The sequence below is a fragment of the Ptychodera flava genome, unplaced genomic scaffold, assembly GCF_041260155.1.
Source record: "Ptychodera flava strain L36383 unplaced genomic scaffold, AS_Pfla_20210202 Scaffold_60__1_contigs__length_796720_pilon, whole genome shotgun sequence".
Taxonomy (NCBI): domain Eukaryota; kingdom Metazoa; phylum Hemichordata; class Enteropneusta; family Ptychoderidae; genus Ptychodera; species Ptychodera flava.
In genome coordinates, this window is record NW_027248382.1 from 4,890 (window position 1) to 65,837 (window position 60,948).

The 60,948-nt window shown below is 37.7% G+C and overlaps 3 long non-coding RNA genes across 4 annotated transcripts; 1 reads left to right on the forward strand and 2 right to left on the reverse strand.

Annotated features, from left to right (window-relative positions):
- Window positions 1–32,015: 32,015 nt before the first annotated feature.
- Window positions 32,016–35,785, reverse strand: LOC139128601 (uncharacterized). Its single transcript, XR_011551348.1, has 4 exons — window positions 35,771–35,785; window positions 33,799–33,843; window positions 33,625–33,660; window positions 32,016–32,298 (listed from the first exon to the last, which is right to left on the reverse strand). It is a non-coding gene; the product is annotated as an uncharacterized lncRNA (long non-coding RNA).
- A 2,126-nt stretch (window positions 35,786–37,911) lies between these two features.
- LOC139128602 (uncharacterized) lies at window positions 37,912–43,628 on the reverse strand. Of its 2 annotated transcripts, XR_011551350.1 has the most exons (6): window positions 43,210–43,619; window positions 42,344–42,501; window positions 41,966–42,097; window positions 39,159–39,218; window positions 38,631–38,681; window positions 37,912–37,999 (listed from the first exon to the last, which is right to left on the reverse strand). It is a non-coding gene; the product is annotated as an uncharacterized lncRNA (long non-coding RNA). The 2 variants fall into 2 exon arrangements; XR_011551349.1 differs by lacking the exons at window positions 37,912–37,999; window positions 38,631–38,681; window positions 39,159–39,218 and having other exon boundaries at window positions 41,888–42,097; window positions 43,210–43,628.
- Window positions 43,629–44,248: 620 nt separating this feature from the next.
- On the forward strand, window positions 44,249–59,725 carry LOC139128567 (uncharacterized). The gene is made up of 3 exons (XR_011551340.1): window positions 44,249–44,377; window positions 46,551–46,619; window positions 58,805–59,725. It is a non-coding gene; the product is annotated as an uncharacterized lncRNA (long non-coding RNA).
- The last annotated feature ends 1,223 nt before the right edge of the window (window positions 59,726–60,948 follow it).

Genomic DNA, 60,948 nt, shown 5'->3' on the forward strand with positions numbered 1-60,948 from the left:
CACAAGTGCTACACCCTTCATATTTGGTATGATAGGACACCTTATGACACCATATATTGTACCTCATTAAGTATGCGAATATATAATTTTGAGCGAGCCAATGGAGCTAGAGGTCTGATTTTTGGTATATAGGGATAAGTTGACAATATAATTTGTTTGAACAAAACGTCACGTGACCTCAATGACCTTTGACCTCAAATATACATATTTGTCCACAACTCAGTAACCACAAGTGCTACACCCTTCATATTTGGTATGATAAGACACCTTATGACACCATATATTGTACCTCATTAAGTATGCGAATATATAATTTTGAGCGAGCCAATTGAGCTGGAGGTCTGATTTTTGTATATAGAAATAACTTAGCAATACAATTATTTTGACAAATGTCACGTGACCTCAATGACCTTTGACCTCATATATATATATTTGTCCACAACTCAGTAACCACAAGTGCTACATCCTTCATATTTGGTATGATAAGACACCTTATGACACCACATATTGTACCTCATTAATTATGCGCATATATAATTTTGAGCGAGCCAATAGAGCTCGAGGTCTGATTTTTGGTATATAGAAATAACTTAGCAATACAATTATTTTGACAAAATGTCACGTGACCTCAATGACCTTTGACCTCAAATATACATATTTTTCCACAACTCAGTAACCACAAGTGCTACATCCTTAATATTTGGTATGATGGGACAACTTATGACACCACATATTGTACCTCATTAATTATGCGCATATCTAATTCTGAGCAAGCCAATAGAGCTGGATGTCCTGATTTTTGGTATATAGGGATAACTTTAGGGTAGAAATCTAAATATGCCCATCTAAATAATCACAATCATACCATCCATAATCCAATGACAGTAGGTCGGAATTCGAAAGACAGTAGTTGTAAACATAGACACAAAACAGCACAGAACAGACAGTAAATAGACGGTACACAAACAAAGTCACATTCATGAAAAAAGACATATGGTCCTCTCTGAATCAGGTGATTCGAAAATAGTAAGCGCATCCTGCCCCACATGTGGCACCCGCCATATATCAATCTATAAGTCAGATAGGTAGTGGTCACTAACTAAGGCCCAATGTCACCGATGCCATCAGTGATCATTTGTCGTATTTATCTACCAGCTTGCGATACCTGCCAAAAAAGCGTTTGAATGTAGAGACAAGTCTTGCTCTGGTGTAACCTTGATTTAATAGTTTGTAAGAGAGATGGCCATGTCTCTCTACAAAATCACCATATGAACTGCATGCTCTAGCAAATCGAATAAGCTGGGAAATGTATACCCCATAAGCTGGTGAGAGTTGAATATTACTTATGAGGTGTGGAAATTGATGATACTAAAGTTGAAATCATCTCTCTTGTCATATAGCCCAGTAGAAAGGTGACCATTAGAGTCAAATTCAAGTAAAATGTCCAGATATGAAGCAGAAGAGGCCGTTTCTGTAGTTTCTTTAATCTCCAATTCTGGAGGAAAATCATAGCGAGATATTTACTGAATTCAGAGTTATTCATAGAAATAACATCGTCTATGTATCTATATGTTAGATTGAAAGTTCGAGCTACAGAGACTTTTTTCTGTTTAATTAAGTTCTGGATAAATTCTGCCTCATATGAGAACAGAAATAAGTCTGCAAGCAAGGGAGACATCTACCATCGAGAACAAAAGAAATTTGCTGTAATTTGAATATTTAAGGAGTTAAAGCAATTTCCACTATAAATAAAGAACCCCTGCCTCAAACTCCACAAAAGTTGCTAGACATATTTTGCAGTTGTGATGCCATTGCTTCGTTTAATAACCAGTTATTATTATTATTATTATTATTATTATTATTATTATTATTATTATTATTACAAGTTTAGGGGCTATAAGTATTATATAGAAATATAATAACAGTTAATTGAAGCCGTGGGAATTCTGAAAAGAGGTATTCGAATGCAGGCCTATCGTGGCAGTCGCGGGCGCGCACAAAAGAAGGCACAGCGACTGTGGAGAGTCTATGCCAGTGTATTTGCTGCAAATATACCTTCACACATGCGCACTCGTTTGCCTGTGTAGTCTGCCAATATGAACATGCGCAATTGAGTTTACCTGCGCGTGAATGTGTCGTCTGTACACTACGCCTTGTGTTATAAAAATGTCGTTGAGCTTTGCATTTTGACAGAAACTGGAATTACTGCAGAGAATACTTTTCAGGACATCACAAGTGAGTCCCTAAGGTAACAAGTAGGACGTTTAGGAAATCCTTTCAGGAAGTTCACGCCGTCTGTGGCCATTTTGTGGAGTATAAGCTGATACGTACCTGGAGTGACGGTATACAGTATTTCTACTATACATATTGCCAGATAATATGCGATGGAATTTTGCGTTTCACATCGTTCAATCATTCAGATGGAAATGTCGGCCTTCTCCAAACTTTGAAAAAATCAGGGTGACAGACTTTGGAATGCTAACTCTTGTATAACAATGGCGTAATTTAATGACAAGACATTTGTATTCGAGCTCGGCAACATTTTTTTGATTTGAGAACTCTCATCATGGCGGATTCACTGAAACAGTGAGTATTCAACAACTTTTTCCTATGTAGCATTTTGCAAAAATAAGCGAGTCCACAGGCCTTTGGCGAATCAATAAATGCGTTTTTCACCAAGCTTAAAGGTTGAAAGATGCGTCCGTCACTTTGGGACGAGCTAGATAAATGCAGTCAAACCCAGCTGGGCATAGAAATTTGCCATAGTATGACTTTGTTCTGGAGACGACCGGCCGTGCGGTGGAACTTTGCAACAAAGTTTCCATGTCTGAACTGACGTACTTGAATGACAGGCACAGGAAACGATGGCCAATAAAAACGCATTCTCGTTGCATTTTGATAATAATGTATCAATCATAATGACACGGAAATTATGCTTCCTCCCAACAGAAGGGCTGAGGTCTAATTGTAGCCCCGGTACAGTGTGTCTCAGTGCTGAAAAGGCCATATTGTTGTAATGTTGTTATGGCGACTTTTAAAATTTGCATACAACTGAGAGAGTGAAACGGGTTGTTTATAGGTCACAAAACGTTTGAATCCCACTGTCGTCCATTACACCTGTTTCCTTGGGCATTAAAGGTGTGCAAGTATACACATCAAAAGACTAGAAAATTCACTTCATTGGCAGAACCTTGTAAAATAGCTCTTTCTTGTCTGGTTAACGAAAAAAGATACCCCTGATCTAAAATATGCATGGGCTACCAGCCAGTGTCACCAGGCTACCAACTTCAGAATATGGTTGCCCAAGTGGACTACCAGGGGAAAAAGTTAATTTCGAGCTCTGGGCAATATTAAACATGAAACATTTAAATTGTAATATTTCCCCTTGTCTTGGCCTGCTGGGTTTTAAAAAAATGTTTAAAGGTATACAGGGACCATGTTCAAATTTAGCCATTGCTACCATGGAAAGGGGAAATCTAGCTAATCATCAGAATCATAGAGTTTATGGGGTCACGCCAGGTCACACAAAAAATAATGCACCACTACATGGCCATAATTTTACTTTAGTTAAACAATCAGAAATAATTTGTCTTCATTATTCTTCCTGGAATTAGGCAAAGAAATCAAAATAAATTATTTTAAAATGAACATTATTATACGTCGTTAATTATATATCCATAAACTAAATAAGTACCAGTGAATTATGTTTTAAATAAAAAAATGTGCGCTACTGTTACTGCTTGTGATAAATATAATCATGGTACATTGGGTGATAAGAAGGATTGGGTTCGCATACTAGTAGAATTAATTTCAGCACATAAAATTAATTTGAAGGCATAAACTTAATTCGATAAATGCATAATAAGTTATAATATACTATATAACTCTTATTTGGGATGACTGCATGAAACACAATTAAAATTGCTTGAAAAAGTATTTCTGGTCTATGTTAAATTAATTCTAAATACTAAAATTAACGGAAAACATAATTTTGACCAAAATGGCCCCAATATACATTATCTTTATTATTCTTTCTCGAATGAAGGCAAATAAATTACAATTATTATTATTATTATTATTATTATTATTATTATTATTATTATTATTATTATTATAGAACAAATGTTAAAGTTGTTACTTAGAAATCCATAAAATAAATAAAAAATAGTGAATTCTGTTTAACATAGACCCTCTCGAGGGTCTATGGTTTTAAATAAAACAACTGTGGTTACCGAAATGGCTACTTTAGTTACATAAAACAAAACTGAACATGGAGTTTACGCTGTTATAAATACACTAAGAAGGGCAAAAAAAAATGAAATTGAAATTTTAAAACGCAAATAGGTTACTAAGGAAACACAGGGCAGTAAAAATGGATGTCATATTTTGTCTTTCTAAACCGAAATAACCCTTTGGTATAATATTTCTGTTGATTACTGGATTTTTACACAGGATATTCGGTCTTTCTAACCGATAATCCCTTTGATATAACACATTATGTTGATTCCAGGATTTTAGATGGAATCTTTGATAAACTGGTAATTTTTACTCCTGAATGGTTGCCATAGAAACATCTCATATTAAAATGAGTGTAATTTCTTTGGTGTGCTAACCAGAAAAACCCTTATTATCAATTTTTACATCAATCAATAGTTCTGTAATAGGAATTAGGGAAAAGGTAACATTTTCAATCCAAGAATAGTTACCATGGCAACTCAAAACATCAAATAAGTCTGGTTTTTGTGTTCTCTGACCCGAACTCCCCCGCTAGATAATTTTCATATCAATCAAAGTAACTTTTCATTGGATATTAGAAAAACTGAAATTTTCAACCCCTAAAATGGTTACCATGGAAACATGGGGCAGTGAAATGGATATCATATTTGGTCTTTTCGACCCAAAATACCCTTATGGTGAAATTTTCACGGAAATTGAACCTATTATTATTCGCGTTATTATTTCTATATAATACTTATATTAACAAGTTTAGGGCTATAAGTATTATATAGAAATGTAATAACACTAGTTCATTGAAGCTCTGGGAATTCTGAAAAAGAGGTGTTGTTTATTTTAATTTTGTCAAAAGGGGTGACTTCTAATTGTTGTACGTGCAGCGCAGAATTATACATAATACTGTACGGAGAGAGGGACATCATTAGGCCAAGGAGTAATTAAATGCTTGTCGGAAAAGTGACACTAAGCAGTTTAAAGCGATACTTTATTTATTATTATTATTATTATTATTATTATTATTATTATTATTATTATTATTTTTAAGTTTATTCATAGGGTTACATGTTTATTGTATAACCATTTTGGGATAAATTCCAAATTCAAATTTCTTGCACCCGTATGTACCATATTCTTACCAAGTACATTTATAATGTATAAGTACATTTATATCAGTTATCGAACGTCTATAAATGCATATGTATTGATAGTGTTATTTGGGAAAATGTCCACAGAAATCTCATATCCAACTATGTATAGTAAATGAACGTTTTTGACGGAATCTAAAATTCAAATTTCTTGTAAACAGATGTGTGTTTTATCTTCCACTTCAAGCAAAGTACATCTATATAAATTATCAAATATATATAAGTGTAGATGTACACTTGTAGCTTGTCTTGTTGGAGAAATCTTTAATAGTTTGCCCGATAGAGTTCAATGTATTAAGATTTGACAGTTTTGCAAAAAGCACTGTATCCGTAACATCTTGTCTTCTTGTAGTTGCTAGTTGCGCGGAAAATGACGGCTCTCCCCTTACGGCATGTGTAAAATCTCATGATCCCCACCAAAAATGCTTGCGCGAAAAATGCGAACAACCCCTAAAACAGCGGCCCATCCACTGTAATTTATATCCAGTCGCAAATTCTGCACCGTTGAACCAGTCTTCCCTGTTATCAACTTGTAAATCCCGATCTTGGACGTCAACGTTTACTTCTTCGGAAATTGACGTTTGCAGTGATACATATTTCCCACTTAGATACCTTCAAACTCTTGTTACTGGACCGAAACTGTTTTGTTTCCGACTTTTGATAACACGTTTGCACTTTGTCTTTGCTAACGCATCTATGCCGTACGATTCCGATCAAACAAAAATGGAATGAAGGAAATTTATCATCATTTGTTGAATGGCCTGAAATTTTGTGTCATCTGCGTCTAAAGCTGACCGATATATTGTACTTATTCATGAGCTTATCTTACGTATGCTAACGTCTTGCGATTAGTTTTCAGGTTTATCACCTGGTGCAGTCAATAACGACTTCCGCAAGAATTGCGACTGGAACCGTGGTGTTACTTGGCTTATTGATGGACGACCAAATGTTGACAGATCATTGACACAGGGTCTGTCGAGCACTTTTGTTATTGGAAATGCATGAAGCTTTAGTTTTCTTTAAAGTCTTTAGTTTTAGTTATTTATGTCTTCCATGTCGAAATTCTTCACTTCACATTTTTGTAACTATTGTTAGAATACGATTTCGATCGCGATAAATCAATCTGTTTGCGCTCACTTAAATGGGAATAAAGATTTCGTAGGAATTGTTATTTTTCATTTCCCTAGTCTAAACGTGGAAATCCAGGTTACTTGATTTTATGGTAACAAATCGCTTCATACTTTTCATACTTATTCACAGAAAGGCAATTACATGGCAACAAAGAGCGGGAGGAAGACGAATGCGCGAAGTAATTAATCTACTTATTGTAAATGTTTGCTGTTCGCTTATTCGAAAGGAAGCTATATGAAGCTCGGTCTCGGTGTTTTTTGTACAATGGAATCTTACCGTTTCTTGTACTCCTGGAACGATATTAATAAAATATGATTTTTCCTCGTGGTCCTTGCTCAACAAACAGGTGGGAATAAGGTAACTGTAGGATAAATCTTCATACTGACCATTCTTGACTGAGGACGAAACTGAAAGAAGACATTTGTGACTCGCAGCATTCAGCAAATGTAAAAATCAAACAATTTTACAGGACAATGGTCACACGAAAGTGATTTTATTTCAACTGACATATTCTTAAATGTCTTTCGTTATTGTGAAGTAATATTTATTATTGCATATGTACGACAGATTACGAATCTGTTGACAGCCAAATAAAGATTGGTTTTTCACAGACAGAATTAAAACAGTCCCTTTATTTTTTGCATGTTTTAAAAAACTGTGAAACTTTTCTGATTGAGCTAATTACCACTGCTCTTAAATGTTTTTATAATTGTTCACTGTCAGCAAAATGATTACCGTGTTTTCCTAAATGCAATGCAAATCAGGTCATCTGGCATCAAATAATGTTTACATATAAAACCATGGTTAAGAAATGATTTCACAATATATTTTGCAAAAGTAATTTTATCCTGTATTATTTTCTATTGGTAAATATCGTTGTCTGCTCCTTAATATTGAACACTTGAAGCCGCAATTTTATTATCGAAGTGAAGCAAATATCTCAGCATGGACTACGATGGTAGCGGTACCTGTTAAATCACAGGGAACAGATGAAAGGACCCTGGGGTGGGAGGGGTTTTTTTTGTGCAACGGTTTACCCCTATTTGATTTTATTCATTTTGGCTGTGATATTTCAAATAAAGACTTCAATTTCACACCGTCTGACTGCTTTATATATTGCCAACAAGTTCTTATCTCCTCTCCAACTTGTGTATACACACTGTAATTCCTCCGAAAATATTGCCAACTTACTAATACGCTGTCCGTGTCAGCGGATTAAGTGAATTGAGTCAACACCACAGCCGTCCCACACGCATTAAAAAAGGGAAAGGGTTGAAGATCTCAGACATAGTGTTACGATGTCGTCCGTAAAACTAGTGGATGCTTAAAATATTCATGAATTCGTAAATAAACAGGAAGGTAAACGACTTATTATTCATAAATAAACAGTAAAGCAGCTGCCTAGTGACCGGCCATTGAGAGAAATTACTGAAAAAATCGAAACCTGAAAGCCACAACCTCACGATCGGTTGCGGAGAAAAATACCTTGAAAAAGTCAAAGCCTGAAAGTCATTACCTCATGACTGATCATTGAAAATGTCGGACTATATTCAACACTTTACAGCCACGACCTCATGACCGGTCGTTGAGAAAAATTGCCAGAAAAAGTCAGCCTAAAAGCTTGAAAGCCGATTGTTGAGAAAATTTCGGGAAAAATTCAACTCTCAACGGCCACGGACCTCAACCGGCCGTGGACAGAAAACTCGAATTCCTGAAAGCCACGGTCGTTGAGAAACATGTCGTGAAAATTCAACACTTTACAGCCATGACCTTGCGCGATCGGTTGTGGATAGAAAATATTGGGAAAAATATATTCTCGTGGAGAGAAGTTGAAGCCCCTTGTCTGTGATGAAATCAACAAGGCTACCGTCCGACCGATCAGGAGAGAAAATGTAGAAAAATCAACAAGTCAATAACAACAGCCATGTGGAGAGACAGTTCAGAAAAAAATTAAATGAATCTGGACAGCCTGAAGGAGAACAGCAACGTTACAAAATTTTTGATAACATAGATTAAGTTCCTGACTGCATTTTCCAACCCTATGATTTTAAAAAAGCTAATGGTTTTAGCTCATTCATATTATGTGCTGCCATCGTTGAGTTGCGTGGTTGAAGAATGATCATGGTGGAAAGAGCATAACAATACAGCGAAAATATATAAAAGTCAGCGTGGACCCTCTGTTGTGCCGCGCAACAACCTGAATGCAGCCGTTAAAGTTTTTACAGACAGAATACAGACCTTCTCATTGTGAATTAACAGGCCTTTTTATTCAAATGCTTGGGCCTCAGCTCATCGCAAACAAAAAACGTACTACATGATACAGAGATATGAAGAAAAATAATAAACCGAATTTACAATACCGACTATTTTAAGTATTTTACTGCAAAAGCAACTCGTCTAGAAGTTTAAATGCTTTTTGTACAAAAATAGACGGAATACATAGACGATGTATCAAATACCATGAAATCGTTTTTATTGAAAAGGCATGCTTGCAGTACCTTAACTACAAACAAAAAACTGAATAAAAAGTTGATGATTTTATCCATCTAATTCTCGGAAACTGAAGCAAGGGCTGTCCGTCCTTGAGGAAAATACTACAACTTACGCTTGACATGGACGCTGAAGGGGAAAAGACACTAACATTTTAAAACGAGAACAGGCAAGAAAATGTAAGCAAATTCGTAAGCTTGGTAATACCCGGGGTAATGCGAGAAAGTTTAAGTCGTGTTCCTTGCCATTCAAGATGTTTTGTTGATACGATGTTCACATGGTGGAGCCTATTCTTTTTGAATACCGGTAGGTGAGAAGTACGGATAGTCGCTAATGTATTAGGGGGAGGCCGGGCAAACGAATCGGTCACAGTCGAAGACGGTGTGCTACGTTTATGATAGACGCTTGATGTACGGTGACGATGCATCGATGGTGGCAACAAATAATACGGATAGTTTATAATACTGGCATACATGATGACATCAATCTATATTGAGCTGCCAGCAGCGGTGTTGGTTCGGTTGATGCTGTCCAAGCCTCGCTACAAGGAGAAACAATTTCTCCTTTTCTGTGGCTGAAGAAGCTACCACCCCGATCGACCAAGGAGTTTGTGTAGATGCATGTGCCAGATGCGAGAGGCAAGAAACGTGATACTTCAACGGCCCCTCAGCTCTTTCTATGCACAATTTTCAGAAGATTTGTTTATGTTCTCAAACTCATCGTTATCAATTTTTTGTGACAAAAAGGATACAAATTGAATCTTTGTTTTGATTTTTTAGGATTGACAAAAATCTGTCGTGTGGTGTAGCGTGCTCATGTAAAACGTGCTCATTTTGAGCATGATGTACGAACTTTTACATTTTACTTTTACATTTATGATTTCCGACCTTGTATTATTTGACTATGGATTGGTATGATTGCGATTATTATATAACATCAAACGCATCATAGGAAATATGTTTACTTCTGGACTTGAAATAAACAGGTTTGAGGTCAAAAGGTTCTACTTCCGACTTCCGCTCTTACGGACGACATCGGACCATGACCGACTCAAAAATGAACGTTGGTTTTCTGCTACAAGATGACCGTTTTAGACGGCATACTTCGGCATGTAGTAGTTCATCGGTATAGCGATGCTTTTGATAGTCGTTAAATTTCGATTGACTTCTATATCTGCTCAGATTTGGGGTTTTTTGCGACACTGTTTCTGAGATCTTCAACCCTTTCCTTATTTGAATGTGTGTGGGACGGCTGTGATGTTGACTCAATCACTAATCCGCTGATACGGACAGCGTATCAGTAAGTTGGCAATGTTTTTGGAGCAATTACAGTGGTGTATACACAAGTTGTAGAGGAGATAAGGACTTGTCGTTAATATATAAAGCAGTCAGACGGTGTGCAGTTGAACCCTTTATTTGAAATATCACAGTCAAAATTAATAAAATCAAATACGGTAAACCGTTCACAATAAAACCTCCTCCCAACCCCAGGGTCCTTTCATCTGTTCCCAGTGGTTATATCTACGGTAAAGCCGTCAACATCTGAAAGATTTGCTGCGGTCTCGATCGAAGATGTCAACGCTCGTGTCACTAAAAAAAACAACAACAAACAAACAAAAAACAAAACACCGTCATGAAAACGCATCGCGAAGATGCTGTTTCCGTGGACTGGCATCCGACAATAACGGCTGAAAGTCATAGTCACGAAAATATTTCGCCTGTCGAGCTTGACCCAATGCTTGCCAGGTTTTACACCAGCGTACTTAAACATAGTGATGAAGAGTATGAGCTTTATTTGGTGTCCGGTTACCAGAAATCCGTAGACTGTTACCTTCGTTGCCAACTACATGGTGACGAGCAATTCAAAAAAGTCGTAACGCATTGGCTGGCAATAGTAAACAGCTAAAAGCCGAGGGAAGGGTAATTTACCCCAAAAATTGTCTGCCATCCCGAAGATCATGAGGTGTGAATGATGACAGTTGGCCAGCTTGGTTGCAGCACCCCTAAAGCGATCTTGAACACAATCTGGCTTAATGAGATTAAGTTATTTGGCCTCACAGGAAGCAATGAGCACAGGCAAGTGAAGTTTTTGAGACGTGACAACAGCGGCAGACGAAATATTAAGTGTCTCGTCTACAATAAGCATCTGACAAAACAAGATGTGGAAAACCCGGCAACCCTCGCAAAGTTTCCCAGAAGGCCAACGCAACTCCGTCTAAACCATCGACTTGCCCGGTTCATGTTTAAAATACCTATGCCTAATGGAGATCAAAAGGCAGAAAAACAACGATGCTCCATTCTATTTCGGCATCAAGTATGTCTCGACCACCCTCAGTAAAGGCATATGGTTTTGCAATAGCTTAACACAATAATCACGTCAATTGCAAGAGTCGCTTGTATCGTCGACAACATGAGCAACCACGGTGCTCGGAAAGTGGCTGTACAATGCTTGTTGGATGCTCTGTCAGCCTAAATACAGCAGCTCATTTGAGTCGACATAAAACCCCACTAGCTTCAATAGATATGCAGTCACCAACAAGGATCAACAAGGGCATGTGAGTAAAATATTGAGTAGAATTCATAAGAAATTAAACCCGAGACGAGCACACTATCGACAAGTGTTAGTATGGTAGCCATGTCGGCCATTGCCAGCAACGCCACTATGTTTTGTTGCATTGTTATGTTGCCCTCTCGCGATGGGTAATTTGTTGGACTTGTTGTTCTGTGCATGCTCTTTTCTATCCCTGCCTGCATTGCCACGTTTGTTGTTGTGGTAACTTTACATCAGTCGTACTAAAGTTCGGCGTTTATCTCCGAAATTCTATGTTTGTTTGGTCTTGACCTGATGGGTAAACTGGGATCGTTTACCTATTGGCGTGGTGGCAGCGATGGACGGACCTACACGCAATTATATGAAAGAAGGATATTTGCCGACCTTCTACCAACCTTCCCCGTACCAGCAGCCATTCAGACTTCACGCCGAGGTGGACAACCAATCAGGAAACATAATATTACTGGGTACAACGGACATTCGGATACTTCCGAGCCTCACTCAACATGGCAAACCTTCACTACGTACGAAAGCAATGGTGCCTGAGTAAGTCAGAAACCATTACTTCCTTTGAGAGCTAGCGCCAAAATCTCAGCTACACTTTGTCACTATACGGTACTATACCCTAATTTTGAACTGTTCTTGAGTGAGGGCACCATATGGAAAGCAAAAATCAAGTCTTCCCCTCTTAGAGGATTTACTGACAATGGCGAAGACACCCCCCACTGCCAAACATCGTACAGCACAACAACGCTCTTGAACTCATGTCCAATAATTTCCCGTAACACGATAGTTAGAAAGTCAACATCAGTGGACAATATCTGGCAAACCATACATCTCCACTATGGATTTCAGTCAACTGGAGCACACCTTCTGGACTTTTGTGACATTCATCACGAATCTGATGAGAGGACAGAGGACCATTTCCAACGCTTGACAGCATTTGTTAAAGACAACCTGTTTCGTAATTAGGACTATTGCATTACTCATAATTGGGAGAAATTGTCGATGATGACGAGCTGTCTTCTTCCCTTGATAGTGATGCTACAGGTAATATGACACGCCTAGCTGCTGCCAGACGAATGGGTGTACCACCTAAATGAAGTTCCCAGTCTTCCACCAAGCTGACGGCTCATCGCCCCAAAATGTCACCGCAGAGACAAAGTTTCTTCTAACCTGTGATGGTGTCAAATTTACGTTTGAAGGTCTTGCTGTCGAAAACATTGATGTGAACATTTTAGCAGGCACATCGTTTATGGAAGCTAACGACATCAGCATTAGTCCTGCAAAGGGACAAGTTACTCTTGGCGACAGATCGACTTGGACATATGGCCCAAACCCTCAGAAAACACACAACGCCATTTGTTGTGCCTGTGTCTTACGAGCCCCGCTCAACTACTACTATCTGGCCACGGCACTTCATTGAAATGGACATTACTGGCGATTTTCACCGATCTTATGACACCTATGCCCTTGAGCCTCATAGAAGCCCTCAGACTCGAACTGCACAGGACGTATGGCCATTGACAGACGTATACCAAAGTCTGTCAGGGAAAATTTGCATACCGAATTTGTCCAGTCCTCCTCAGACACTTAAGCACAGTGATCACTTTTGCACTATCCGCCCGGTGTTCATCCCAGCCACAGATTACTGTAGTATGACCAGTCCACCTACTCAACCAATTACCACACGCAAAGATGTTACTCACTTGGCCTCCACCAGGTTAGACCCAGACAATCACTTTCTCACCACCAGCTAGCTGAATTTCGCAAGATACACCAGGACTTTGATAACATTTTCAACCCTTGTGTCAAAGGTTATAATGGCGCATCCGGTCCATTTCAGGCGGTCGTCAACGTGGGTCCAGTCCAGCCGCCATAACGCAAGGGCCGTCTTCTTCAATACTCTCGCAAAAAGGTTGTTGGGTTGCAACAAAAATTCAATGAACTAGAGGAAATGAGTTTTTTGCTCACCGTGAGGATATCCAGGTCAATGTTGAATATATCAGCCCGTCGTTCTTAGTCAAGAAACACAGTGGTGGTTCGAGACTTGTCCTCCCTTTGCCGATGTAGGGCACTATAGTAAGCCACAACCATCATTGCTACCAAGTGTGGACAGTATAGCCCAATGGGAGTACATCATTGCCACCGAGCTCACCAAGGCATTCGACTCGATCCCCCTTTCCCGCGAATCTCTTATGTATTGTGGTGTAGCCATCCCATTTTGCTGTGTTCACGTGTATACACAGTTGCCATGGGGTTGCCAGGCTCCTAAACAGCTCTGGAAGCGCTAATGTGCCACGTTTCAGGTGACATTCTCACTGATGGCATCGTAGCCAAGATAGCAGATGACCTCTACCATGGCGCTAATTCTGTTGAAGAGCTTTTAGTCAACTGGAAGCATGTATTACAAGCCTTACATCTGAATGAACAACCTAAGGCTTTCAGCTACCAAGACCACCACATTTCCCACTACAGTGACAAAACTCTGTTGGGTCTGGCACAAAGGCACTCTCTCAGCGAGCCAGCATAGCAACGCATTTCTATCATTTTGCCAACCTTCGAAGTCAGTCCTCGGTCTTCACTCATTTATTGGTGCCTATAAAGTGTTAGCAAGGGTTATACCACGATGTGCCTCACTCCTTGCTCCACTTGAAAACACAACTGCGGGCCTTTAGTCGACCTAAAACATTGTGAAAGATACCCTCTATAACGCCTTCTACGCAGCGCAATCAGCGTTGTCAACCAATCAGGCAATAACACTTCCAGACCTTCTGACCAACTGTGAATTTTTACTGACGTAGCAATCAAAAGCCATGGTACTGGTTGTACTCTGTATTTTACCAGTAACAACAAGCTTCACCTTGCAGGTTTCTTCAGCTTCAAATTGTGAGGGCAGCAGGCAACATGGCTTCAATGTGAAGTCGAAGCCCTTTGTATTGCTGTCTCTGTGAATCACTTCAACCCATATATTATCCAGTTCACCACAAGCCTTGCGTACTTACAGACAGCAAGCCCTGCATTCAAGCCTATGAGAAGTTGTGCCATGGAGAGTTTTCTGCCAGTCCACGAGTAACAATTCTTATCAGCTGTGAGGTGTTACCAAGTGTCGGTTTGCCATCACTCAGGCACGGAGAATATTCCTTCTGACTTTGCCAGTCGCAACGCACAGCCATGCCCCCTCCCTCCTATCAGGTTTATTCCTTTGTTTAACGCATTGAAAACAGCACCGACTGACCCCTGTCAATCCAGGATGTTGTCTCAGGTAATGCCTGGCTTCCTTTCACGAATAGGGGTGCATGGCATGACTTACAGTCTGAGTGCTCTGATCTACGCAGAACGCAAACTCAATTGACCCAGGGAACTCGCCCATCTGAAAAGATGACTGACATCAAGGTTATCAAGTGCTGTTTAAATGCTGTGACCATTATGAAAGATGTCGTTAAACGGTCTGACCCATTTGCACCTTCAGTGAATGCATTGTAATCACGCGCTAGGTACTGGATGGTTTCCTGACAGCTATACACACCAGATTAATCCACCCATCTTGTCATCAAATGAAAAGATCACACATCGCTACTTCCATGACCTTGACTTAGATAAGTCCATTCATGTCACCAGTGCGCTTTTCTGAGCAAGGTTCCACGATCACTTGCTGAGAAGTCTACCATGGACCTACCCGGGGTTGTTGGCACCTTCTTTGCTGCCGACACTATCAAAAGAGAATGCCAACTTCTCCTCCTTCTTCGTGAATGTGTTACCTCTTTAACCATGGCGTGCCTTGTGGAGGATAAATGTCATAGTACACTCTGTGATGCCCTTGTACAACTGTGTATTGAGATGCGATCACTAGACAGTCCTCCTGCCCTCATCCCTACTGACCCTGCCTCAGGATTCACTGCTCTCCGCAACAATGATCTACTTAAGCAACACAAACTTTCGGTTGAGATAGGATGCATCATGAATCATTGTAAAAACTTAGTTGTTGACTGAGCCATTCAAGAAGTTGAAAATGAACTACTCAGTCAAGATCCATTGTGCGCGACTATCACGCCACTATAACTGGCAATAGCTGTTGCTGATGTTATTTCGCGCATCCAGTCAAGGGCCATTCGCCCATGAAATGTGGTTGCAAAGAGACCAGTTCACCAGCGCCCAGCTACTGATAAACGATCACAATCTTATTATCGCACAGCATGCTCAGCTCCTGGCAAACCACTGTGCTAGTGAACAGTCCAAATCTTCAAGAGGTAAAACTGTTAATCCTCCCCTCTACGAGTTTGTGATCTTGTTTGCCTACGTGCAGACCGCAAAAGTCATCAGCCCGTGACTGTTACTTAATTACCAGTGTTGACGGCCAATGGTGTAATACCTGAAAGTTCTGTGATGTCCAGCTTTGTCGGACATCATACCGTGTTAAAGAACGTAAGTGCTATAAATACCACAGGCTACAGGTCCTCCACCTCATCTTAGACGTGAAGATTTCTCGTGTCCACCGCGTCCACCGTAGAGTCCTCCTGAGCCTCCCTGAATCCAACAAGTTCTCTCTTTGCAGGGTAGACCTCCAGATCTGCATGGGACTTCCTGTACTCAGAGTCGGCCTATCGGGGACCCTCCTCTTTCCTCACCAGAACCAGCCTGTGACGACAGTGTTCCATAGCCACATCCAGTCGACAGTTCCATTGTTGATTCTTCCAGTGATGCAAAGGACAGTAGACGATAACTCGCGAGCTCAACTTCCCAAACACTTAAGTGACTTTATTTTAAACTTTTAGAACGTTGGAGGCAAAAGTCTTTACGTTCCCCTCTTGCGTTTTAAGACACTTAACCGATGTTGTTAGTAGTTTCTTTATTTCTTTTTTTGCTGACTCGCAGACTTCTTATTTCAAGAAAAATAAGTTGTCACGCCACTACGTGTTGTTCATTGTTGTGTCGCCCTTTCACGATGGGTATTTCTTTGGACTTGTTGTTCTGCGCATGGTCTTCTCTCTCCCTGTCTGAATCGCCATGTTTGTTGTTGCGTTAGCTTTACATCAATCGTAATAAAGTTCGGCGTTTATCTCCGACATCCCTTGTGTTGTTGTGGTCTTGACTTGATGGTTAAATTGGAATCATTTTCCAATTGGCGCAATGTGAGCAATAGATCTGCTACTGACAACAACGCCGCAGTCAGTACTTCAAAATCCTTGCAATGGTGTAGCCAGCAAGTTCAGAACCAGTTACCCGAGCTATTCTGAAATACTCAAATCAACGGAAGAGTCCTCAACTTTAGTTCAACATCAAGGCCCGAAACAATACGTAACCCACGGTCATTTGTTTTCTAAACATCCTCTTTGTGCCAACGTGACCAATAGATGTGTGTATATGCCTAAGAAGAACCAAGTATGGAAACGTAATCGCTATGAATATCATGCCCTTTCATCTTCCTCGTTCAATTTTAATGTAAAAGTGATCAAGTTCATCTTGTATGTAACCATCGATGGTTCCCTATCATTCTTAAAAATCATACCTGATATTTAATCTGCCTCAAAAACGACTATTTTATTTGAATTTCGGCCGAATTCGACGGCCACCTCGCCAAAACATAACTTGTATATTATAATGTATTTGAAAGGTAATATGACAAACGTCATTGTAAATTATTGTATGTCTTGTATTTTCAACAACACATATAACAATGATGTATGACAACGTCAATTGACTTGTCTTGCCAAAAGTCTGCAGTATTAGTGCTACGTTCAGATTGTGCTTAGGTTGATATGTAAAGGTATTCTTAGTTTAAAGATATTGCAACGCCTTCAGTAGTCATTACCCTCTGAAATTATGTGGCCTGTTTTTAAATTCATGTAGGATGACATTCTCCAATGCAACGCATATTTGAACTACATTGTCGCAACCACTCAATACTGCGGTCAACATTAGCAAGGTAAAGTAAAAGAGTCAACAGTTCTCAGAATGTGCTCTCTGTATCTGTCTCTGTCTGTACTCTTTTGTCATTCAATTCCTTTTATAGAATGCATATAAATTACTGCCGCTTCTGACAGAAAAAATATTTAATCAAATTACATTGGCCATCAATTGATTTTATGTAATGAGAAGTGATCATAAAAATAATATGATAAGTCTATATAGGCCTATACGGAGAACAAACAGTGCAGGCAGACAGTGTGTAATATTTTGATGTTGAAACAAAGCGCGGGAAAGAAAAAGTAATGCTCATAATCCATTGGTATCACAAAGGCTTTAGTGTGACTTTCAATTATTCTCTGATTCAGAGTGATGTTAGAATTCCGCTAATATTTAGCTTAGTCCAGCCGTCGTGTACTGATAAAATAAGTAGAAATGAACTCTCAATTGGTACAGGTGGCATTACAATAGGAAGTCATCGTTTAGTTGATTTTATTAGCTTTCTTTCTGTTACATGTCTGCCATTTTAACTTGACAGTTGTGTCTAATGTTGTATTGTTCTATTAGTTCTATATAAGTTTGAAATAATTATAGAGTAAGCTAACCATACGTTTTTCCGGGAGACTATTTCCGTATCTTCAAAAACATTAACAAGACGTTTTCTGTCACAAAGATACGATATTCAGAAGGCAGAGGCATAACAACATAATACGATAGCGATATATATATATATATATATATATAATATATATATATATATATATATATATATATATCTTGTTATCTTGTTAACGTAAGTTAAAGTACATGTGCTATGAACTGTAAATAATTCAATTGCATATTTCCGACTTGGTGGATGCCTTGGCAAAGTTAACACCAGTAATCTAGCATTCATTGGAGTAAAACAGGAGACTGTATTTATCGTGCAATGCAATAATACAAAATCATTGAGTAATATAAACTAACCTGTAGTTCTTGCACATTGCTTTATGTTCTGTAAATATATATCAGGAATTGTGTGGTCGAAAGATCTGAGGCCATATCCAAGGAGAATTCCAATAGTGGAAGATAAAACGACCGCAAACACTATGGTAAATAACGCTATTTTTCTTTTCCATGCCGAGTCTGCAATACAGGATTTACATAATCATTTCTTAGAACGTAAATCTGAGTTCAATTTACACATTTAATATTGTAATAGACATCAAATCAGGTCCAAGGTAACTATGAAATTTACCAGGTCCAAGGAATAAATCGAAAATGACAAAGGCAATGGGGTCATCTTGAACCACGAAATATTGGTGGTACCAGGTGTCTGGAATGGGTAAGCGTATCCAGCCAGCTAGCTGCTGTAAGTGGTACACATTTGAGTAGTCGTTCGGGGGCACTTGTTTGCATTTCAAAATATGAGACAAAACAAACAAAACATGACGATGCTTCTATTGGGAGACGCACAACTCTTAGATATTGTATTTCAGACAACAGTACATGTGCTATTTTTTGTTTTAGTCCTCAGTAGTTGTAAATATTTCATCAGTATTAAACTGTAACCCAAGTATTATTACACACTATACCTTTCAGCAAAACTTTCTGTAACTCCTTATGACAATTAGAACAAAGTTTCACGGCGGCATCTCTTTCGCTGGTGATTCTCCATAACTCTGCAGGCTTTATTTCTATTTGCTGTTGTAAGTCTTCGTATTTATCCCTTGGTGATTCGATTTGGCGACACTTTATTCTAGGTCGAAGTGCTTATATTAAACAGTAAATGAAATGCAGATGATCACCAGTTAATGGTCTTTCATTTTACTGTAACGTTTACGATACCAAATATATAAGTTGAAAGTTGTCCGACAAGAGGACGCAAGTCAACAAGCCATGCACTATAAAATACAAACAGCCGGCATCACTATAACAATTAAGTTGTTCACTTAATGTAATTGTAACTGTGATTCCGAGTTCTGAATGCCCTTACATGAAATTAATATTTAAAATAGCGACTTTTTTGGACTATTTTAGTACAATTTTGCACAATTAAGAACAATTACCGTGAAAGTAATTAGCCTACATTTGATAAAATTATTAAGTTTTCGTTTCCATTGACGACGCAATTTTCCCAAATAGCTATTTCTTTGTTTAACCTCTGGGTGGACGAAAACCTGATGACGATACTTTCGCTTCAAAAAGCAATTTTAATGCTTAGGACTAATATGAAAATCCCAGGCAGTATTGCGAAAAAATGTGCTAGTAATACTACAAAACTTTCGTCCCTTTATGTCGGTCTGTCTATCTGTCTGTCTGTTTGCCTGTATCTGTTTATGTCTCTACCCGTCTATCTGCCTATCCGTCAGGCTAGCCCGCTGTCGTCTTGTCTCTGCCTGACTGTTACGCCCTCTCTCTAATTGCAATAACCTCATTGATACATGAAGTATCCTCGACACACAAACGCACGCGCACAAACATAAACACACAAAAGATTATATATATATATAGATATATATATATATATATATATATATATATATATATATATATATATATATATATATTACTTCAAATAAAAAGTCATGAAATTTATTACTTAAGTTTTATGCATCCTGCAATCCTCAGATAGAAGTGAAAGGATTACTAGCTTGACCCGCTTACATATATGATTCGGACGAACCATTCTAATTGTAGGCGGTGTTAAAAATTGATAAAAAATATTGTTTTTGTGGCGATATTTTGAAACCAACTCAGAGCGTTTGTTGAACAGTGTTGATTTTTTAGAATTCAAAATCATCATTGATAAATAATTGATAAATTGACAAATCCACATTGAAATTAGTTATTTTAAGTCTGGAAGGCATGGTTATATCCTAATAAACCATGTGAACCACAGATCGGATAATTAATCAATTGAATATCTTTTATTTTTATAATACTCTAGTATATTCAGTGCAGAAGTGAGCACTTTGATTCAGGTATAGTAAGTTTTTGTTAACGAGATTGTAAATCATCACTATTATCATTTACCTACATTCACGTGCCTGTGTAAAGCTATGGGAGAAAGCGCCCTCAGATCCGTGCATTTTTTTTACGTATCACGCCCCGGCCCGGTGCCCAAATATGGGCAATCGCGTGCATTTCTGAACTATCTCGATTCTAGTTACAACGCGTGTTGCTATCCGCAAACGTTCCATTCGTACACAAAACCAGCGAGAGATTTGGAAACGTCTGCTCGCTCAGATCGTAGTTGCGCGTGGCGACAGTGGAGCCGCGCCGGTGACATCGCTTATATTTCTAATTCTAGTGAAATCCTGTGTATACTAAGTGCGTGCCTGTTCAGTATAAATTACAAGAAACTGACATCGCGCTTTTATCCTTCTTACACCTCGATTTCAGCCATGATCTCTGTTGGTCGAGTAATAATACGCATATTGCTTTACGCGTTCTGGAATTCTGCAGGTAAACAAATGACGTCATTATATATGTCAATCCGCGACGGGAAGCGGTCATCGTATTTATGAAAAACTGACACAAATTGCGATGAATTTTTGATATCGCACGCATTTTTATCTCCTAAACAATGTTGAATTTTAAGTAAACTACATATTTATCATTCCATGAGGTATATGATAAAACCTTTACGGCCCTGATACGGCTTTTGCGGCCCTTGGTCGTACGGCGTAAGGGCCCTCGCACGCGCGGGCCCTTCCGCCGTACGACCTCGGGCCGCAAAAGCCAGCCGTATCAGGGCCGTAAAGATTATTATTCTGTACCGATAAATTTGAATTTTATGGAATTACTGTTCATTATATATATATATCGTTTTCATTTTACTTAAAGAGTCTGTGTCATTTGTCGAGTCCCAACATCCATCGTGGTATACCCTACCCGCAATGCAACCGCATTTTTCACGAATTCCCCGACCAAATTCACGAAGTTAAATGTTAAAAGCAAAGTTGATTTTACGGAACTAGTTCATACACAGAATAGTATGTGCATTGAAAAACGGCACTCTAAAGTAAATGCAACTGCAACGAGAAGTATCTGCTGCTGCATTATACCACTCCGTCATTATGCCATGTAGCTAACTTTTTGCATGCTACGACAACTGGATAGTATGTGAGATATAAATGGATGAAGTCGCTATTTATCTGGCTACATTTGAAAACAACATTGAGTTTTGCTGAAAATGAACCAAAAATGAATGAATTTTGAATAACGCACATTCAAACTGTCATCCATCAAATGCACATAATATTCATAATATCAGACTTTACTGTTGACATATAATACGACTTTTTCAGCTAATTATGTTTGGACAAAATATTATTAAGTGGGACAGTTGATAAAGCGTGTAACATAAATTCCATTGAAATATTATTGTAAGTTTAATAAGTGTTATACTTCCCTTCCAGCCAAAATTTGTTATACTTTTGAATTATTGTGGACATATTCTGGCAATTAAAGCCACAATGGTTGTATTTTAAAATTGATGTTTTTACCAAGATCTTATTTTGTTCTTTAAAATACATTTTTAACCCCTAAATCATTTGGAAAAGCTCTAAGTTCCCCGTCCAGACTGTTTACATGACGATAACATTCAATGCTATTATTAGACATTTTATTTTTGTCCAGGCTCTTAATTTACAAACTTTGAACATTAATATTGAGTGCAATATCTTATCCTGGTAAGACTAACACTTTGAATTTCAACAGAAGGGAGAACAGTACAATACAAGCACATTTTTTGAAGACATAATGAAATATAACCAAAGATGACAGTAATCGTTCCTCAAACCATTTGTTTTGCAGAAATAAAAATACCCAGGGATCTTAAAATGTATCATGAGTGGACTGACTTACCTTGTAAGCTTTGCGGCTTTGCTTCTTGTCCAGAGTTTTCATCCCTGTTACTTTCATGTCCTTTTTTTCGGCACTTTACCACAAGAATCGAAATGTAGAAAAGATCAAGAGAATTTAGAGTTAACTTTTAGATAGTTATAATGACTACTTGAAAATCGTTGTTGTGGTAATTAGGTCCCATGAAAAAGTAATTATATCATAATTGGTGAGACTGACGAAAACCGAGCAAATGCTAAGCTACAGTACACTTCAGCATTACCTAAATTGGTATGTTTGTTTTTTATACAGCAGTGACGTCACCCTCAGACAAGCTTTGATTGACAGCATGATGACAGAAGGCCTGTTGTTAATCAGATCTTGTCCATTATCCTTCGCATAAGGACTACATGTCTTTGATTAGTAAATGATAAACATTATCTGACTTGCCACATGTTACATTTGCATGGGATCAATGCTTCACAAACTTACTGTCTGTTGCACTATGTTCACGCTGGAATTGGCATACTCTTTCTTTCAATGGTTCTTTTCCCATCTCTCCAAACAGCTGTATAAGCAAATCTAAATTATTTTCCTCTATATCACCATGGTCCTTTAAGTGATGGAAGACATCCAATGCGCTTTTAAGCTTATCCATAACTTCCTTTGACACCTGTTTTTCTCTGAGTAGGTACTTCATTTCATTCACATCGTTACAATCCAGGCTTTTTGCTAGGTCTCGAAACAAGCTGTTGAGTGGTCTGATGGTTGATTTCTGTCGATAGTCTGCCATGGTGACAAATTTCACAGATTCACTTACAGTATTTACATTGTCTCCGAAGTGTCAATTTTATCACAGTAGAGCTCCAAAATATCAATGTTATCTCATTGACACTCACATTCCATGCAGTTGATAGGCGACAGGCACGATGCTTCTGAAAAGGTGCTAGCTCATCAAAGACTAGGAAAGTTGGACCTAAAAGAAAAGCCATACGTAAATATACCATATTGTGTTATATTAGTGCAATATCTTAAAGCAGAAATCATTTTATGTAATTCACGCATGCCGCTATAACTACAGATCATTGTCTAAGACTTGACACACTTATACACTCAGTATACATGCGGTCACACTGTTTTCCCCAAAGAACATTATGCCTTTGATGGTAGACTTATATTGAATAATTAGATATTATTCCCTAATATTTTTCTTCTTTCAGCGAAGGAAAATACGAGTGACGTAATGACCATGTCACCACGAGTCGAAGACGAGTGGTGACACGGTCATTACGTCACGAGTATTTTCCGAGCTGAACGAAGAAAAATATTAGGGAATAATATACTTATCACATGCACAAGCCAAGAATTCGTTATTTTTTGCAAAATAAAATAAGTTTTCCATGACGATTCCGCGTTTAAACTTTTGAACTACTTTAGGAATAAATATCAGTACGCCGTGCACAAGTTGTCAATCATTTCCAGTCGTCCGTCGTGTGCGTTAGCGCTCACGTTCGTTCGTGTGTGGAGCAAATGACAGCTCTCGGTCTACACATAGGCTACCTTCCGCAAAGTTATACTCTATTCAAAGAGAGCATAGTCCTATATATATATATATTTATATATAATCCCATGGTATTTTTCTCTGTTTGACGTCATCGTATACGAGTGTTTTTCGCGGAGCCGTACAACTTCGAGCCGAAGGCGAGAAGTTGTGCGGCTCCGCGAAAAACACGAGTATACGATGACGTCAAACAGAGAAAAATACCATGGGATTATATATTTATCACATGAACAGTCTTCTTATTTTTCTTTTGACGTAGATGGATCAAAATTATCGTAACAAATTGCATGAATTTCGTCGCGATTTGTGTTTTACTTACGCGGATTACTTTCATTTAAAGAGTAAAGCGGCCCGTCAACCAGGAGATACTTTCATTCATAAATCCCATCAAGCTGAAATTTGCTACACTAAAGGGTATCTCCACCAACCAGACGTACGGATTCGGTCACGTGAACGTGTCAATCATTGTCTCGCGCTGTACGGATGCCAAGGCAAGTTGGCCATCGGCGGACATAGCTTTCACCGTGCTAGCGACGGATAATCATAGTATTCAGAGTTATTTAGAATATTTACAATTATATTTATGAAGTAAATGAGACGACACGATCGAAACAGTAATTCTCATTCTCAGAGATGCCGTGGCTTTCAAAATATCACACAAGTTTACGACCTTTGCGAGCGCGAAAGATTCCGTTCGATGACACACTCATTGCATGTCTGTGCCCACAACGTTGCCGTCACCGGTCTCTGCCGGTGTCAACTCGTCCGGCAACTCGTCAATCCCGATCTCGGTCATCAATGTTTTCGTCTTACGAACTTTGATGTTTGCATTGACACATATCTCGTCCATGGATACATCCTAATTTTGTCGACGGAAACTCTGTTTTGAGTGTTGTCTGAGTCAACTTTCGAAGTACATGGGATTCCACAGCGCTGCACACAGCTCGATAGCTTATGTCTTCGCTACGGCATTATGCCGCGCTGCAAGTTTGATTCCGAGCGAGACTTTACGGAGTTTTTGTGTGATTAAGGAAATTGATCGTTGATTGTCGAATGACTTTAGGCTTGTGCCTCCTATGTCGCTTTCCCGAAGATTATACTATACTCATTTATTCAGTTTGAGGTGTAGGTTTCGGTTTTATCGCCAACCGGGATCGCCAGGTACGACGTCCACACGACTCGACTGGAGCCGACACGTTACTGAGCCATTAAAATAACGATCGTCGTATCTCCATTCGATTCTCGGGAAAAGCTATTGTTTTAGCGACTTGAATTTCGTTGGACAAATATGCCTTCTATGTTTCCATGTCTGGATTTATCGGGTCACCTTTTTGTAAAAATAACGTTCCAGCTAGCACGGCATCGATCACAACAAATCTGTTCGTGTCGCGACGCCTGCATGTATAACGGTACCATGAAAGAAAAAAGTTCCGGTTGATGACGTACAACAGGGGTAATTCGGATTTCTTATCCGTCCTGTTCTACGTCACACAGGTGGGAATTCGGGCCAGTTCATGTGATAAATATATATATATATATATATATATATATATATATATATATATATATATATATATATATATATATATATATATATATATATATATATATATACAAGTTCGGAAGGCAAGCGCAGGACAAGGGAGATGCTGTCGCATCGATAAGGGAGAACGGTCACTGCGTTGACGTACACGGATATAAGAGATTCCGGCTCCAAAATGTACTGGCCCCTCGACAGACTTGACTCAGGACCCACTGTTGATCACAATTGCTAACTTATCCTAGTATTACGTGGAACGAAATAGTCAAATAACAGGAAAAAATAGACAAAACTTTGGTACGAAAATCGCACGGCTATGCGCAGGGACGTGTAGAGAGATCCTATGATACAACGGTCATGAGTGTGATCGAACAGCCTAGTGTAGGCCTACCGCTGATACGCAAACTGGCAGCTATTAAGTTATTATATTTTTATCTTTTCATTCCTTTGGATCCGTGTAATTTGCATCGTGCAAAATTCACTGCATGAAATCGGTTGTTTGCACTTTCGGTTACTTTTGTTAGGAAGACTACATATTAATTTATGTTTGCAGCTAAGAAATGTGATATGGTGAAAACGAATTCAAATACAGCCAACTTTAGAAAGCAGCCTGTTTGGTTTGGCAAACAATGTAATGAGTTAAAAAACAAAACATATCTTTTATTAAGAAAATTAAAACTGTTTGTAGAGAGAAAACAGGGGTTTGCAATGATGATGTGAAAAAGAAATCGACAATTTTCTCTCTTTCTGGTTAAAAAATGTTTTGGGCGTCACAGACGATTAGCATCTATAAATTGTGTACGAATAATGTCATGCCTAATGAATTTTATGATTACTTTAGTAAATGTTTGGTACCCAATGAATCTGCTGAAGATGATTTTTTCCATGTCTGATGAGTTGGAAAATCTTTTGAGCTCTGTAGATGTTTTTGAAAATGAAACAGATGTTGGCTATGATATTTCGAATTCTCCTATCACAAATGATGAGATTGACAGAGCAATATGTAAAATAAAATTTGGATAGTCAGCTGGACCGGATGGTATCCTAGGGGATTTTTCAAATGCACGATTCATTTTTATTCCATATTTAAATGTTGTTTTGAATAGACTTTTTGAGTTTGGAACCTTCCCAAGTGATTGGGTTAGAACTATTATCATCCCACTTTAAAAGAGTGGTTCTGTTGAGTGTCTTGAAAATTATAGGGGCATATCTTTACTCAGTATTTTCAGTAAAATGTTCACTTCGATTCTAAATAATCATTTGACCTTCTGGTCTGACGCACTTTAGAAAATTGATGAAGCACAGGCCTGTTTCCGTAGAGGCTATTCGACCATCGACAACATTTTCATCCTAAATTCTGTCATTGAAAAGTATATTTCTCGCAAACGTGATCAATTTTACTAAGTTTTTGTCTGTTTCTCGAAGGCATTCGACACTGTGGAACGTCAACGACTATGGTACAGCCTTTAAGACGAGGGATCAGGGGAAAATGTTTAAAATGCTCCATGCCATGTATCAAGATGTCAAGTCATGTGTTCTTGTTAATAATCAGCACACTGATTATTTTGCTTGTCCAATTAGTGTTAGCCAAGTTGTATGCTTAGTCTTTTTTTTTTCATTTTTATCAATGTAATTCATGACAGGGGACATCAGGACATTCAACTCTTCCCCGATATTGTAGAAAATTTTTGTTTGTTATTTGCAGACGATGTTGTGCTTCTTTCAGATACTGTTTTCGGCCTACAACGCCTGTTGAATTCTTTGGAGTCATACTGTAAAACTTGTAAATTAACAGTGAACATGACAAAGACAAAAATCATTGTATTTAAAAGTGGTGGTATTCCTTCTAAATACGAGAAATGGCATTTTAGCGGAGAACGTGTCCAAGTTATATCGTATCATAAATATTTAGGGGTAATATATTCATGTAGACTAAAACGATATGTGGCTATAAAAACATTAGCACAACAAGAACGTAAATCCGCTTTGGGTATCTTTAGAGTCACGAGAAAAATTGCAATGTTTCATTATGATACTTTTTTCAGAAACATTGATACCATGATTCTCCCTATTTTAACATACGGTTCAAAAGTGTGGGGTTACAATATGTGTATGAGTATAGAGAGAGTCCATCATCATGCTTGTAGGATGTTTCTAGGAGTATCTAGTAATGCTCCAAATGTTGATGTTCTGGGAGAGTGTCGGCGTTACCCAGTATATTTGCACACACAAAAAAATGTATGAAATACTAGACAAAACTGGATAAAATGCCACAAAATAGATATCCTAGAAAACGTTACAATATGCTATACTATAAAAAAAAATCTGGCACTAGATCAAAACAAACTTTGGTAGACACATAAAAAATGTTGTATGCATGTAATTTACAAGATGTATGGGAATTAGACAGGAAATTGAAGATAGAGATAGGTTTATGAACACCTTTGTAAACGAGCTTAAAGAAAATATGTATGTTATGTGGTATAGTGATGCTATCATTTTATAGAGAAATCAAATTTTCTCTTGAGCCTGAAAACTATTTATTTTCTGTAAAAGTTACTGCTCATATTCGATCACTTGCTAGGCTACGTTAGTTCTTCACAATTATCTACGCATTGAGGTTGACCGTTAATAGAGAACGAGTTTGTTTACTATATGATAGTAATACAATTGAAAATGAGTACCATTTTTTTTATTTGTACACTTTTTGAAAGACTGACTCAAAAGTATATCCCAGCAATGTATTTAAATCGAACTTCGGAAAGATATTTTATTCGACTTTTGACCACAGATGATGCAAATACTCTACAGTGTTAAGCTGTGTATGTATTTCATGCTATGAGATTGAGAAATGAGTTGAGTGATATGCAAAGTTTTTAAAAGAGTATTATTATAGAAATAACGGGCGACGCGCTGACCATTAACGTTTATTTGTGGGCAAGGGCGAGAGGAAAGCCAAAAATTAACAGCCGAGCCCGTTAATTTGGCTTTCCTCGAGCCCGCGACCACAAATAAACGTTAATGGTCAGAGCGGAGTCTGTTATTTCCATTATATTATCAGCGAACCCAAGAAAACCGTCAAAATTTCCGAAATTTCAGGAGCGAACGACAACTGGGCCCCAGAACTGAGCAATACGCGACGCACTGTTACGCGCGCTGTAAAATGTTGGCAAATCTGGAAATATTTTCAGAAAAAGGTATCTCAACTAGGCCCACAAGTGCTCCATTTTATTTTGTGATTGATTATGATTTACGTTTGAGCTGTAAAGTTACGATACTTTGAGTTGTTAATCTTATTATTCATATTCACGGGCATATAAACAGACCATTACTGTGTATTTGTGGTCAGTCACGTGGTTCAGCTCGAACAATTAAAATGCGACAGACAGGTTATGGTAATATAATGTAGAAATAACGGGCGACGCGCTGACCATTCAACGTTTATTTGTGGGCAAGGGCGAGAGGAAAGCCAAAAACTAACGGGCGAGGTTTGCCGAGCCCGTTAATTTGGCTTTCCTCGAGCCCGGGCCCTCAAAGAAACGTTAATGGTCAGAGCGGAGTCTGTTATTTCCATTATATTATCGGCGAACTCAAGAAAACCGTCAAAATTTCCGAAAATTTCAGGAGCGAACAACAACTGGGCCCAAGAAACTGAGCAATACGCGATGCACTGTCACGCGCGCTGTAAAAAATTGGCAAAACCGGGGATGCTTTCAGAAAAAGATATCTCAACTTGACTTACAAGTGCTCTATTTTATTTTGTGATTGATTTTGATTTACGTTTTAGCTGTAAAGTTACGAGATTTTGAGTTGTTAATCTTATTATTCATATTCACGGGCATGTAAACAGACCATTACTGTGTATTTGTGGTCAGTCACGTGATTCAGCTCGACCAATCAAAATGCGACAGGCAGGGCATGGTAATATAATGTATATTAGCTTTTCCGTTTTAGTTTTTGTACCATTATTAATATATTATGTAAATTATTTTGGGCTGATGGCCTAATACTACTGAAATAAAACCATTAAGACAGGCCGCCGCTTTAACAAGTGGCAATATTGCAATCATTGTAGTCAACCATTAACTTTGTGTGGCGGCCTTGTGTATGTTTACAACAGGGGGCTCCTCACTGCCTCAACATAATAAAAAAATGTATCCTGAATAATACATATCGACTGCTTCATTCTTCTTTTCGAAATAATTTTATGATCGAAAGTCCAAATGGTTTACCCCTCCTGGTGCAGGGACTACGCATTACTGAACAGTCAAATTGCCTCTTCAACTACTAGTTGTAGCTAGTTGATTATTAATGACGAAACGTCGCCTTCTTTTTAACCACGATTATTAAGAATACGTAATACCAGACTATGCAAATTTCACAGAGTTTAAATAGTGGACGACCGCTGACTGAACTACGCTGGACTATGAACTTTCAACAGAACGTAGCCTTTACAGAGACCTAACCAATGGCAGCCAGAATCGCTTTACTGTCGTCGTAAACAACCCGAATACTGAATCAATACAACAAATGTAATGTAAGTGAGACTTACTGATGATGTTTGGATATGAAAAGTCGAAAACTCCAGCAAGGAAATCACGTAAGAGATGCAAAGTGTGCCACGAGCTCGGTGACGGACATCCATATCACGACGCAAGTGCCCCTGGGTACATCCTCTGTCTCAGCTATTTTCTTTGAGGGCGGCATTTTCCAAAGTAATCAATGGAATTTTAGTCTGTTACTATGCTCTTGTAACCAATGCATATGATTGGTAGTATTTATCCAATGATAAAAAAAAATAAAAAAACATGCCCCTTTTTGTCGACGGTCGGAAAAAAGTGCGGTACTGGACTTAGGTTTGCCCCGCATTAACCCGATTATCTCGATTTATCGTAATGTAAAGTCACGTGAGCATTGCATTCTGACTAGATCAAACCTGCAGGGTTGCAGGGCGCTGTGGTACATGTCAGGGTGACTTGATGACTTGATGTCCACCAGCTCTGGGCTGACTGCTAGGCTAAAGGTGAACAGTTATTATAATATTATCGCTTCGTTCCTTGGAAACCGTGTAATTTGCGTTGTGCAAAGTTCGCTGCATGAAATCGGCCGTTTACACTCCCGGTTTGGCAAAGGTTTGTCACCGTTTCGTCACCGGTTCAATGGCTGATCCGACTTGACCAGAAGAGAACCGTCGGCTTTTTAACTTGCGATACGTAACTTTACCGCCAGCTTATCCGCTTCACAGGGTGGCGTACACTACATAGCTTAAATGTCCCTGAACCGAGGTGGTGAAGCTAAACTTATTCATCGGTTAGGGCCTCGTAGGTAGCGCTGAATCAAATACTCATAACCCGTTTACGACATAAAAATTATATTGAAACTTTGTATTTGTAAAAGCGAAGTACTTGCTGGCATAACGTCACTTACTAATCGTGTAACATGCACTAAGGTATCGGTATCTGCGCGTGTAATTTTTGCAATATACAGGACATAGTTGTACCATTACCTCCATGATTGCAATATCAAAGCGAGAACTGACTTCTACCGTGTATCGCACTAATACTGTAAGTTTATATAAGCCTTAGTGTCGATTACTCTTCAGTCAAAGAAACGTTTATATGGTATGAAACACGTGCTTCAGAAATTACAACATTCAATCAGAGTTAGAGGAGGGACTGTGATTTAATGTCTGTCAGTCTGCGCAGTATGTTAAAGAAATCGGACACTGCAATTGAACGTCGGTTTCCACTAGCTTTATATATATATATATAGACTATCACAGGAAAAAATTTGCAAGTTACAATCATAGGGATATATTGAGATATGTTGTGAGATGATGGGAATATATTGTGGAATAATGTACAGACCTTGGCCATTCCCAAGATATTGGTTTTCTGACACCCATGGTATTCCCAACATAATTGTACCCTCCCCAATGTTGGGAAATCCCAAAGATTGGCTATTCACAACATTTATCTTGGGTACTACTAGCGCGTGTATGTTGTGAAACCTTGGGTATTTCATGGGGAAACAATGGTATTACCCAACATTGTCAATGCTTGTGAAATGTTGGGAATCAGGGAAATATCAATATTGTGAACAGTGCATTGTGGGTATAACTTTATCCGACCCAGGTACTTGCACAATAGATATTATTGTGGACATTTAATTTATCATTTCATACGGCGGCTCATCGAGAGACTTTTGATTCACTGATTTTGAAATACAGGATTGACAGAGACAATACCATTTTACATAAAAAGTATGTAATATGTGTTTCCTGTAACGAGCCTTGAAGAAATAGGTTCCGTAGATTGAACTTTGTTTTTCGTGACCCAGTTAAATACGTAAAAATAATTGTATTCTAAAATTGACCAAGTGTCATCTTTCATGTTGGATTGTATGACATAATTAAATTGCATTTGATTTCATATTTTTACTTATTATTGCATAATGTCATGATGGAGAAAAAAACGATTACAGCCCCTAGAAAGTCAGGTAACTGGAAACAGTTTTTTCCTAGACTGTTCACCACAATCATTCAAGAAGCATACACCTTATTCACACACTTCATTATTCTGGTACAGATTTAACAAAAATGTTTTATTAAAAAAACAAGAGAACTCTCACATCAACAATGGTTCACTAAAAAACTAAAATGACTGCCTGCTTCTAAAAAGCTATTCCATGATTTTAATGTCATCTCTTGACAATGGTCGCTTGTCTGAAATTATGACAAACTTTTTTGCCACGAGAAATTGTGACAAATTTTCAATTAGTCTACATTTCGATGATGGGCTTTCGCCAATCATCATGGATTTGTATTCTAGTTTCAATTGTTTATAATCAATGTCTACTATCCTCTTCTTGCCAAACCACATGCATATTATTGCATGTGCATCTTCTTTGGTAAGCTGAAAAACATAAATTTGAATTATTAATGATCTTATTGGTACATTCCACGTATGGTTCAGATTGTTCTGTCATACTCTAAGGTGTTGTAAGATAAAGTGTATCTAACATGCCAGAATATTACACCCCGGGAAGATAATCTATCAAAAGGTTGAGAAGGTGGATTACTCTGTAGCAACTTAACAGAACTTTGCAGACGATGGTTTCATTGTCCCATTTTAGAGAAATATGTCTATTTGGAACACAGCTTTTGAACATGAACTCATCATTATTTTGTTGGAGGACAGGTTTGTTAACAATGTGCCTTTAGTCGTAGTGATGGTCAGAAGTTGCAGTGTGACACAGCCTTGACCCACACATGACTGAATCTTCCAGACTAGAAAATAGTTATGTAGATGATGGCGTTAAAAGTCAACTACACCACTTCCGGTTTTCACACTTGAGGCTAACAATAAAATACGTGCACATAAAATAGAGTAAATCCATGGTTTAAGGTTCCTGTACAAGTAATTGACGCTTTTTATCCAACAATTCATTGGTGGTTAATAAGCTCAGAAACCGCCACTTCCCCAAATTACATATTTTTCTAAAAGCCTAGATATGGGGGAACGATTTGGTTACTACAGTGTCAACATTGCTTGCATAACTGTTTCATGACAGGTTATTTAAATAACCTTACCAAAACTGGTTCTCCCAACGTCTTTTGTTAATGCTTTGAGATATCGGGCTCAATTTCACACAAATGCAAGCTGTTGTGACAAATTCCAAAGTGTTTCTGGATTTTATTTATCTTGATCAGAGTTTTTGTAGCACAGTGTTCAAGGTGATAGATTCACAGCTCTGGAAGTTGTCACATTATAAAAATCAATCTAGGGGTTTAAAAATATTCCAAGACACACTTTGGAAGATTGTGATGACAGTTGGCCTTCATGCAAATTTGAGCAAGATATCTCAAAGCATTAACCAGTTTTTGGAAGGTTATTTAAATTACCTGTCCTGTGACAGTTATGTATATAATGGTGACACCTAAGAAACCAAAATGTCCATCAATATCTAGGCTTTAAGCAAATATATAATTTCAGGGGGTTCTGAGCTTATTAATCACTAAAGAATTGTTAGATTAAAAGGGTCAATTACTTGTACCGGAACATTAACTGCAATTCTAACCATTTTTTCCCTAACTCAACAATGCCTTCTGTGGTTAGACAGTGTAAGCACAGAGGACGTCAGGGTGGAACCTCTCATACTGACCATCTCTGCATTAAATAAAATAGTTCATGTATGATTGTATCCTTGCTTGAAAATATAATATAAATCTTTCAACCTACCCTACTGTCATTCCTTTTTTCATCGTCCTCATCTTCCTGTTGAATCAATAAAAGAGAGCACATCACTTACAGAGAAGACTTTGTTTGCCCATTGTATTGAAAAATGCACTACAATGTTACATAGCATCTGACTGGACTGACTTTGTTGGAATTATATAGAAGGAAAATACATACCTCAGTATCACTTTTTGTACAGAAATCCACAATTTCTTTATCTAACTGAAATAAATAAGAAAAACTGAAATGAAAAACTTGCAGTAGTAATCTTGCACGTTTTTTAAAGTGTCTCATAACTATATGAAAATTTTTAATGGAGTTACCTACTTCAGTCATCACTTCAATGCAATAAGATCAGCAATTCAATTATCAGAGTTTGCAACAAGTGTAGGAAATTGTTATAATATGATGGTTGTGGCCACTGACGGGGTTACAACCTTGCAAAATGTAAAAAGCAAAGACATGCGACTTGTTAAGCAGTCAACACACAGTACACTCTTGGAGTATACCTTTTCAGTGACGCAAGTGTTTGGTTTTTGTGCTGATCAACTACAAACAAATGTAACATTTATGTGCGTAAAAGACTGTGTTAACAGATGAATGGGAAAATTGTGATAAATTTTTTATCACGGATTTGCTAATGTCACATCCACTATTTGCAGAAATGCTTGAGGCCAATAGTCAGATAAGTGCCATTAAAAGTCATTCAAGCCAATGTCTTGTACTGCATTTTTAACGTTACTTCTTTACATCATCTATGAAATTGAGCGTATCATTCCCCTTTAATGATAAAAAAAAAAATTATATGATACCAGTATATTGATGGCACAAATGCAGTGATCTGATTGGTCGAGACTTAAAAAAAAACGTGGTATATTTGCGATATACCATGGTTGGCACACGCACAAGATTTTGGCTAGAGCAAGTCCTTTCCTGGTGTTCCACACCAGAATCAATATACTGTTATGATATAATAGCAATAAATCACACCCAGCGACAGTGTAACACTCGATTTTGACCAGTTCACTTCATATATGCACTTGCTACCATTGTGTATATATGTCGTCAACTGGTAAAAATCTTTTGGTATGCCGTCACTGGGTGTGTTTTATTGCTTCATTATTTTACTCTTAAAAATATTTGTGAAACAGACTAAGGTCATCCCTAGGAACATGCATATAGTATTTGAAAGCAATCGGATCAACAGTTTCAGAGAAAATATTTTTTTGACTAAGAACGGAAAAAATTACCCCAAAATACAAATATGCCAATACCACCATGATTTGTTCAAATTGGACTGAGGTTACTTAACCTAGGAATATGCAAATCACATTCCAAAGCATTCAGATAAGTGGTTTCAGAGATAATAATTTTTTGACCAAAAAAGGAGAAAATTGTCCCAAAACTACATACATGTAACTGTCATTATGATTAAAAAAAAAAACCTGACTATGGTCATCCCCAGGAACCTCCATATCAAATTTCAAAGCAATAGGACACGTGGCTTCAAAGAAGATGACTTTTGACCAAGAAACGAAGAAGACACAAATGAATATAACTATATAAGGTCCACCTCACAAACTTGCAAACCGATTTACAAAGCAATCTGACCTGTGGTTCTTGAGTTTTTAATTTTTGATAATTTTTAAATTTCTTAAGCCCGTTTGCATATTTTGGTGATGACAACTTCATTTGAAGAAAATCCCATCTACAGTCCAGAATGCATCAGCACACCAAATATCAACGTGAAATGTGTAGTGGTTTTCAAGTTTTTGCAGTGGAAGGACATACATAACATACACACATACATACATTTGTACATACATACAGAGGATAGATGCAGACTAATATTATTAGCTCCCATTAGTAGACCAAATGTCAGCTAAAAAGTGTAGTATTCAGATAAGTGCTTTGTGAGACTTTAATTCTGTTTTCTGTGTTTTATTTTACTAAATGGGATGTATTTTACTATAGGATATTATTTGAGGATTTGAGCAAATTGACATTTCCTACTCAGACTGCATATTAAGACAGAACATGCAGCACACACTCAAGATTTTGCAGGGAGCAATCTGATGGTATTACACAGATGAAGAAAAACAATTTACAGGTCATAAGCTTACGTGAATGAGTTGAAGCTAACACCTACCTGAAGACGCTTCCTGCCGGCATCTTCTGGACTTTCTGTGTATTTAAGTATTGAAATAACATAAATGCATGTTCTTAAAGAGAAACTTCCCTATAAAAGCTGGATTATTGTAAATCTATGAAAATGTAAAAAAGCCACACTACTGAAAAGGCATGCCGTGTTTAGTCCCAGAATCCCACAACTTTGCCATGGTTTAGGCGTTCATTGTCATTGATCTTGCATATGATGTCTGTGAATATATGGCAACTAACTTGAATCGAAAATAAACAGAAAAAAATGTTCTGAGAATGCATATGTTTCAAAATGTGTTCCCTGTGCAACCATTTGACCCCTCTTTGCATGTCACGAAAATGCCCATCTTGATTATTCAAAATTCTCATACGGTCAAAGCAATGCTCTGGTAATTCAAAGCTCCCATCCAGTGTATGCAAATGGCTTCGTCATCAGTAACCCCCCTATCGTGCACCCACGGTCCTGTAACTTCCCGTTTAATAGAAAATTAAAGCTCATTAGAAATTAAATTGTTAACATATTTTTCCCGTAATCCAAGTGATAAATATCAATTTCCAATAAACTTCATAGCCAGCATGAAAGTTCTATACTCTTACCTTTTTATTAGCTCTCTTTTTGGTCAAGTTATTACCAGTACTCTGTAAATAACAAACAACGCAAATGTTTTGGTAAACAGCAAAACACCTGAATTATTTTCCCTGGTGTTGAACATGCTCAAACACACAACTTTGAGGCAATACCACCTAGCAACTCTAAATATTGCCTGAAAAAATCTCAAAATTTATCATTTTTAATGGACCAGTCAGATGTACATATTAATGCAAGAGAAACAATTTTACAAAAGATATTTATAATTCATAACCTTCCATCAAAAAGAAAAACCTATTCAAATGTTTCAAGTACTGGAGTGGTTCACTGCATGTACAATCGGTATGGAAACAGTAAGGAAAGAAATGACCTATTCTAAGCCTGTCTCTGACTCAACAAATAATCAAAAATCAAGAAATGCGATTTTATAACAAGCTAATGATGTGGAAATTTAATTGGAAATTTCATTGTGATTGCTTTTGTCTTAATTTATTGCAATGTCTTCTCTGTGCTAACACAAACCGTATATTGTAAATTATATCATACCAGTATATTGATGGCATAAATACAGCGATCTGATTGGTCGAGATGCGAAAGGAACCGTGGTATATTGGCGATATACCACGGCTGGCACACGCGTGAGTTCTCAGCTTGAGCAAAATCCGTTTTTGATGTTCCATGCCAAAATTTCAATATACTGTTATGATATAATAGCAATAAATCACACCCAGCGACAGTATACCACTCGATTTTGACCAGTTCACTTCGTATATGCACTCACTATCGCTTGTGCATATATGTCGTGAACTGGTCAAAATCTCGTGGTATACCGTCACTGGGTGTGCTTTATTGCTGAATAATCAATGGTGGCAAAATTACCTTAGCCTTTCTTGTCTTGATAAAAAATTATTCTGTACGATGAAGATAAAGAATAAAGAAGGTATGTGAGTTGCTTGTTTTCGTTTCCAATGTATTGAAATTGCGAAAAATAACTTCATTATAACAGAAATGCAGTAGTCTTTATCTGCAGGATTTACACTGTCATCAGTATTGTTAAACACAGATAGAAACTTGTCCACTTACAGCTTCCTCTTGATAGTTGTCTATTCCTTCTCCTTGAAATTTTTTCCGCTAACTCCTTTCTTTTTTTCAATGTTTTTAAGTCTTCTTGTTTTATAACTTTCTTGTTCCTAAACAGAAAACACATATGGAAGAACTTGTTCAAACGGTAAACAAAGCTGTCAGATATGTCATGATAATTAATAATGCATGGTTGCACAATTGGCTACAACATTTAGGAAGAATCCACTGTATTTGGAATAGATTTTAAAAAGGAACTGCAGTGAGACTTGAAATTCAAATGACAACATGGGTGTTGCCTATTTTGAAAATTGATCATTACTTTAAAATACTACACTGAATTGTAAAAACCTCTTGGGAAACAGGCAGAACACAACAGCAAAATTTATGATGTTCCATTTACTGCTGATATCTTTTTTTCTATAAAATTATAATCAAAGGTTTACAGTGATTATTACTTACACAATTGTCATCGGCACTCTCATCTGATATTGGACTGAGAGGTGTTTTTAGTACCAATATTACTTCTCTCTGATATCTCTGTTTCACCTGGGGAAAGATTATCACCTAAATAACTTAGAACACATAATATCCATTTGTAAATAGACTGCAAATGTAACTTTCAACAAACTTTCCCAATTCTTAGAATTTCTGAAAAATGCATAAACTTTTCATTATAGAAGTAAACACATGCATAACTGCATGTACACTGAAAATATTCAGACACTGTAATGAGTATATGCTCACAGCACTGTACATATAAAAGCTTGGACAGGCAGAATTTTCAGACACTGGCACAACACTGGCAGATTCAACTAACTTTAACTTGCAGCCTACAACAGGGATCTGTAGTACTAAAATCTGTTTGTTGATTTTTTATATTTTGGGTGTTTCATCTCAGATTTAGTAAAATATTATACGACAAAAACTTTCAACCAGGGTTATGATGTGAAATTCTTTAGATGTAATAGTGCCTCAGAATACTTGAGTGTACTAATTAAACATGTATTCACTTACCCTGTAAAACCTAAATATATATATAAAGCATTTTGTCTTTGAGTCACATTGTTCATAATAGTGTTTCACAACTGAAGTCAGTATATATTAACACATTAACATGCTTTGAGACAAACATGATAAGAGCACATGAACTCGGAATTCTATTCCTGAAAATGGCTACCTTTGCTTTCTTTAACAGTGAAATTCTCAGCTTTCTTCTGTTTTTTTTTTTCTGTTGATATAAAAGGAGAATAAAATATCTCACTAATCATGCATACACAGAAGCATTTGCTTATTAGAACATTATAGCAAAAGCAATTGGGTTTATTCATGGTCAATAGATGAAGTCACACAAGATTTTAAATATACTTGTAATTTTAAAAGGAATATAATCTACACAATGTCTCACATGCCACTCATAGGGTTCCATGTCCACATAATATTTGGAAATGCACTGAAGTTTGCTGAATAATGGCACATCACTCAATGTGTTCTCTTCAGTTTGTGATTCGGTTATAATGATCTGATAATTTTCTTTTTTATAACGCATGTTAATATGGTCAGAATTATGACATGTTTTTACAATAATGACAACAATGCCTTTGAGGAAATTCTATTCAATTCACTAATAAATCTTGTGAGTTTTGCTTACAACATTCATATACAAAAATTTGACTATGATTTAACAATGAGAATTCTGATTCCTTACCATGCCTATTTGTGCAGTCTACTTTTTCACTTGTTTCATGCATGAGTGGTATTTTCTGCCCTAAATTTCAATTCAATACAATGAAATGGAAATTAATGACTTAATCTCTGAAAGAAAAGATGCTTTTGTTTATTTACATCTGACAGTGACAGAATTGGTTTTAATAGATATGAAGGTGGTGTCATAGGTACTAATTACTGTTTTTTAAAGTACATTGCAAGGAGCTGTATCTTTGGTATTTTTCTTAGCATTGTTCGATGCAATTTCAGCATATTTATTTCATGTTTTATATCATGTGATGAAATGCAAATAGTGTTAAGTCAATTTTAATGAAGGACTTGATTCTGTTTGTTAGAAATACCACTGTCATTATTATGAGGCTATATTGAAAGTCAGAAAGCGGGCAATTTTTGAAGCATTGGGAGTAAACCAGTACTGTAGGTGACCACAGAACAACAATGCTAAGAAAAAACCAAGATACAGCTCAATGTAATGTACTTTAAAAACAGTCATTAGTACCTATGACACCACCTTCAATCTATTAAAACCAATTCTGTCACTGTCAGATATTTGACATTTAATGAAAACCTATTGTACTTACATCATTGTGGAGAAAACCAGATTAGTTCTGGTATGTATAGGAAAATTTTGCTCCAACAATAGACTTTTTGTGACACTTCAAGAAAGAAAATGGATTATGGGAGAATGTTTAAACCGGTGTGCGGGATATAAAAGGCCCCTAACTTATTGAAAATTCATAATGGCACTTGAGTGACAACTGGCAATAGCTAGGTAGACCGCTCCGTGAAATCGGCCGAAACGATTCTCAAACAAATATTATTGGAATAACACCTAGGCCATACAGGTATCTGCAAAGTTTCACAAAGTTTTTTAAAACTACGACGATTAGGGGAAAAATCGCTTTCTGAACAAAGGGAATGGCCCTCAGCAGACAGTCGTTCCATGATTCAAACAAATGTCAATCATTCGGTGACGCGCAGAGGCGTAAACTGGTCAAACATTTGCTGTGCATACGAGAACAATTACGATGTAAACAAACCATGATTGTGTACGCTTAGAGTTATATCAGCGGGCAAAGGATGAAAACTTTGTGTAAATTGTCATCAACTCTTTTGCTAGCGTCTATGGTGCAATGACATCACGAAAGTGAACCATTTTCAGACGTGACTTAATTAGCAAGAGGACTAGTCAGTAAGCTTACCCGTAGTACGATGTTTTCTAGCGAAAAGCGCGTAATATTTTTTAACAAAACTGTAAGCAGAGTCCGTAGTTTGCACTGATAATGGCATCGAAAATAACCATCAAAACATGGCGGTAGCCTCCATGATCAATTTAATTATTGTCAGTCGAAGAGATCTACGTTTTTAGCAACTTCCCCTTCCAAATCTACGGCCGAACGTGACGGTACTGAACAGTTGTTTTGGATATATATGCTGGCCCCGAAAACGGCCTTATGTGCATGTGTTTTTACACGTGGAAATGACATGTCGTGTTCGGAGGGCTGGTAAGGTTTTGACATACCGATTGTCCCAGTTACATTTGGACTTCTGTGATGAGAATTTAACAAAAATTCTAAGATATCTGAACAGTTGAAACATTCTATCTTTCAGTTCAAGATGAGCAAGTAAGCGCCATCACCCAATCTTGTAAACGCTTTAGGATACGCGTGTCTGCATCCTAATGACATCGTAAACATCGTAATAGTATTTCGGCAAAAGCTGGACTTTAATTCCTTCAATAACCATGGAGGTAGAAAGAAAGACGGAGAGGAACCCAGTCTGTCATCACAGTCACTCGTGATCAGTCTATTCCGCTTGGCGTCTATGCCCCCATAGACGTGTGTACATATGTCTGAGAAAAACCAGGCATATGTACACACGTCTATGGGGGCATAGACGCCGAGCGGAATAGACTGATCACGAGTGACTGTGCTGTAATTGATTCCAGTCGAAGGTTAACAAACGTTTCGAGCAAAACTTGCAATTTCTCCGAAAATAAACATAACTCGTGATAATTTGTCGATATCAGCCCGCCGCCGCGCCAAGCAACCGAGCAGTTGACCGCGATCGCTATTACAGATATCGTGATACACGAGATTCAAGGAAGTCTCGACCCTTACGTGAACTTCCTTTATTTTTTGCGATCGGTCATGACGTCGCCGTTTACCTATTTCCTACCATTTTCCTGACGTGTTCCTTCGTCCATGTATAGATGAATACAGTTTATCGGTAATTCACCATACGAATTTGCCAATTTCGGGTTATTTGTAATTTTTCTATTATAAGTTTATTACTTTTTAAATTATTACTCCCACTATGTACGGCGCTAATATTCCGTATGTACATGGCGGTCAGTAGCCGAATCATTCACATAATGAACGTTGACATGGCCTGAAAACTTCAGTAAATTCACTCAAGCAAACTCCTGTTTGATGAAGTTGATAGTTTTTCTTTCTCTCTTTTTTCTTTCGAGTATTGCCATGGCAAAACTGAAACGAACCGGGAAACGAAGGCTGTACGTATCTATATTAGCCAAGCCTGAGTGTGATCTGAGAGCAAACAGATTACGCAGATAATGCGAACGATCGCAACCGTTGCCAACAGACTCATTATGCAGAGCCATGCCCCAAAACGCCCACCCAAACTTGGCACTAATCCTGATCCCGGTCCATTTCGAGCCGGGCTTTAAGAATAAGGAATGTACTCTACCTGATTCTGGGCCTTTTTTGATTCGTTGATGTGTGTTTTTATGTATTTCAACACAGTAATATTGTCAAAACAAACAACCTTGTCTCCAAGGGTGAATGTTTTATGCAATGATTCTGCTTCTTTACAGATTTCTTGAATGATATTTTGATTCACTTTTGCTTCACCAATAGATGTCCCAGCACATCGTTTTAGGCCTCGTGATCCTTGGAGCTAAAACAGAAATACAATCAATACACTATGTTAGTATAAAAATTAAATGTGGGCAGATCTGTTCCATCAAAAGTGTACTAATCACTATTATCAAAAGTTTTTCACTTGTGAGTTTAATCATACCTTGATTTGTGAGAAGGGACAAGCAGTTCTTACCCACACCACCTCTTGTTGTTCTTTCTCTTTTGGTTTGATTTTTAAGTACCCATCTCTAAAACTTTTTATGAATTACATTATTCAACAAACCTCATGCCACCTTGTCCGAAGAAGAGACGCCACAGTTATGTTGAAATTGTTCCAATATAACTGGGCTTCTCTTGCTGTTGAATCGGTCCTGGCTTTTTTATCCAGCTCTTTTCTGGTCATTCTGTTTTCAATATTAGCAGACAAATTGTGAGGTTTTCCTGAAATAAAGAAAAAATGTGGTTTATCATTTCTTATCAGTACAAGAGTACATATCAAATTTTGGAGCTAAAATCTGACAATATATCAGGTCAGCAGCTTCAAACCAAACAAAATTCAGCATCATAGCCATGCATGTAGCAGGGTGGGGGGGAGGGTGTGCTCTGATAGGAAGGTGTACAAGTATGTGCCATGTGGATGATGTGTCACTTTTTCATGGAAAAATCCCTAAACATGGTTCCACTGACTTTTAATCCCCAAAACTTCAAGTGTGCTAGCATAACTGTAAAATATGTAAAAATCCCCATTTAGGTGGTTCGATTTGGAGGAGCACTGTCCCTGAAAATGGGTCTATTTTGGAGAAAATACATAAGCACATTGTATCATGAGGTTACCTCCATGGAAAATTATTTAAAAGTACCCCCCCCCCCCCCATGTACCATCCTTTGTCCATGTAACTAAACTACTACTAGTAAGTATGCAAGTTAAATCAATACTTGTCTTCACAATGTTTGGTGTAATCACCGGATAACAGCAATTTAATCATAGTGCAGTTGAGCCTTCCACTGTCTATGATTTAATTACCCACGTGCCATTGCATCACTTTGCCTAATTAGACATTTACCGCGTTTTCAGTGAATGTAAACATTTAAACAAAGATAGTTGTCTGTGAGCATGATATAAAATAGGCAAAATTTAATGAATATTACCTTTCGACACGAAGAATACTCGGTACTTCCGTCCGCTATCGACACAACCATCGTGGTCAACGAATCGTCCCAGTCGGGGTCAAATACTAAAACTCTCTCCATTTTGGTAGAGTCACAGACAAGCTTTTCATCCACCTGCCTTACTGCACTTATCATCTCGCCAGAAGTTGAGCCATTGAGCGTTAATGGCCTGACAAAAACGCTGTGGCCATCTAAATACGCATTTACGAGATTTTTGACGTCGGTTTCACTTGATGTAGACATCGTTGTTGTGCCAATGAAATGGATACACGCCGAGAAGAGGTCCAGAAAGTGAATGAACCTCCGGAAACAACGAGAGCTCAGCTGTATGATAAACATAATTTCAAAGTAAGCGCGTCGCGCCTCTGTTTGTTCATCTTCTTACATACTGCATATCTGACCTTTATCAGCTGTTCACCGTACCCTCCGTCAACAATAAAACCTTATGGATATGTGTAAAATTAAACGATATCTGTCAAACATAGATTTTCTGGACAAGATATTTATAGTAAGTACCATTTAAAAGCCTTATGATGAAAAATCACGTTAAAAGGTCAAAACAGGGCCACGTTACGTGTCACCAAAATAATTGAACAAGGGGCGAGACTAGCCTACATGACCTATGAACCCGTGGAAACTTTCCATACTTGGATAATCACTGATAACACAGGAACCATGTGATTGGCTACAAAGTAAGCATTCCCGAGATGCACGCTGGACTCAGCTTTACTGGAATCAAGGAGAAGGTACTTCACAGCTTGCCGATGCAATAAAATCGCAGGTAAATGAAATGATTTAAATATATTTCGTCCACAATATGATTGTTTCAGTCAAGCATGCCGCGCCTAGCTCGTCTTATATGCCACCACTAATGTATACAGGCGCTAAGTGTAAGCTTATTACGTGTTAACTCATTTCTTTGTTCATTCACATACTGAATCATGTGCGTGAGATCGTGCTATTATCAGTTCCTCTAACATTTCATGTTTCCGATTATTTCAGAACAACAGGAGTGATATTCGGCCGTTGATTTTTGTTGCGTGAAAACGGATATATATATATCCCATTTTCAAAAACTCACATACAGGCTGCGGATACTATTCTCTACTTCCAGCAAGGTCACTGTCCCTTCTTATATAATAGTTTGGTAAGTACAACGCGCGCTTGATAGAAAGATAACATTTAGTGCCAAGGTCATTGCAATTCTTGACTGAATGTATGAGGCATTGATCCCGCCGATTGCGAACCTTTCCCTTTTTAACAAACATTTTAGCACTTTATTCTCCAGAGATCACGTAATGATGTTCTATTATCTGTGGTTGTACAGTTGTTTTTCATATATTCTGCATTGTACACATAGGGAGCAAATTAAATCTGAAGAATTCAATATAAAGTTTAACTATTTCACTTTCTCACTACCCACAATTTAAGGAAGAGTTTGACTTTTTATTTCTGTGTCTGCAATTCACATTCAACAACATTCTCTTAAGGGCGGTATCATTCTATATAGCTCTGTTTCACCTCAGCGGAAAGTAGTGTGTTACAAAGTAGCTGTCAAAAAGCAGCAAACAGAAAAGCCTTTACAGAATATTGGTCTTTTCATTTTTCTGTCTACAATTCACACTTTCATTCACAATATTTTTTGAAGGCAGTTAGTATCAGACTATAGCTGTCTTGTAGCGGCAAATAGTTTGTTACACTGTAGCTGTCACAAAGCGGCAAACAGAAAAGCCTCTACAGAATATTGGTCTTTTCATTTTTCTGTCTACAATTCACACTTTCATTCACAATATTTTGTGAAGGCAGTATCAGACTATAGCTGTCTTGTAGCGGCAAATAGTCTGATTACACTGTAGCTGTCACAAAGCGGCAAACAGAAAAAGCCTCTACAGAATATTGGGCTCTTCATTTTTCTGTCTACAATTCACACTTTCAATCACAATATTTTTTGAAGGCAGTATCAGACTATAGCTGTCTTGTAGCGGCAAATAGTCTGATACACTGTAGCTGTCACAAAGCGGCAAACAGAAAAGCCTTTACAGAATATTGGTCTTTTCATTTTTCTGTCAACAATTCACACTTTCATTCACAATATTTTGTGAAGGCAGTATCAGACTATAGCTGTCTTGTAGCGGCAAATAGTCTGTTACACTGTAGCTGTCACAAAGCGGCAAACAGAAAAGCCTTTAGAGAATATTGGTCTTTTCATATTTCTGTCAACAATTCACACTTTCATTCACAATATTTTTTGTGAAGGCAGTATCAGACTATAGCTGTCTTTAGCGGCAAATAGTCTGATACACTGTAGCTGTCACAAAGCGGCAAACAGAAAAGCCTTTACAGAATATTGGTCTTTTCATTTTTCTGTCTACAATTCACACTTTCATTCACAATATTTTTTGAAGGCAGTATCAGACTATAGCTGTCTTGTAGCGGCAAATAGTCTGATACACTGTAGCTGTCACAAAGCGGCAAACAGAAAAGCCTTTAGAGAATATTGGTCTTTTCATATTTCTGTCAACAATTCACACTTTCATTCACAATATTTTTTGAAGGCAGTATCAGACTATAGCTGTCTTGTAGCGGCAAATAGTTTGTTACACTGTAGCTGTCACAAAGCGGCAAACAGAAAAGCCTTAAAGAATATTGGGCTTTTCATTTTTCTGTCTACAATTCACATTTTCATTCAATATTTTTTGAAGGCAGTATCAGACTATAGCTGTCTCGTAGCGGCAAATAGTTTGTTACACTGTAGCTGTCACAAAGCGGCAAACAGAAAAGCCTCTACAGAATATTGGTCTTTTCATTTTTCTGTCTACAATTCACACTTTCATTCACAATATTTTTTGAAGGCAGTATCAGACTATAGCTGTCTTGTAGCGGCAAATAGTCTGTTACACTGTAGCTGTCACAAAGCGGCAAACAGAAAAGCCTTTACAGAATATTGGTCTTTTCATTTTCCTGTGTACAAATCACACTCACATTCACAATATTTTTTGAAGGCAGTGTCAGACTATAGCTGTGTTTCACATCAGCGGCAAATGGTGCATTACACTGTAGTTGTCAGTGAGTTGCAAACAGGGAAGCCTTTTCAGAATATTGGTCTTTTTTTTCTCTCCATCTACAATTCAATATGCCATTTTCTTAGATTGTAACTGTATGTGTTTCACTAGCATAGGTGTGATACAGTATAGAAGAACAGCTATTACAGGATATTTCTGTAAAAAACCAAAGTAATTATATTTGTAAGGATACAGCTTTATTTCTGTATCATTAGAAGATTGAATTTTAATGGCACTTTATGGTGTTTACTTTATCAGTATAACTACAGGTAATAATAATAAAGAATTTATCAAATGGAAAGACAAGAAGCAGGTGCCAATACAGAGGTATGTATATCAGGGACTTACCAAATAAAAGAAATTTATGATATTCAAACAGGCATGTATCATCCTAATTCAAACCATTTGCCACCCAACATTTTTGTCTGGTGTGTGTTTTGTGTGTTTTACATGTATATGTGTATGTGGATATTTTTGTGTGTATGTTTTTATGCACACATGTTTGTGTATATATGTGTGCATGCAGGCATGTGTGTATGTAAGTCATGTAGCTTATGCAGTGCTGTGTATAATCTTTTGAAGGGTAGAAAAAGAAGGCGATCTCGGGAAAAGCGTCAACAAAGAAGAAAGAAATTGAGGAGTAAGCTGACGGTTAAAGCACAAAGAGAGAGAAAAGAAAGAGAGGAAAAAGCAATGGAACAAATGAGGGAAATAAAAAATTTGAAAATGCAACTTAAACAAAAGGAACATATGAGAAAAAAACATATGAAATGTCAACCTTCAAAGCAACCAAAGTTAACAGGCAAATTAAAAAATGTTAAAATTATATGCAAGAGTTTGTTGGAAGGGTATGACAATGCAGCAGTTATTGGAGAAGGGTCATTTGGCGTTGTGAAAGTTGCTTTCACAAGAATTTCTGATACTAAGATTCCTGTCGCTGTAAAACAATACAAACTCAGAGAAAATTCTATATATGACATTGAAAGAGAAGTTAGTGTTTTGCAGTCTCTCCAACATCCAGTGTTTCCATTTACTTTTGGAGTTGTTAAGGATAAGAAGGACTGGTTACTAGTGTCAGAATTCAGAGGAACATATTCCGGAGGTAAATATATTTCAATGACATGGAACAAGGCAATTAATATGTGCCAGAAAAAGGCACAAAGGGTTGAATGTGAAAAAGACATAGATGAGCTGACTTGGATTAGGCTTTGTAAACTAACAGCAGATGCCATCCAGCATATGCATGATCACCATTACATTCATTGTGATATAAAAGGTGACAATATTCTTGTTGCAAAAAAAAATGATGAATGGTTTCCCACAATAATTGACTTTGGTAAGGCCCAACAGAAAGGACAGGGAATGTACTATACACTTAGTAGAGATGAGAGAAAAAAATACCAAGAAAAATATCCACACATTCCACCTGAAGTTAGGGAAGGCAAAATGCAATTTTATGAGGCTGGTGATGTGTATGCTTTTGGAAGACTATTGTCAGATGTAGGTAAATTACTCAGGAACCAGGAAATTGTTAATCTAAGCAAATCATGTCTCCAAACTGACCCAAAGCAAAGACCCTTTGCATGCGCAGTAGCTGCTACTTTAGCTCTGTGGTGTTAGTACCAAGGAGAAGTTGTAGACTGACTCCTGTCATAGTCAATCAATGGTGGATATAATTTTCTTTTGAGGCTTGCATGAATTATGTTTACCTTGTTGATTTACAACATAAATAAGAAACACATTCAGAATGTGAATCTGTAAATATTCTGTGTTGAATCTGTTTGTGTGTGTGTGTGTGATTCCGACCTAACTCATTAAAGTTCTAGCCCAGATATCTGACCTCTATTTGTTAGCTCTCAGTAGCTCACATTTGGTATCTGTATATATACCAAAGACAGCTTATATGGTGGGTCGACGGCGTATGTATATATGTTAGTTTGTTTGGATGTACGTCCATCCATACCAAAACTCTAAAACTGCAGCACCTGCAAACTAAGTGTTTGGTGTACAGGTGCACCCATGGCCAGGGATAGAGATGTGAATTTGCTCAAATGAACATTTCAGTTTCAACAATATGCAATGAGGTAAATAAGGGGAATCCAGCAAATTGCCAAAACTCTACAACCACAGGCCAAATTTGGTTGAAACTTGGTATGCAGGTTCTTTCAGGTGACTTTAGTTGGATATGCTCAAATTGTGATGAAATTTCCATAGTGGGATTTTGGGCAGTTTTTTTCCTTTTTTGGTCAAAAATCTTCATCCCATCGCCTTGAAACTTGGTATGCATGATCCTGGGGTTTGCCTTTGTCAAAGGTGTTTAAATTTGTTGTGAAACTGTTATATTTGTATTTTTGGGGCAATTTTTCCAAGTTTTGGTCAAAAAATTATGTTCTCCCAAAATGTTCGTAGGATTGCTTTAACACTTAATACTCTTGATCCTAAGGTTGTCTTCTGTCAGGTTTGTTAAAATTGGTGAATTTTTCATATTTGTATTTTTAGGACAATTTTTCCCTTTTTCGGTCAAAAAATCTACTTCTCTGAAAGCGCTCGTCCCATTGCTTTGAAACTTTGTATGCATGATCCTAGGGTTGGCCTCTGTTAGATTTGATAAAATTTATTGCAGCAATTTTTCGCATTTTTGGTCAAAAATTCATTTCCCCTGAAGTTGCTTGTTTGAATGCTTTGAAACTTGGTAACAATGTTCCCAGGGGTAAACTTAGTTAAGTATATCCACTCTGGCCTGCCACATTGACCAAATGTCAGCCAAGTGTCATTGATGCTTGTTCTGGTACATGTATAGCATTAGAAGCTCATGGGATCAGTCAGCATCTGTTGTCTATATGCAGGTGTACTGTGAAAATCTTACACTATGTAAAGGAGCTGAAACAAAAAATGAAATTGTCATAATTAAGAACTACTAATTGGTTTGCATGTAATTGTAAATGTGATGGACTATGCATGAGTATCTAGGTTGGTGTTTTTTTGTGTGGTAATACATGTACCTTGATTTTCTTAATGTTTGGGTCATTTGCTTCATTTTGGTCAGAAAATGTAGGGATCTGCTTTGCCCATTGCCTTTAGACGTGCATAGGACTTTGATCTCGCAGAGATATTCTGTGGAGGCATAGTAGTCTAGGGGTTTCAAGCGACAACTTGTACTAACACAATTGCAAGTATGTGCCATGCTGAAATAATAAAAAATGACTGCCAGTCAAGTAATCAAGACACTGACGATTCAAAGAAGTTAACCGAGTGGTGATTGTGTCATCAGTGATGACTTGTGTGTCATCAGTGATGACTTGTATTTTATGTTTTAAGAATTAACGTGACATACAAAGTAAACCCTTTCAGAATTTTCTTTTTCTGTCAATTACAGACCATTTAAGCCCTAGAAAGTAAATATTTTCTTACATCTCTGATGTAGGGAATCAGATTGTGCACAGTATTCATTCATTATGGTACTACAGTGACGTGACAAGTGTTTTGCTGAACATTTTTTGATGAAAATTGAATTCAAGTCAGAACTCAAATTCCTATGTGAATAATGGCAATGGTAATTATTCATATCCAGACTTTGTTGGAATCAAGCAGGATAGTTGGCATATTAGCGTGGTATTGGAGGTAGCTTTAGAAAGCGGTAGTCACTCATAAATTCAATATAAATGCTTAAAAAAGACCACCCAGTGTCACAACTAATATGACCCATATAGCCACCATTTTTAACAGTATTTTTCCACTTCTGTGTGTGTACATGTATGTATGTATGCATGCATGTCTGTCAATCTTCAGCAAAAATTAAAAATTCCACCTTGGTGTGTATCTGCAGGCAGAACTGCAGGTGAGATTTTGTTCAAATGAATTTATCATTACCCAAAACATGCAAATGAGCTTGAAAAAATGTAAAATTGGTGTAAAACTTTCAAACCCAATAACCACTGGTTAGAATGCTTTGAACATTCGTATGCAAGTACTTAAGACAGATTCAAATGTGTTTTTTTCACATTTGAACTGACATTTGGCATTGTCTATGTGTTATTAGGAAAGGGTGTTCTTGTTATGATGTTTATAAAATTATGGTGAAAATACCAATATCATATATTTTGGTAATTATTATCTTTACATGTAACTGGTAGATATCTGTGTTCTGTTTGTGTACTTATACATCAAACGCATGACTACACAGCTATTCATAGTTAGAGACTGACACAGTTTGTAAATATAGAGAAATGCTTCCAAAGTGTTTGGTTGTTCCTTTTGGAAAGTTGCGATAAGGGTTAATGGTGAAATATGCAGTCATAGGTTGGTACATCTCAAGTGATACTGTGCAAAATGGAACATAACTTGGGAATACCTTTTCATTATGGTTTGAAAGTTGAATTGCAATTGTTAGTGTGTTATGCTTGAGAAAGTTAAAGAATCAAATTAGGTTGAAGTTGGCTACATACCTGTCGGGAATATTTGGTTTTTACTAAAAATAGTAGGAATAACACCTTGAAGTTTTCCGGTTGTAGCTCTAGTATGATTGTACCAATACTTATGTGAGGAACACCATATCACTGATGGTATTGTTTTCAAAGTTTGTGACAAAATGATGAATTTCATGGTGGCATAAGGTATTTTCATTGTTCATAAATCTGTTGATCATGCATAATGATTTCTATAGATGTTACTCATTGACAAATAATGCAGTTTGTAGAAATGAAATGTATGTAATCATGACAGAAATGAAATATCCATGTAAAATTCACTTTAAATAATACACCTGTTTAATAAAGGTTGTATTCAATCTTTACAGAGTAATCAATGGAAAAGGAGATGTGTACCATGTATCTGCCCCTTATGTAAAGGACATCTTCGTGACGTAAGAACAGAAAGATCCCACAGAAAACATTTACCACTAACTCAGGTATGAAAAATAGTTTCATGCAGACACCTCCAGATATAATTTCATTTTTAGCTCCTATACATATCAGTGTATTTACGCAGTGTTGCCGCCCTTGCGACAATGTCGCAAAACTGAACCCGTTGTCCCGCATTCTTGTATACTGTCGCATTCTTTTATACTGCTGGTCACTTTGGGTGCACTCATGTACTCTGGAAGTAATATCTGTTACTGACAATGACCTTTGTTTATTTACTTTCGGAGCTAGCTATGATTAAATGTAATGTTAAAACGCTGCACTATATATCATCATTTGCTTGACTGTAGTCCGCCTAAGCTTTTATTGGCGGCAGGTAAGTATACCGCTAAAATTGCCTGAAATTGAGGCATAGCGACATGATCTTGGTAGCTTGAATTTTGTTCAGTGAAACTAATTTATTAGAAAATACAAAATTTGATTGACAACTGACGAATGTTGTCCTCAAAGTTTGCAATATGTCCCCAAAAGTAAACGGTAGTGGGACACAGTGTCCCCTTGGTTAAAACTCCTGGCTGCAACACTGATTTACGCATTGAAACTGACACTCTACGCACTTTTTCATTGTTATGCGTTTTTATATGCAAAAGATAACAGTAAAATGTTTCTTAGAGCACTCCCCGCGACTGAGCTTAGGTGACAATCAGACGAGATGAGTGCCCGCTTGACATTAAATTTGGTGCAACATTTCTGTCCATCTCTCATTTTGTGAGGAAAAATTTGGGTTCTCTGGGCAAAGTCTGAAAAATTGGCATTGTAGTTCAAAGGCACATGATCATGTCAGCTGTGCCTTTGAACTACGTCGCTAATTTTCAGACAAACGATAGATTCTAAGACTGATGACACGGTGATTGACAGAAATGTTGCAACAAATTAAATGCCAACTGTGCACGGTCATCGCATCTTGCTCTCGATCAAGCACACATGCAGCATGGCGTTGTTGCAAACAACTCTATTTTCAGTTCTGCTGTCATCGACGCAGAGCTTATCAAATCGGTTGATTTTCCGTCGGCGGTCCATCGTCCGTCAACAATTGCCTTCTCCTCTGAAACCGCAAGTCCAACTGCTTTGAAATTTTATATGCAGTTCACTTGGGGTGATCTTACTTAAGTTTGTTCAAATCGGGGTGAAATTTGCATATTTGTATTTTTAGGGCATTTTTTGCTGTTTTTGGTAAAAAAATCTCTGAAACCTCTTGTCCCATTGCTTTTAAATTTGATATGCAGTTTACTTAGGATGACTTCCATTACATTTGTTCAAATTTTGGTGAAATTTGCATATTTGTATCCTAAGGCAATTTTTTTTCATTTTTGGTAAAAAAAATTTTAAAAATCTTCTTCATCAAAACTACAAGTCAGATAGCTTTGATATTTGGTACATAGGTCCCTAGGGCAGTGATTCAGTTACTCACCGGCCTTCGGCAAATGGCCGGTTTTTTTGCAAAATGTCCTAAAGTTTTTTTGTAATTTCTGACAAATGGCCGGAAAAAATTGTCACAAACCAACTTCAATCGGCCAGGCCCTGAGGCACAAAGTTGCAATCCCCGTCGGCTGTAGTTTAGTGGCTGCCTCCTCAACAGAAAACTACAGCTAAAAGTAAAATGTTGTAAGATGTTGAAACAGTTTACCCTCCTTCCTACAAAGTTGCAATGTATTGAAACAGTTTACTCTCCTTTCTACAAAGTTACAAATTCCCTGGTACGTGAAGCAAACATTGTTGCAGTTCGATACGTCCATGAATACACTGACTCACTTATTATCTTGTTCACATTGGCAACCCAACTGAAATTTGGGCCGACGCAAAATAATTGGTCTTTTGGGATTAAATTTGGTCCGTGTCCACACTTACCGGTACCAGAATTAGGGCCGACGTAACTTTACCTTCCTTTGTGACCTCTGACCTGTCAAAGTTCAAAATGCGCATTTGAATATGGCACGCTGTTTCTACTGTTCATGATTTTCCTGTGTTTTTACGCACAAGAAGGGCAAATATGACTACCACTCACCCTTTTAATCATCGGAGAGATCTTCACTATTTATTGGATGAGCATATGGTATATATAAGACCGCGGTGGAGAAATAACCAGTGCGCGGCATTTTTGTCATGCCTCTCTAGTCTATACGTGCACTGTGGAATCGAATGACATGGTCTCTTTTTCGGAACAAAGGTTGGTGGGAAGTTCAGCGTACATGGGATGATATTAAAATGTAAAGACTGGATTGAAAACTTTCGATAGGTGTAAACTTTAGTTTCAAACGTCGTTTGTTTTGTGCGAATAGGGTGACTAGTTCAACTTCGATCCATAGCGGAGGCCTGGTCAACTGGGACCAGGGCCGACGTAACGTGTCCACACTGGCGATTTGCGTCGGACCAAATTTTGCGTCGGCCCTGAGTCGGCCCTGAACCCCCCCTTCTCACCGGGACCAAACTGTGTCGGCCCAGGGCCGACTCAGCGTGTCCACATTGGTTTTTTACGTCGGCCCCGGCCCTGGTCGGGACCTGGGCCGACGCAAAGTCGTCAATCTGAACGTACCATATGAGTCCAAATTTTACCTACTTTGCTTGAATCAAAATTTGGCCTGTAACTACTCAGTTTGTTAGTAAAAACCATAATTTCAAAGGAAACTTTCACAAACAGAATCATAATACAAGGGAAGAGGAGAAAAACTGAGGTTTTCTCAAAGGTCAAATCTGGGTCATCTCATGTGATGTCATGAATGAAGACCCCTTAAGTACACAATTATGGTTCAAAAGAAACCACCTATGGAGGTCCAATAGGTACAATCTTATGTTCAAAGGTCCTTGGTGCCTTCCAATTTAATGGTATTTAGCTTGACTGTCAGTTTTAAATCAAAAGTTTATTAAGAGTCATGGCAAAGGGACATTGTGAACAGTAGTTGCAATAAGCATATCCATTTTCAATCGTCACATTTGAGAACTGCAATTTTTGCATGGTCACTTAACATCAAAGCAACAATTCAAAAGTAGAACTACCGGTATGAAAATTGTCCATTTGGCCTATTTCAAATTGCTATAACTTCTACAAGAAATGATGTGATTCTGGATGATTTTAATATTTTGCAGATTCCAACAGTTTAATGACGCAATAGTGAACATTACCAGACAGTTCTTGATGATATCAAAATATCAAATGAAAATATTTCTGGGCTAAAATGTTATCATAATCATTAATACAATGATTACTTTTAAAAACATTGGGAAATTAAATGAACGATATCATTGTGTCTTGCTTGTCTTACATAATTTGGGCCCGACCCTTTTTGTCCTCAAGAAAAATATTATGCTTAAGATGCTATTGAGCCTGCTTGATCACAACTACCGTATGACACAACACCAGGGCCTTAAACACCACAATACTTGTATCTATACTGCCATGCTACCAAATGCTTCTTCATCTAAAATTTTTATTTGTGTGGCTCACAAAATTTTCAACATAACTTTAAAGACTGCATAAATTAGCCACATGAGGAGCTTTTAGCTTACTATATGATAAGTTGTCATACTGTGAATACTGAATAAATGCTGAAGAAGTATTCTGTATCTGTGGTAATATACACTTCACATTGCTACCAGACTTGTAGAATTGCCACCTAATTTTATTTCTGGTGAAAAAAGTTTACCACCAGAAATGAAAAAATATTTCTATCCTTCTAATGTCATAAAACACAGATAGTTAATGTAATAAAAACTGAACAAATATTTGTTTACTGTAAAAATTATCATGAACAACATACAAAACATCTTGATTTGTATAATTGGGAACTTCTGAATGCCACAAAGCTATTGCCACACTTGAAATCGTAAACTGTCTAAAAGTTGTTCAAAGTGGCTACAAGATTTTTGATTTGGCTAACGAGTTGGCTAATCATTTTGGTGATCTAGGGAAGTCCTGCAGTTATGCGAATGCAGTAAACTAAATGATACTGAAGGTTTTATGTTGGTACAATTTGACACAACACCAGTGGTCTATTACTTACCTTTAATGCACTCACCTGACTAGTCTATTTAACACCAAATATAGTACCAGGTGATGATGATACACAATGACACTGTACAGTGTTATTTTATTGAAAAATATTATGTCCCTTAAAAATGTAATTTGTCCCCATTTAAACCTACTATGGGTCCTTTGTCCCCATTTAAACCTACTATGGGTCACTGTGTCCTCATGCTAGCAAAACCTGGCTAAAACACTGCTTAATTACAGTATAATACCAGATAAATAATAACAGTAAGAAAAATAAATATTAATTAATCTTATGGACATTAATGAATGAAAAAAGCCCCCAAATTGAAGTCCATGGGCCAAAATGCCCCTACTCTCTGATCCTAGATTCAACACAGTGTCAGTATCTTTTTCACAAAAAGTTTTATTGAACAAAATCATATTCTCACACCCCTCAGAAATCGTTAACTGTTAACCATCAAGATATGGTGATGAGAGTTAAAATTAAGGGAATACTAATATTTGAGATGGATCTCTCAAGTGTCTTGAGTGAAGACAGGGCCATCTTATGGAAAAGCTTTTCTGTTGCAGATGACCCTGTCTGACAGTTAAAATTTAAAGTTCTAAAGTAATTTTCAGAAACAAAATTACAGTGAAGATACCACAGTTATGTGATATCCTCACTGTAATTTGTCTGTGAACCTCACTTTGAGACTTGAAATTTCATCTTTCTGACAATTCACGGATAAACAGCTCAGAGATGTATTCACATTCAAAATTTATTGTTTCATTTGTTTGTGTTCCAGATTTCCAAGTGTATTGTAGGTTCTGAATAAAGATACCAGCCTTGTTGGTTACCAACAAGGCTGGTACCTTTATGGTGTATATGTGTGTGTTAAAAACAATATTCTCTGACACAAACGCTGCGATTAGGTAAACAAGTGACCACAAAGGATTATGGATTGTCCTAAAGATTTTTCTCGATTTAGGACATATGTCCTAAGCATATACTTCAGCAGCAGAATCACTGTAGGGATGATGTATTTCAGATTTATTGAAATTGTGCAGAAATATGCAAATTTGTATTTTAACGCTGACCGTTACTATGACTGAAGGCACGCTGTTGAAAACCCGTTCTCCAACAAAATCTTGTTGGAACCAATCATATGGCATGATCAAGTTAAAGCCGCCGTTCTCAATCCCAGGTTCGCGCATTAGTGGGTACTCCACCCTGTCAACATGGTATCGTTTTCATTGTTTTCCGCCAAACGCCGCTATATTAGAAGACTTACAAACATAAGCTATTCACATCGAACGTTGACGAGCACGTCGGAGTACGTACATTTTGGCATGAGGTGTTTTTACCATACTTGGTGCGTTGGAGTTACAGATTTCACCGATTCCAGCAGTGTGTCGCTTGGCGCCGGATGCGGACTGTGTCCTCGACCATCTCCCCTCTATACTGTCTATGCATCGACCCACAAAATTACAAGTTAGTCAATATACTGGTATGCAAAAAACACGATCTGCATCGTTCAAATCTCCCAAATTCTTAGAAGTAATGTTTTATTAAATTTGGAAACATTGGTGTCGAAAGAATATATAATGAGTATTTTCTGAAGATTGAACCGTGATCCTGACGCACTCAACCAGCCAACGTAAAACTTTTATGAGGCCAAGATGGCGGTCGGAAGTCAAAAAACAAGTTCAGATCGTGTGTTACATCATTTGCCAATTTGTGTTGTGAGACTTCGTTTGCATTGGAACCAAAAAAGTACAAAAATCAGATGCATTTCGTAAAACTCAGACAGGAAATCTCGCAAATTTCTCAGACGTAATGAACTTTGATCGATATGCAGCGGAACTGCATCGCGTCGGTTATCGATCGATTGTACTTGCTCACGTACGCTTGAAGACTGAGACTCGGAGAACAAAACAGGAAGTCAAATCATATTTTTTTAGCTCCATGGTCAAATAAACATTTGGTTTATTAGTAGACTCATGGAGGTACAAACGACACTCCATCGGAAACTATAGACGGATACCGTACCGCTTCACACCTCTGTGCCGGGGTATTGAACATTTCTTGACTTTTCATTCTAAGTTTAGGCTTTAGCATCATTAGTTTGGCAATGACAGCGCGTCTATCTGACTCCGACTCTGTCAGAAGTATTGGGATATTCTTGACCGGACACACGCTTGGCGTGATGAGCAATTTTTGGCACGAAAACAGCATCTGATGCAGGTCGATGACGTACTCGTCACAAGAAGAAAATTGATATGCCATTTTGCGTGACTTCTCTCATCCGATCGTTATATCCAAATTTGCCCGGCGTACCATACACATTTGCCATCGTTTGGTGTACGGTAGAAGCCACAAACCCAAACCAAACGGCCCTTTTCAGGGCCATCAAACTTTCCAGTAAGAGAGAACCCGATAATACATTTTCTTCTTCACGGCACGTTTTGTGGAGGGACCGTGTTCACGGTTACTAAGATGTAATCAACTTGAATGTAGTCTGATCACGTTTTTTATCGCCAGAAATGCTGCGGGTAGGTACAAAAGTTGGAGAACTGTGAAGAAACTATTGCGCACGTCTTTCGACACTGGAAATCTTGACACATATTTTATTTATTTTAGTAACCATTCAGCAGATAAGGCGTATGCTATCGACATTAGGTACACATCCAGCTGACTCTTGTCTTACTTTGCACAAGGTTTGATTGACAGTGGTATTCAAAACCCAATAAGCGTCCCCATGGGTTGACGTTCTCACTGGCCACATACAATTACTCACTAAAATTGTCCCGAAAACTTATCGGTTTGAAAAATATGGAGTCGTTATGTATTGATCAGGTATTTGCCCTGCTGTAGAGCATTCCCATTTCATAAATTTTCATGAAAAACACGCAAAAAAACCCCGCAATCTCTGGAGCTCTCAGTTCAAGCTACTCGCACAGCGTCTCTTTGCATAATAAGCGTCCTTCATGTTATCCGGTATTTATAACCAATGGGCGTCTTTAATTGACACTACATGTATATAATAAAAGTAAGACGGCCCACATGGCTTGCTGAGTGTGTCATTATGTATGTAAACAGCCCAACATGGGCAGTGCCGCAGATGGACATTAACTTGTCCCGGAGTCTGTCTGGTAGCTCAGTAAAAACCTTTATGCTTTCGATTGCTATGTATGTTTGTGAACTTTTATATATACCTTTTGTTATGTACCTGACTAGTTCTCATACTGTGTTAGTGGTACGCACACAGAATGTAACATCTAGCACAGTCTGTATGACATCGTTTAGTGGTTTTGAGCACTGTTCATTAGCTAGGCATTGTTGCCGTGAGTGTGGGTTTGAATCTTCTGAGTAATATAAATTTATGGTAAATTTGGTATGCAGAATGCTAATCTGTTCATAATTATGTTTTAGCAACATTTAAAAGCTGAGCTCTATCAGCCTCTAGGTTTCTCGTTCAACTTGAGTATACATGTATTTCTTGAATTTTTTGTGTGAATTCCACTTTCTTCTTTTCTCCCTTTTTTTCATTAATATCTGTTTTGAAAGTGCTTTTACCATTACAGATTAAAACATACATGTTTATGTCATGTGTTCATTTTCACAGGTGCACATACAGTTGAACTTGATGAAGAAATACACGCAGAAAGAAGTATTCGTCCTGATACAGCCAGTGACACCGACAATAATGACGATCAAGCAGAGTCCTGTGGTGAACTTTGTGAAAATTATATTTATGAATGTGAAAATAGTGATGTGGACAGTGAGCTTGAAAATAATGCAACAGGTGGTAGACAAGGTAGATTTGATAATAATCAAGAGGAAGCACATAATGATGATGATATTGTTATGTTGCATGGGAAGGAACCATTTTTCCAAAATGAGAAAGTAGATGAGTTTATCCTACGTGAGCTTAGGTTGAAATTAAAGTATGGTTTTTCAAGAGAGGAATTCATCGATCATGTAAAAGTTATGTGGCCATTTACAGAAGGAAACCATGATCCCCCTACATGGAGGGATATTGAAAATTTCAGAAATACTTGGGATACAAGCCTCCAAAGCTATATAAAGTATGTGTTTGAAATAACCATTCTGTGTGTCTGAAGGAAGATGAGAACACTTGCTCTATGTGTAATAGACCCAGGGATGATTGTCTTGATTACTATGTCTGTGGTATAGATTTACAGAACTTGTTTGTAAACAAAGCGGAATGTAGAAAGCATATGGCGCATTGGCAGGCTAAAGACGAGTGGCTCCCTCGAGAAGGTAATAATCAACGCAAATGTGAACTATGGCATGGGAGTAGGTTTCATGACCTCAGATACTTTTGGGATCCTGAAATTAAAACTTTACTGCCTTGTAGGTGTCAAGTTTGCTGTGCAGTCATATCAGTAGACCAAATAGCAAGACAGAGAAATGCTAATTTTGAGGATGATGATGTCTCAGAAATTGTATGCCCAACCTGTTTCTCAAGGTTTAATTACACCCCTCATTATATGGAAGGAAATCCCAGAAACCAGGCCCTGGTAGTGCATTTTGATAGCTGGTTGCCTCACAAGGACTCAGCATGCATGTCCAAAAAAGAGCTTTCACATCATGAAACATTCTGTTTATTCTCCTTTGTGCCTGTTCATGAACTTCCAAGTAATTGCCTTCACAAATATGATGGTTTTCTTGACCCATTGATGACAGAACTTGACGATTTGTACATCAATGGCATAGAAATATATTTTCCATTAGATGTACTGGATAATGGCATGGCAGGTACATACACTGTTAGGACAGTACCATTGTTGGTAACGGGTGATATGAAAGGCCACGCAGAAATTGGATTGACCAGTGCAGGGGGTAAACAAGGTTGTCGGAGATGCTATCTTAAGGGCTCATATGTTGAAGAAAACAATCATTATTACTATGGAAACTATAGACAAAGGTTTAGATTTCCAGAAGAACCGAGAACTGCCATTCGTAATTTTCAACACGGGCAAGATGTCGATGATGCAGGTACTGTTACAGAAAGACGTAATCTTTCCAAAGAGTTTGGTGTTACTTGGCTAAGTCCTTGGTTTCGGTTATATTTCTTGTGTGGTTTTGATCCAGTGTTTGACTTAGTTATTGATTTCATGCATTGTTAAAATTGCTTTGAATTTAGTGAAGCGGGAATTCCAAGGCAATATTTGGTTGCCTTTAGGTGAAAAGTCCCAAGTACAGTTGGAACAAAAACCCCTCGAGTTGGTGTCTTGGTTAATTGGAATAAGTTCAAAAAAGGGCTGGCTTTAGTTAAATGGATTCCTGAAATCAAAGCAGGAAGAAAGCCAACTTTAAAGGGTAACAGTATGACAGATAAACTTGGAGGATGGAAAGCAGAGGATTACTGCTTGCTTGCACTTGTTTCACCTTTTGTGTTAAGTTCAGTTATTCCATCTAAAGCCTATGACTCATTTTACACATTAGCTGCTGTTAGAAGTATGGTTTACAGTTATGATATGAGGACTAATGGATGGGATAATAGTGATATTGAAAGACTAAATGAACTTATGTGGAGGCATGCTGTTAAGTTTGAAGAGTACTATGGACTAGATCAATGCACAGAAAATTTAGAAATTTCAACACATTTAATATCTGACTTCAAGCGACATTCATCACCGGACAATTATTGGTGCTATGGTTATGAGAGAGAGGTGAAATATCATAGAAAACAAGTGACAAACATGAAAAATCCAGAAAAAACATACAGTGACCGTGTAAAGC